Raw genomic sequence first — 72,089 nt, 5'->3', positions numbered from 1 at the left:
AGTTTGAAACAAGCTCCGAACCACTGATTCGAAACAAAAGATTCGTAAATGTTTCGAAGCCTCATGAAGCAGTGCTTCGAAAACGACCATCAATAACTGTAATTAAAATAGGTTTATTTGATGAGTAGTTTTGAGCAGCTGCATTCTGATTGATTGATGTTATGGACTTATTAAACCCTAATGAAAGAGGATGGAGTTTATTAAATGGCTAGTAATGGGAGAAATTAAGCTTTTTGAAGCTTCAAATCAATTGAATCCATTGGTTCCCAAATTGATTCAGTTTTCCGAAGCCTTCAAAACATCATACACGCTGACGACACCTGCTGGTCAAAATATGCAAAATGTAAAAGCAGCAAGATCTGTCCAAACATTTTGCACTTTTTACAAAATAATAGCGAGATTGTTCTAAAAAAATGTTTTTAAGAAAAATAAATCATTTAATTTAATTAAAACATAATTAAAAGTGTATTCTGTGTTTTTCGTTTTATTTATGGCAAACAAATCATTAAAACGTATGAACTCCCTTTTTAATTATGCACATTTTTGTCATTAAATCTGCGTAGTTTATAAACAAAAAAGTAGACAAAATGATAGTGTTATTAGTCAGAAGGATGAATGTTTATGAACTTTTATAAAAATCTGACCCCAGTTCACCTACACTGGTCATTTGTGATCAACTCCCCGTAGTGGTGAATTGTCGGATTTTCGAAACGTTTCGAAACAGTTATGACGTAATGAAGCCTCGTTTGCTAAAATCACGTGACTTTTGCCAGTTTGAAACAAGCTCCGAAGATTTGTAAATGTTTCGAAGCCTTATGAAGCGTGCTTCGAAATCGCCCATCACTAAAAATGGCATTATTAAAAAAAATTGTGATCAATTGCATTTTTCATGTACAAATAAATACATTTTTGTTTGTTGACTCTACTAAGGTTTGTTAAGTTTACTTAAATATCTTTTGTAAAATTAACTAATTTTTTTTTTAGATTACTTAAACAAATTGCGTGGAACCTGTTGACATAATATTTTTAATTAAACCCAACATTTTATTTTTTTGAGTGAATTTTGATTTTGTTTGATGTGGGTTTCCCTGCATTAAGTACATCCATTTGCAAATCTACAAAATAGAAGCAGAATAGAAATGTGTAATGCTGCAAATTGTTTTCTTAGTGTTTAATAAGGGAAACATTACTTCTTATGTGGACTAGTGTTGGGCAGTAACAAGTTACTAGTAACGAGTTTCAGTAATAATATTATTTTTCATGGTAACCAGTATTGTAACTAATTACGGTTGGCTGCAGTAATAAGTAATCATTTTATTTTTGAAAGTAGTAACTAGTAATGGGTAAAATATTATATTTTCTGCCCAACACTGATCTGTACAAAGAATATAATTTGCTGGAAAATAATATATATAGAAAATAATTTATTTACAGGCAATACACTGTACTGCAGCTCAGGCAATTCCAATGCCAATCCCTGCTGTGTGAACTGTACTGTTGATTAACCATAATATAAAAAGTGTCCAAGTATGCATTTATGTGAATGCCTCATTTGAAAAACCAAAGGCGAATCACTTAAAAGCAAGTCAATAACCTTTAACAGCATTTTTCTTCCGCTGTTTGAAGAGATCCTGGAAAGACAGTCATACAAGCCAATGTCAAGTGAAAACAATCTGTACCTTTGTCCAGAAATTCTAAACTTACTTTTGACACCTACATTGCACCCTTTCCCTTTTGAAGTAGTATAATAAAGAAATGTAACTAAATCTGAAGAGGTATGCCTCATATTAGAGTAACAAAGATCAAGTCCGAGAAGTCATGGAAAACAAACTGCCATGGGAAAAGGTGTTTGACATTGTAAATAAATATTGCAAAATACAGTGGTGACCACCATGACAGTCAGCTAATTCCTCATGTTATCTTGGACTGCATTAAGACTGTGTTGAGGTCCTTTGATTTGTATAAGAAATGAAACAACTGAGGCAAATAATTCAATTCAATTCAATTCAATTTTATTTATATAGCGCTTTTCACAATATTTAATTGTTTCAAAGCAGCTTTACATTAATAGAAACAGTAAAAGCACAGAAAAACGACAGATAGCATAACATAATACACAATAGCATAAGCAGTCAAATTTGCTGCGGCTATGACGCGACATTATGAGCGAGCATATTACTAATGTAACGTCTAAAAGAAGAAGCTAAATTAAGCCCAAGCAGGCTACCTCCCTGGGGTAAAAAACCCCCTAGGAGAAAAAAAACAAAAACCCCGGGTTGTTTAGCCGAGGAAATAAAAATAAAAGTCCTAGGAGGGAAAAACCCTTGGGAGATACACATATAAACGGATAAAGAGCTTAAGCGGAGATTAAGCAGAGATTAAGCGGATATTAAGCGGGTCCTGCCAGTGGTCGTTGGTCAGGCATCAGCTGGGCATCACATTGAAGGACGACCAGTAGATCAGAGGTGTGCCGACTTTCACATCTACCGGAACTGGGTCTGTTTGTCCCATTGTCCTCAGGGTCAATGGGACCCAGGGACGAGACAGGGAGAGAAAAACAAAATCATATTAGCGTAGGGGCCGTTCACATGTAATGCAAGTGTCACACAGTGATGTGGTTTAATCAGCTTAGTTTCAGACAGACTAACTATTGAGGCATAATTGTTTTATCCACAGTTGAGGATTTTGCAAAGTGGGGGCCCACTGCGACGGTATATATGGTAAATAAGGGTCACCTTCCGATTTTTAAGAGAAAATGAAACCTGTCGACCCGTTTGACTAAGGCCTGTAACCCCACTGTCGTCGTTAATGCAGGTTCAGTGGCAAACGGGTCTATATTGCATACTATTTACAAGATCACGAAAAAACGCCAACATCACAACCTGACCATACGTGTCAACCCGTTTGACTAAGGCTGGAGGCCCCACTGTTGTCGTTAATGCAGGTTCAGTGGCAAACAGGTCTGTATGGCATACTTTTCGCAATAGAAAGAAAGCGCCAAAATCACAACCCAACCATACGTGCCAACCCGTTTGACTAAGGCCAAAAGCCCCACTGTCGTCGTTAATGCAGGTTCAGTGGCAAACGGGTCTGTATGGCATACTATTTGCAATACAAAGAAAGCGCCAAAATCACAACCCAACCATACGTGCCAACCCGTTTGACTAAGGCTGGAGGCCCCACTGTCGTCGTTAATGCAGGTTCAGTGGCAAACGGGTTTGTATGGCATACTATTCACAAGAACACGAAAGTTCCAAAATCGCAATCCGACTATAGGTTAAGATTAGCTTTTTATTTATTTATTTGGTTGGTCTGTGTTATGACCGCGAGTGCTTTGTTCCGTACAGATAACTATTTCGAGTTAAGTACTTTTACTAGACAAATTATGCGAATGCTTTGTTGAAGAGAAAAGTTTTAAGTCTAGATTTAAAATTATCGACTGTGTCTGATTCTCGGACATCGGTTGGTAAATCATTCCAGAGCTTAGGGGCTAAGTAGGAAAATTACCTTCCACTTTTAGACACTTTTGATAGTCTAGGGATAATCAAGAGACCAGAATTTTGCGACCGTAGTGTGCGTGATGGATTGTATTCTGATAGTAATTCTCTAAAATATGAGGGTGCTAGGCCATTTAAAGCTTTGTAGGTGATTAGTGATATTTTAAATTGTATGCGATATTTAACTGGTAGCCAGTGTAAAGATGCCAGAATTGGGCTTATGTGGTCATACTTTTTAGATCGAGTAAGTACCCTTGCGGAAGCGTTTTGAACTAGCTGAAGCTTGTTTACTTGATTTGCATGGCATCCCCCGAGTAGCGAGTTACAATAGTCTATTCTAGAGGTCATAAAAGCATGGATAAGCTTCTCTGCGTCAGATGTAGACAGTATATGGCGTATTTTCGAGATATTTCTAAGATGGAAGAATGCTGTGCGGCAGACGATGGCGATATGACTATCGAAGGATAAGTTGCTGTCGAACATCACACCTAAGTTCCTAACCGTGGAAGATGGCACCACAGTGCAGCCATCTATGTGCAACTTGTAATCTGACATATTATGTTTGTAGCGATTCGGTTCAACAATAAGTATCTCTGTCTTATTGGAGTTCAGCTTAAGAAAGTTATGTGCCATCCAGTCACTAACATCGCTAAGGCAGTCTGTTAGCTTAGAAAACGTGTGTGTTTCGCTGGGATGTGAGGAGATGTAAAGCTGGGTATCATCCGCATAGCAGTGAAAACTTATGTTATGTTTCCTGATAATGTCTCCTAGAGGTAACATGTATAACGAGAACAGGATAGGACCTAAAACCAAACCCTGCGGTACACCGTATTTAACCAGGGAGTGATATGACTCTTCCTCGTTTACATAAACAAAGTGATAGCGATTGGTTAGATACGACCTAAACCAGGCTAGCGCCTGACCACTGATACCATCATAGTTTTCTAGTCTATTGAGTAAGATTGTATGATCTATTGTGTCAAAGGCTGCACTAAGGTCTAATAATATAAGAATTGAGATTTCACCACGATCGGATGTTAATAGGAGGTCATTTGTAACTCTAAGCAACGCTGTCTCTGTGCTATGGTGGGGCCTGAATCCTGATTGGAACCTCTCATATGTACTATTATTTATCAATTGTACATTTAAAAGTTGTAATATATTCTTCAGGGTCCAAAACACATCTTGCTTTGGAAAAGCATGTTCCTGTTCTTAAGAACTAGTAAAGAAAATGATGTTGCATAGAGAAATGTGCTGTCATAAATAATGAATTCTAAGGAAATAAATGTACATTTTAAACTTGTATTATGTTCTTAAGGGTCCAATAAGCATTTTCCATCTTGTTTTAGAGTAGCAGGTTATTGTTCTTAAGAGCTATTAAGCAAAATGATTTTGCATTGAAGAATGACCTGTGTTATTATAAATTGGATATGTTAAACAAATAATTGTACATTTTAAACTTGTAATATGTTATTGATGGTCTAATCAACATTTCCCAACTAGTTTAAGAAAAGCATATTATTGTTCTTAAGAGCTATTGAGCAAAATGATTTTGCAATGAAGAATCCCATAGAGAACTGTGTTATTAAAAATTTGACATATAATTGTGCATTTTTGAGTTGTAATATTTTCTTTGGAGTACAATGATAATTTTCAGATCATGCTTCTGAACAGTAAGCCCCTTGTTTCCAAAGCTATTGGAAAAAACGAGTTGCATAGGGATTTCCCATAGAGAAATATGTTGTGATAAATATTCAATTGTGAGCAAATAAGTGAACATCTGAGAGTTGCAATATGTTCCCTGGAGCACATTGATTAATTCCCATGTTGTTTTTTAGCGGTGAACCCCTTATCTGTAAAGTTATTGAAAATAATGTATTTGCATAGGGATTTACCATAGAGAAATGTTCTGTGATGAATATTCAGTTGTGAGCAAATAAGTGAACATCTGAGAGTTGTAATATGTTCCCTGGAGTACATTGATGAATTCCCATGTTGTTTTTTAGCGATGAACCCCTTATCTGTAAAGTTATTGAAAATAATGTATTTGCATAGGGATTTCCCCTAGAGAAATGTTCTGTGATGAATATTCATTTGTGAGCAAAAACGTGAACATCTGAGAGTTGTAATATGTTCCCTGGAGCACATTGATGAATTCCCATCCTTGTATTGAGCGGTGAACTCCTTATCTGTAAAGTTATTGAAAATAATGTATTTGCATAGGGATTTCCCATAGAGAAATGTTCTGTGATGAATATTCAGTTGTGAGCAAATAAGTGAACATCTGAGAGTTGTAATATGTTCCCTGGAGTACATTGATTAATTCCCATGTTGTTTTTTAGCGGTGAACCCCTTATCTGTAAAGTTATTGAAAATAATGTATTTGCATAGGGATTTCCCATAGAGAAATGTTCTGTGATGAATATTCATTTGTGAACAAATAAGTGAACATCTGAGAGTTGTAATATGGAGTACATTGATTAATTAGGGGCCAAGCCCGCAGGGCGGCAGGCCACTATTGCGTTTGATGGTTTTCTTATTATTATTAGGGGTCAAGCACCGAAGGTGCTGAGACACCTATTGTTTTCGTTAGTATTATTATTAGGGGTCAAGCACCGAAGGTGCTGAGACACCTATTGTTTTTGTTAGTATTATTATTATTATTAGGGGTCAAGCACCGAAGGTGCTGAGACACCCATTGCAATTGTTAGTATTATTAGGGGTCAAGCACCGAAGGTGCTGAGACACCTATTGTTTCTGTTAGTATTATTAGGGGTCAAGCACCAAAGGTGCTGAGACACCTATTGGAATTGTTAGTATTATTATTATTATTTTTCCCCAATGGGAGTCTATGGCAGCCCTATGAACCGTACGTAGGAAAATGATGAAATTTGGCACAGTTGTAGAGGTGGTCATAAATAGTCATGTGACCAAAAATGGGGTCTTTAGCATTAACTCTATAGCGCCACCAGTAGTCCAAAAATTCAATGTTCAAACTGTTATAATTGGTGAATCATTTGATCTATGAAAATTCTACTTAGTACACGTGATTGCTCTCCTCATGCTTGTTGTTTTTAATACCTTACAGTAAAACTCCACCCATTACAGTAGTGGCCATTTTGAAATGTACAGTATTCCGTTTATTCCCTACTCCTCCTTCAAATTTGGTTCAATTGTTATGAAATTTGGCACAGGTGAACTTTGGAGTGAGCCGCACAGAAATGACCAAACAGAATTTTGATATTTATCTTTGTTCAAAAGTAATAAATGCGCAAACTTAACGAGGTTGACGCAAAAATGGTTCTGAAGCTGTAGCTCGGCCATTCTTTGATCAATTGAAATGAAATTTGTTACACTTCATGTGGACCATGAACTTGGGGTTCATGCCAAATTTGGTGACAGCGCCACCTATGGGTCATGAGATATGAAAATAGGCTAATTTTGCCCATAACTTCTGAACTGTTTGTCAGAAAATTATGATCTTGATGTCTATGGATTGCTTACCTCATGCCGCATCTGTCGATGTGTATTATGCCGGGTTTGAACGAACCGCCTGTCCGCCATTTTGAAATTTCAGATAATTTGTTATATTTTTTTAACTATTGGACATATCTGCGCAAAAATTAGTAAGGAGCTTCGACATGATGTCCTGAAGGTACCTGGGAACTCAGAGTACAGCGCCACCTAGGGGTTATAAACTATAACAGTTCTTATGGAACTGCTTATAACTTCTGAATACTTTGTCTGATATGAATTTCTTTGTGAAATTGTATTAACTGGTTTATGCCGATTGCAACGATACCTCGTTTGTCATTTTCCAACATTCTGTTCATGTGTTATTGTAAAGCATATGGTAGATGATTTTTTCGCTACTCTTTTTACAAATTTTGTTTATTTTATGCCAAGTACTGCTCGTATAATGTTTGGAGCAATCCGCACAGAAATGACTGAACAGATTTTTGATATTCTGTTCTCTTTCTTAGAAATACCACTCCAAAGTTGACCATGCCTGTAACATTGTCTATTTGTCATAGTAAATTAATGTGACTGTATATTACATTGTATAGCATTACTATACAGAATGATCTTCTTGTCTTCAATCTCACTTGAGCTTTTTGATTCTCATATACATTGTATTTCTGTTAGTTCTGCTCTGCACTGTCAGTTCTGCATCTGTGATGATTGGCATATGTCAATCCTTGCAGCTGTTTTTTTGCTTCCACTTGAGCTGTGTTAACTGAGTTGCGCATCTGGTTAACCACTTGCCATGAGATTCTGAGGTCATGGGTAGGAATCCCATGTGCAGTGATTTTTTGTCTTAACTTTTTTCTCACTTAAGTTTTGTGATTTTCATACTATACATTGTATTTCAGTTATTTGTGCTCTCTGTTGTCATTTCTGCACTTTTGGTAATTGCTGGATATCAATGTTTATAGCTGTAAAGCTGTATTCTATAGCTTGGACACACCAACTCAGTGGGATAATCGTTTGCTCAGTGGCGCATGCGTTAACTGCTGTGTTTTGGGAACATGAGTTCATGGGTTCGAATCCCATGTGCAGTGATTTTTTTGTCTTAACTTTTTTCTCACTTAAGTTTTGTGATTTTCATACTATACATTGTATTTCAGTTATTTGTGCTCTCTGTTGATATTTCTTTACGTTTGGTAATTGCTGGATATCAATGTTTACAGCTCTAAATCTCTATTCTATAGCTTGGACACACCAACTCAGTAGTTTAATTGTTTACTCAGTGGCGCATGCGGTAAGTGCTATGCTTTGGGAACCTGAGGTCATGGGTTTGAATCCCAGCTCTTACTTTCACTTATTGAGATTTCCTTTTGCGTTTCCTTTAACACGTTCTTCTCGACCTGTCTGGTTTTCCACACTTGTTATATTTTTGCCATCTTTACTGTTGTTGCTCCGCACTGCAGTGATCCTGCTCTGCATTTGCTTTGCTTCGTGTTCGGGCTCTGTATTGCGCGCTTTCTGCGCTTTCCACATTTGCTGCGTCGTGTGGTTTTTGCTGTGCTTTGGGTGCTCATTGCGCTGAAGGTGCTTGACCCCGCAATTGCTGCTTGCAGCTATATTTAGGGGTCAAGCACCGAAGGTGCTGAGACACCTATTGTTTTTGTTAGTATTATTATTATTATTAGGGGTCAAGCACCGAAGGTGCTGAGACACCTATTGGAATTGTTAGTATTATTATTATTATTATTATTATCGTCCCATGGGAGTCTATGGCAGCCCTATGAACCGTACATAGGAAAATGATAAAATTTGGCACAGTTGTAGAGGTGGTCATAAATAGTCATGTGACCAAAAATGGGGTCTCTAGCAATAACTCTATAGCGCCACCAGCAGTGCAAAAAATCAATGTTCAAACAGTTATAATTGGTGAACCATTTGATCTATGAAAATTCTACTTAGTACACGTGATTGCTCTCATCCCGCTTATTGAATTTGATACTTTACAGTAAGACTCCACCCATTACAGTAGCGGCCATTTTGAAATGTACAGTATTTTGTTTTTTCGCTACTCCTCCTTCAAATGTGGTTCAATTCTTATGAGATTTGGCACATGTGATCTTTGGAGTGAGCCGCATAGAAATGACTGAACAGAATTTTGATATTTATCTTTTTTCAAAAGTAATAAATGCGCAAACTTAACGAGGTTGACGCAAAAATGGTTCTGAAGCTGTAGCTCGGTCATTCTTTGATCAATTGAAATGAAATTTGGTACACTTCATGTGGACCATGAACTTGGGGTCCATGCCAAATTTGGTGACAGCGCCACCTATGGGTAATGAGATAGGAAAATAGGCTATTTTTGCCCATAACTTCTGAACTGTCTGTCAGAAAATTATGATCTTGATGTCTATGGATTGCTTACCTCATGCCGCATCTGTCGATATGTATTATGCCGGGTTTGACCAAACCGCCTGTCCGCCATTTTGAAATTTCACATAAATTGTTATATTTTTTGAACTATTCGAGATATCCGCGCAAAAATTGGTAAGAAACTTTGACATGATGTCCTGAAGTTACCTGGGAAGTCAGAATACAGCGCCACCTAAGGGTTATAAACTATAACAATTCTTATTAATATTATACTGTTATCTCTTTTCTGCTGCCCAATGAACTGTGTCAACTGAGTGGCGCATCTAGTTAATCATATGCATTGAGATTCTGAGTTCCTGGGTTCAAATCCCACCTGAGTCATGACATTTTGTTCTTCCTCATCAATTCTTCTCAACCTGTCTGTAGTTCACATGTGTTCTATTTTTCCATGTTTGCTGTTGTTGCTCTGCATTATGGTGGTTCTTGCTGTGCTTTGTGAGCTTGCTGTGCTTTGTGAGCTTGCTGTGGCATGTGTGCCTGCTGTTGATTTGTGTAATTGCTGTGCTTTGTGTGCTTGCTGTGCTTTGTGTGCTTGCTGTGCTTTGTGAGCTTGCTGTGCTTTGTGTGCCTGCTGTGATTTGTGAAATTGCTGTGCTTTGTGTTCTTGCTGTGCTTTGTGTGCTTGCTGTGCTTTGTGTGCTTGCTGTGCTTTGTGTGCTTGCTGTGCTTTGTGAGCTTGCTGTGCTTTGTGAGCTTGCTGTGCTTTGTGTGCTTACTGTGCTTTGTGAGCTTGCTATGCTTTGTGTGTTTGCTGTGCTTTGTGTGCTTGCTGTGCTTTGTGAACTTGCTGTGCTTTGTGTGCCTGCTGTGATTTGTGTAATTGCTGTTCTTTGTGTGCTTGCTGTGCATTGTGAGCTTGCTGTGCTTTGTGTGCTTGCTGTGCTGTGTGTGCATTGCGCCGAAGGTGCTTGACCCCGTGTTGCTGCTTGCAGCTATATTTAGGGGTCAAGCACCGAAGGTGCTGAGACACCTATTGTTTTTGTTAGTATTATTATTATTATTATTATTATTTTTCCCCAATGGGAGTCTATGGCAGCCCTATGAACCGTACATAGGAAAATGATGAAATTTGGCACAGATGTAGAGGTGGTCATAAATAGTCATGTGACCAAAAATGGGGTCTTTAGCAGTAACTCTATAGCGCCACCAGTAGTCCAAAAAATCAATGTTCAAACTGTTATAATTGGTGAACCATTTGATCTATGAAAATTCTACTTAGTACACGTGATTGCTCTCATCGTGCTTATTGAATTTGATACTTTACAGTAAGACTCCACCCATTACAGTAGCGGCCATTTTGAAATGTACAGTATTTCGTTTTTTCGCTACTCCTCCTTCAAATGCGGTTCAATTCTTATGAGATTTGGCACAGATGATCTTTGGAGTGAGCCGCATAGAAATGACCAAACAGAATTTTGATATTTATCTTTGTTCAAAAGTAATAAATGCGCAAACTTAACGAGGTTGACGCAAAAATGGTTCTGAAGCTGTAGCTCAGTCATTCTTTGATCAATTGAAATGAAATTTGGTGCACTTCATGTGGACCATGAACTTGGGGTCCATGCCAAATTTGGTGACAGCGCCACCTATGGGTCATGAGATAGAAAAATAGGCTATTATTGTTCATAACTTCTGAACTGTTTGTCAAAATATTATGATCTTGATGTCTATGGATTGCTTACCTCATGCCGCATCTGTCGATGTGAATTATGCCGGGTTTGACCAAACCGCCTGTCCGCCATTTTGAAATTTCAAATAAATTGTTATATTTTTGAACTATTGGACATATCCGCGCAAAAAAATGGTAAGGAGCTTCGACATGATGTCCTGAAGGTACATGGGAAGTCAGAGTACAGCGCCACCTAGGGGTTATAAACTATAACAGTTCTTATTGAACTGCTTATAACTTCTGATTACTTTGTCTGATATTAATTTCTTTGTGAAATTGTATTCACTGTTTTATGCCGATCGCAACGATACCTTGTTTGTCATTTTCCAACATTATGTTCAGGTGTTATTATAAGGCATATGGTAAATGATTTTTTCGCTACTCCTTTTACAAATTTTGTGTATTTTATGTCAGGTTCTGCTCGTATAATGTTTGGAGCAATCCGCACAGATGTGACCGAACAGATTTTTGATATTCTGTTCTCCTTCTTAGAAATACCACTCTAAAGTTTACCGTGCCTGTGACGTTGTCTATTTGTCATAGTAATAAATTAATGTGACTGTATATTACATTGTATAGCATCACTATACATAATGATCTGCTTGTCTTCAATTTCACTTGAACTAATGTACATTGTATTTCTGTTATTTCTACTTCTGCTGTGTCAATTCTGCATCTTTGGTGATTGACATGTTAATCCTTTCAGCTCTCTAATCTCTTGTCTGCTGCCTCATGAACTGTGTAAACTGAGTGGCGCATCTAGTTAACCAATTGCCTTTAGATTCTAAGTTCCTGGGTTCGAATCCCACCTGAGTCATGATGTTCTGTTCTTCCTCATCAATTCTTCTCAACCTGTCTGTAGTTCACATGTGTTCTATTTTTCCATGTTTGCTGTTGTTGCTCTGCATTGTGGTGCTTCTGCTGTGTCTTTCCTGCATCTTTGGTGATTGACATATGTTAACCCTTTCAGCTCTCTAATCTCTTGTCTGCTGCTTCATGAACTGTGTCAACTGAGTGGCGCATCTAGTTAATCATATGCATTGAGATTCTGAGTTCCTGGGTTCAAATCCCACCTGAGTCATGACGTTTTGTTCTTCCTCATCAATTCTTCTCAACCTGTCTGTAGTTCACATGTGTTCTATTTTTCCATGTTTGCTGTTGTTGCTCTGCATTATGGTGGTTCTTGCTGTGCTTTGTGAGCTTGCTGTGCTTTGTGTGCTTGCTGTGCTTTGTGAGCTTGCTATGCTTTGTGTGCTTGCTGTGCTTTGTGAGCTTGCTGTGCTTTGTGTGCCTGCTGTGATTTGTGTAATTGCTGTGCTTGCTGTGCTTTGTGTGCTTGCTGTGCTTTGTGAGCTTGCTGTGCTTTGTGTGCCGGCTGTGATTTGTGTAATTGCTGTGCTTTGTGATCTTGCTATGCTTTGTGTGCTTGTTGTGCTTTTGTGTGCTTGCGGTGCTTTGTGTGCTTGCTGTGCTTTGTGAGCTTGCTGTGCTTTGTGTGCCTGCTGTGATTTGTGTAATTGCTGTGCTTTGTGTGCTTGCTGTGCATTGTGAGCTTGCTGTGCTTTGTGTGCTTGCTGTGCTGTGTGTGCATTGCGCCGAAGGTGCTTGACCCCGTGTTGCTGCTTGCAGCTATATTGTTCATTGTTTCTGTTAGTACATTTTTCTTCTTCCCCAATAGGAGTCTATGGCAGCCCTATGAACCGTACATAGGAAAATGATGAAATTTGGCACAGTTGTAGTGGTGGTCATAAATAGTCATGTGCCCAAAAATGGGGTCTCTAGCACTAACTCTATAGCGCCACCAGCAGTGCAAAAATTCAATGTTCAAATGGTTATAACTGCTGATCCGCTTGATCTATAAAAATTCTACTTAGTACACGTGATTGCTCTCCTCATGCTTGTTGTTTTTAATGCCTTACAGTAAAACTCCACCCATTACAGTAGTGGCCATTTTGAAATGTACAGTATTTCGTTTTTTCGCTACTCCTCCTTTAAATTTGGTTCAATTCTTATGAGATTTGGCACATGTGATCTTTGGAGTGAGCCGCATAGAAATGACTGAACAGAATTTTGATATTTTTCTTTATTCAAAAGTAATTAATGCGTGAACTTAACGAGATTGACGCAAAATTGGTTATGAAGCTGTATCTCGGTCATTCTTTGATCAATCGAGATGAAATTTGGTACGCTTCATGTCGACCATGAAATGGGGGTCCATGCCAAATTTGGTGACAGCGCCACCTATGGGTCATGAGATAGGAAAAAAGGCTATTTTTGTGCATAACTTCTGAATCGTTTGTCAGAAAATTATGATCTTGGTGTCTACGGATTCCTTGGCTCATGCCGCATCTGTCGATATGTATTATGCCGGGATTGACCGAACCGCCTGTCCGCCATTTTGAAATTTCTGATAAATTGCTATAACTTTTGAAGTATCGGATATATCGGCGCAAAAATCGGTAGGGAGCTTCGGCATGACGTCCTGAGGAAATCAGAGAACAGCGCCACCTAGGGGTTATAAACTATAACAGTTCTTATAGAACTGCTTATAACTTCTGAATTCTTTGTATGGCATGTAAGCTCTTTTCTGCTGCCCCTTGAGCTGTGTCTACTGAGTGGCGCATCTGTTAAGTTGTATGCATTGAGATCCTGAGTTCATGGGTTCGAATCCCACCGGCGGCAGATGTTAATTTCTTCAATTAAAGTTTTGTTCTTTCCCACCTATTCTTCTTGACCTGTCTGTAGTTCACATATGTTCTATTTTTGCCATGTTTTCTGTTGCTGCTCTGCACTGCGGTGGTTCTGCTCTGTCATTGCTACGCTTTGGGTTCTTTGCGGCGCCTTGTGTTCTTGATGCACCTTGAGGGCTCAATGCGCCCTGGCTGATTGATACGTTGTATGTTTCTTGCTGTGCTTCGGGTGCTCATTGCGCCGATGGTGCTTGGCCCCGTATCGCTGCTTGCAGCTATATTTAGTATTATTATTATTATTATTCTTACTCTTGTCCAATGGGAGTCTATGGCAGCCCTATGAACCATAAGTAGTAGAATGATGAAATTTGGCACAATTGTAGTGGTGGTCCTAAATAGTCATGTGACCAAAAATGCGGTCTCTAGCAGTAACTCTATAGCGCCACCATCAGCTCAAAAATTTAATGTTTGAACTCTTATAACTGGTGATACATTTGAACTATGAAAATTCTACTTAGTACACGTGATTGCCCTTCTCACATTAATTGCTTTTAATACCTTACAGTAAGACTCCTCCCATTACAGTAGCGGCCATTTTGAAATGTACAGTTGTTTGTTTTTTCGCTACTCCTCATTCAAATTTGGTTCAATTGTTATGAAGTTTGTCGCAGATGATCTTCGGAGTGAGCTGCATAGAAATGACTGAACAGAATTTTGATATTTATCTTTGTTCAAAAGTAATAAATGCGTGAACTTAACGAGGTTGATGCAAAAATGGTTCTGAAGCTGTACCTCTGTCATTCTTTGATCAATTGAAATGAAATTTGGTACACTTCATGTTGACCATGAACTGGGGGTCCATATCAAATTTGGTGACAGCGCCACCTATGGGTCATGAGATATGAAAATAGGCTATTTTTGCCCATAACTTCTGAACTGTTTGTCAGAAAATTATGATCTTGATGTCTATGGATTGCTTACCTCATGCCACATCTGTCGTTGTGTATTATGCCGGGTTTGACCAAACCGCCTGTCCGCCATTTTGATATTTCTTATGAATTGTTATATTTTTTTAACTATTGGACATATCCGTGCAAAAAGTGGTAAGGAGCTTTGACATGATGTCCTGAAGGTACCTGGGAAGTCAGAGTACAGCGCCACCTAGGGGTTATAAACTATAACAGTTCTTATGGAACTGCTTATAACTTCGGAATACTTTGTCTGATATGAATTTCTTTCTGAAATTGTATTCACTGGTTTATGCCGGTTGTAACGATACCTCATTTGTCATTTTCCAACATTCTGTTCATGTATTATTGTAAAGCATTTGGTAGAAGATTTTTCCCCACTCCTTTTACAAATTTTGTTTATTTTTTGCCAGGTTCTGCTCGTATAATGTTTGGAGCAATCCGCACAGAAATGACTGAACAGATTTTTGATATTATGTTATCTTTCTTAGAAATACCACTCCAAAGTTGACGTGCCTGTGACGTTGTCTATTTGTCATAGTAAATTAATATGACTGTATATTACGTTGTATAGCATTTCTATACATAATGATCTGCTTGTCTTTAATTTCACTTGAACTCATGTACATTGTATTTCTGTTATTTCTACTTCTGCTGTGTCAATTCTGCATCTTTGGTGATTGACATATGTCAATCCTTGCAGATATCTAATCCTTTTCTGCTGCCCCATGAACTGTGTCAACCGAGTGGCGCATCCAGGAAATCACATGCATTGAGATTCTGAGTTCTTGGGTTCGAATCCCACCTGAGTCATGTATTAGGTTTTTCTATTAATGTTTTGTTCTTCCTCATCAATTCTTTTCAACGTGTCTGTAGTTCACATATGTTATATTTTTCCATGTTTGCTGTTGTTGCTCTGCATTGTGGTGGTTCTGCTCTATGATTCCTGAGCCTTGCGTGTTTGATGAGCTTTATGGTGCTTGCTGTGCTTTGTGAGCTTGTTGTGCTTTGTGTGCTTGCTGTGTTTTGTGAGCTTACTGTGCTTTGTGTGCTTGCTGTGTTTGTGTGCTTGCTGTGCTTTGTGAGCTTGCTGTGCTTTGTGTGCTTGCTGTGCTTTGTGTGCTTGCTGTGCTTTGTGTGCTTGCTGTGCTTTGTGTGCTTGCTGTGCTTTGTGTGCTTGCTGTGCTTTGTGTGCTTGCTGTGCTTTGTGTGCTTGCTGTGCTTTGTGTGCTTGCTGTGCTTTGTGTGCTTGTTGTGCTTTGTGAGCTTGCTGTGCTTTGTGAGCTTGCTGTGCTTTGTGAGCTTGCTGTGCTTTGTGTGCTTGCTGTGCTTTGTGTGCTTGCTGTGCTTTGTGTGCTTGCTGTGCTTTCTGAGCTTGCTGTGCTTTCTGAGCTTGCTGTGCTTTGTGTGCTTGCTGTGCTTTCTGAGCTTGCTGTGCTTTGTGTGCTTGATGTGCTTGGTGAGCTTGTTGTGCATTTTGAGCTTGTTGTGCATTTTGACCTTGCTGTGCTTTGTCAGCTTGCTGTGCTTTGACAGCTTGCTGTGCTTGGTGTGCTTGCTAGGCTTGGTGTGCTTGCTGTGCTTGGTGTGCTTGCTGTGCTTGGTGAGCTTGTTGTGCTTTTTGAGCTTGCTGTGCTTTGTGTGCTTGCTATGCTTTGTGAGCTTGCTGTACTTTGTGAGCTTCCTGTACTTTGTGAGCTTGCTGTGCTCTGTGAGCTTACTGTGCTTTGTGAGCTTGCTGTGCTTGGTGTGCTTGCTATGCTTGGTGTGCTTGCTGTGCATGGTGTGCTTGCTGTGCTTGGTGAGCTTGCTGTGGTTTGTGAGCTTGTTGTGCTTTTTGAGCTTGCTGTGCTATGTGTGCTTGAGCTTGCTGTGCTCTGTGTGCTTGCTGTGCTTTGTGAGATTGCTGTGCTTTGTGAGCTTGCTGTGCTTTGTGAGCTTGCTGTGCTTTGTGAGCTTGCTGTGCTTTGTGTGCTTGGTGAGCTTGCTGTGCTTTGTGTGCTTGCTGTGCTTTGTGTGCTTGCTGTGCTTTGTGTGCTTGCTGTGCTTTGTGTGCTTGCTGTGCTTTGTATGCTTGCTGTGCTTTGTGTGCCTGCTGTGCTTTGTGTGCTGCTGTGCTTTGTGTGCTTGGTGAGCTTGCTGTGCTTTGTGTGCTTGCTGTGCTTTGTGAGCTTGCTGTGATTTGTGAGCTTGCAGTGTTTTGTGAGCTTGCTGTGCTTGCTTTGGGTGCTCATTATTGCGCTGAAGGTGCTTGGCCCCGAGTTGCTGCTTGCAGCTATATTTAGGGGTCAAGCACCGAAGGTGCTGAGACACCTATTGTAATTGTACTTTTTTCTTCTTCTTAGCCATTGGTGTCTATGGCAGCCCTATGAACCGTATGTAGGAAAATGATGAAATTTGGCACAGTTGTAGTGGTGGTCATAAATAGTCAGGTGGCCAAAAATGGGGTCTCTAGCAGTAACTCTATAGCGCCACCAGCAGTGCAAAAATTCAATGTTCAAATGGTTATAACTGCAGATCTGTTTGATCTGTGAAAATTCAACTTAGTACATGTGATTGCTCTCCTCATGCTTGTTGTTTTTACTACCTTACAGTAAGACTCCACCCATTACAGTAGCAGCCATTTTGAAATGTACAGTATTTTGTTTTTTCGCTACTCCTCCTTTAAATTTGGTGCAATTGTTATGAAATTTGGCACAGGTGATCTTTGGAGTGAGCCGCATAGAACTGACCGAACAGAATTTTGATATTTATCTTTGTTTAAAAGTAATAAATGCACAAACTTAACAAGGTTGACGCAAAAATGGTTTTGAAGCTGTATCTCGGTCATTATTTTATCAATCGAAATGAAATTTGGTACACGTCATGTCAAGCATAAACTGGGGGACCATGCCGAATCTGGTGACAGCGCCACCTATGGGTCATGAGATATGAAAAAAGGCTATTTTTGCCCATAACTACTGAATTGTTTGTCAGAAAACTATGATTGTGGTGTCTACGGATTCCTTGGCTCATGCCGCATCTGTGGATGTGTATTATGCCGGGATTGACCGGACCGCTTGTCTGCAATTTTGAAATGAGTCATAAATTGCTATAACTTTTGAAGTATTGGCTATATCGGCGCAAAAATAGGTAGGGAGCTTCGGCATGATGTCCTGAAGGTACCTGGGAAGTCAGAGTATGGCGCCACCTAGGGGTTATAAACAATACCAGTTCTTATAGAACTGCCTATAACTTCTGAATACTTTGTCTGATATTAATTTTCTTTGTGAAATTAAATTCACTGGTTTATGCCGATTGCAACGATACCTCATTTGTCATTTTCCAACATTCTATTAATGTGTTATTGTAAGGCATATGGTAAATTATCTTTTCGCTACTCCTTTTACAAATTTTGTTTATTTTATGCCAGGTTCTGCTCGTAGTTCTTTGGAGCAATACGCACAGAAATGACTGAACAGATTTTTCTGGCACCTAGGCATTTTTTTGAGAAATACCTCTGTAAAGTTGATCGTGCCTGTGATGTTGTCTATTTGTCATAGTTAATTACTGTATATTACATTTTATAGCGTTGCTCTACAGAATTTCTTGTCTTCAATCTCACTTGAGCTTTTTGATTCTCATATACATTGTATTTCTGTTATTTCTGCTCTGCAGTTTCATTTCTACATCTTTGGTAATTGGCATATGACAATCCTTGCATCTCTGTAATTATTTTTCTGCTGTTCCTTGAGCTGTGTCAACTGAGTGGCGTGGTGGGTAAGGCACAAGCAATGAGATTCTGAGTTCTTTGGTTCGAATCCTGCCTGAGGCAAGTGTTCATTGCTTCTATTACATTTTGTTCTTTCTCACCTATTCTTCTTGACCTGTCTGTAGTTCACATATGTTTTGCCATGTTTTCGGATGCTTCTTGGCACTGCGGTGGTTCTGCTCTGAGATTGCTACGCTTTGGGTTCTTTGCAGCGCCTTGTGTTCTTGATGCACCTTGGGTGCTCAATGCGCTCTGGGTGATTGATACGTTGTATGTTTCTTACTGTGCTTTGGGTGCTTGATGTTCTTTGTGTGCTTGCTGTGCTTTGAGTACTTGCTGTGCTTTGTGTGCTTGCTGTGCTTTGTGTGATTTCTGTGCTTTGTGAGCTTGCTGTGCTTTGTGTGCTTGCTGTGCATTGTGAGCTTGCTGTGCTTTGTGTGCTTGCTGTGCTGTGTTTGCATTGCGCCGAAGGTGCTTGACCCCGTGTTGCTGCTTGCAGCTATATTTAGGGGTCAAGCACCGAAGGTGCTGTGACACCTATTGGAATTGTTAGTATTATTATTATTATTATTCTGCTTCCTCTTCTTAGCCATTGGTGTCTATGGCAGCCCTATGAACCGTACATAGGAAAATGATGAAATTTGGCACAGTTGTAGAGGTGGTCCTGAAAAGTCAAGTGACCAAAAATGGGGTCTCTAGAAGTAACTCTATAGCGCCACCATCAGCTCAAAAATTCAATGTTCAAATGGTTATAACTGCTGATCCGCTTGATCTATGAAAATTCTACTTAGTACACGTGATTGCTCTCCTCATGCTTGTTGTTTTTAATACCTTACAGTAAAACTCCACCCATTACAGTAGCTGCCATTTTGAAATGTGCAGTATTCCGTTTTTTCGCTACTCCTCCTTCAAATGTGGTTCAATTCTTATGAGATTTGGCACAGATGATCTTTGGAGTAAGCTGCATAGAAATGACCGAACAGAATTTTGATTTTTATCTTTGTTCAAAAATAATAAATGCGCAAACTTAACGAGGTTGACACAAAAATGGTTCTGAAGCTGTAGCTCAGTCATTCTTTGATCAATTGACATGAAATTTTGTACACTTCATGTGGACCATGAACATGGGGTCCATGCCAAATTTGGTGACAGCGCCACCTATGGGTCATGAGATAATAAAATAGGCTATTTTTGCCCATAACTTCTAAACTGTTTGTCAGAAAATTATGATCTTGATGTCTATGGATTGCTTACCTCATGCCGCATCTGTTGATGTGTATTATGCCGGGTTTGACCGAACCGCATGTCCGCCATTTTGAAATTTCACATAATATGTTATATTTTTTTAACTATTGGACATATCCGCACAAAAAATAGAAAGGAGCTTCGACATGATGTCCTGAAGGTACCTGGGAAGTCAGAGTACAGCGCCACCTAGGGGTTATAAACTATAACAGTTCTTATGGAACTGCTTATAACTTTTGAATACTTTGTCTGATATTATATTTTTGCCATCTTTACTCTTGTTGCTCCGCACTGCAGTGGTTCTGCTCTGCATTTGCTTTGCTTCGGGTTCGGGCTCTGTATTGCGGGCTTTCTGCGCTTTGCGCATTTGCTGCGTCGTGCGGTTTTTGCTGTGCTTTGGGTGCTCATTGCGCTGAAGGTGCTTGACCCCGTATCGCTGCTTGCAGCTATATTTAGGGGCCAAGCACCTATGGTGCTGTGGCACCTATTGTTTCTGTTAGTATTATTATTATTCTTCTTAATCTTAATCTTAATCTTAATCTTAATCTTCCCCAATGGGAGTCTATGGCAGCCCTATGAACCGTATATAGGAAAATGATGAAATTTGGCACAGTTGTAGTGGTGGTCATAAATAGTCATTTGGCCAAAAATGGGGTCTCTAGCAGTAACTCTATAGCGCCACCATCATCTCAAAAATTCAATGTTCAAATGGTTATAACTCGTGATCCATTTGCTCTATGAAAATTCTACTTAGTACACGTGATTGCTCTCCTCATGCTTATTGTTTTTAATACCTTACAGTAAGACTCCACCCATTACAGTATCGGCCATTTTGAAATGTACAGTATTTCGTTTTTTCGCTACTCCTCCTTCAAATTTGGTTCAATTCTTATGAGATTTGGCACATGTGATCTTTGGAGTGAGCCGCATAGAAATGACTGAACAGAATTTTGATATTTTTCTTTATTCAAAAGTAATTAATGCGCGAACTTAACGAGATTGACGCAAAATTGGTTCTGAGGCTGTATCTCAGTCATTCTTTGATCAATCGAGATGAAATTTGGTACGCTTCATGTCGACCATGAAATGGGGGTCCATGCCAAATTTGGTGACAGCGCCACCTATGGGTCATGAGATAGGAAAAAAGGCTATTTTTGCGCATAACTTCTGAATCGTTTGTCAGACAATTATGATCTTGGTGTCTACGGATTCCTTGGCTCATGCCGCATCTGCCGATATGTATTATGCCGGGATTGACCGAACCGCCTGTCCGCCATTTTGAAATCTGTGATAAATTGCTATAACTTTTGAAGTATCGGATATATCGGCGCAAAAATCGGTAGGAAGCTTCGGCATGACGTCCTGAGGAAATCAGAGAACAGCGCCACCTAGGGGTATAAACTAACAGTTCTTATAGAACTGCTTATAACTTCTGAATTCATTGTATGGCATGTAAGCTTTTTTCTGCTGCCCTTTGAGCTGTGTCTACTGAGTGGCGCATCTGTTAAGTCGTTTGCATAGAGATCCTGAGTTCATGGGTTCGAATCCCACCTGAGCCAGGTGTTAATTTCTTCTATTATAGTTTTGTTCTTTCTCACATATTCTTTTTGACCTGTCTGTAGTTCACATATGTTCTATTTTTGCCATGTTTTCTGTTGCTGCTCTGCACTGCGGTGGTTCTGCTCTGTCATTGCTACGCTTTGGGTTCTTTGCTGAGCCTTGTGTTCTTGATGCACCTTGGGTGCTCAATGCGCCCTGGGTGATTGATACGTTGTATCTTTCTTGCTGTGCTTTTGGTGCTCATTGCGCTGATGGTGCTTGGCCCCGTATCGCTGCTTGCAGCTATATTTAGGGGTCAAGCACCGAAGGTGCTGAGACACCTATTGGAATTGTTAGTATTATTATTATTATTATTATTATCGTCCCATGGGAGTCTATGGCAGCCCTATGAACCGTACATAGGAAAATGATGAAATTTGGCACAGTTGTAGAGGTGGTCATAAATAGTCATGTGACCAAAAATGGGGTCTCTAGCAATAACTCTATAGCGCCACCAGCAGTGCAAAAAATCAATGTTCAAACTGTTATAAATAGTGAACCATTTGATCTATGAAAATTCTACTTAGTACACGTGATTGCTCTCATCCCGCTTATTGAATTTGATACTTTACAGTAAGACTCCACCCATTACAGTAACGGCCATTTTGAAATGTACAGTATTTTGTTTTTTCGCTACTCCTCCTTCAAATGTGGTTCAATTCTTATGAGATTTGGCACAGGTGATCTTTGGAGTGAGCCGCATAGAAATGACTGAACAGAATTTTGATATTCATCTTTGTTCAAAAGTAATAAATGCGCAAACTTAACGAGGTTGACGCAAAAATGGTTCTGAAGCTGTAGCTTGGTCATTCTTTGATCAATTGAAATGAAATTTGGTACACTTCATGTGGACCATGAACTTGGGGTTCATGCCAAATTTGGTGACAGCGCCACCTATGGGTAATGAGATAGGAAAATAGGCTATTTTTGCCCATAACTTCTGAACTGTTTGTCAGAAAATTATGATCTTGATGTCTATGGATTGCTTACCTCATGCCGCATCTGTCGATATGTATTATGCCGGGTTTGACCAAACCGCCTGTCCGCCATTTTGAAATTTCACATAAATTGTTATATTTTTTTAACTATTCGAGATATCCGTGCAAAAATTGGTAAGAAACTTTGACATGATGTCCTGAAGTTACCTGGGAAGTCAGAGTACAGCGCCACCTATGGGTTATAAACTATAACAATTCTTATTGATATTATACTGTTATCTCTTTTCTGCTGCCCAATGAACTGTGTCAACTGAGTGGTGCAACTAGTTAATCATATGCATTGAGATTCTGAGTTCCTGGGTTCAAATCCCACCTGAGTCATGACGTTTTGTTCTTCCTCATCAATTCTTCTCAACCTGTCTGTAGTTCACATGTGTTCTATTTTTCCATGTTTGCTGTTGTTGCTCTGCATTATGGTGGTTCTTGCTGTGCTTTGTGAGCTTGCTGTGCTTTGTGAGCTTGCTGTGCTTTGTGTGCTTGCTGTGCTTTGTGAGCTTGCTATGCTTTGTGTGCTTGCTGTGCTTTGTGTGCTTGCTGTGCTTTGTGAGCTTGCTGTGCTTTGTGTGCATGCTGTGATTTGTGTAATTGCTGTGCTTTGTGTGCTTGCTGTGCTTTGTGTGCCTGCTGTGCTTTGTGTGCTTGCTGTGCATTGTGATCTTGCTGTGCTTTGTGTGCTTGCTGTGCTTTGTGTGCATTGCGCCGAAGGTGCTTGACCCCGTGTTGCTGCTTGCAGCTATATTTAGGGGCCAAGCACCTATGGTGCTGTGGCACCTATTGTTTCTGTTAGTATTATTATTATTCTTCTTAATCTTAATCTTAATCTTAATCTTAATCTTCCCCAATGGGAGTCTATGGCAGCCCTATGAACCGTATATAGGAAAATGATGAAATTTGGCACAGTTGTAGTGGTGGTCATAAAAAGTCATGTGGCCAAAAATGGGGTCTCTAGCAGTAACTCTATATGGCCACCATTAGCTCAAAAATTCAATGTTTAAATGGTTATAACTGGTGATCCATTAGATCTATGAAAATTCTACTTAGTACACGTGATTGCTCTCATCCCGCTTATTGAATTTGATACTTTACAGTAAGACTCCTCCCATTACAGTATCGGCCATTTTGAAATGTACAGTATTTCGTTTTTTCGCTACTCCTCCTTCAAATTTGGTTCAATTCTTATGAGATTTGGCACATGTGATCTTTGGAGTGAGTCGCATAGAAATGACTGAACAGAATTTTGATATTTTTCTTTATTCAAAAGTAATTAATGCGTGAACTTAACGAGATTGACGCAAAATTGGTTCTGAAGCTGTATCTCGGTCATTCTTTGATTAATCGAGATGAAATTTGGTACGCTTCATGTCGACCATGAAATGGGGGTCCATGCCAAATTTGGTGACAGCGCCACCTATGGGTCATGAGATATGAAAAAAGGCTATTTTTGTGCATAACTTCTGAATCGTTTGTCAGAAAATTATGATCTTGGTGTCTACGGATTCCTTGGCTCATGCCGCATCTGTCGATATGTATTATGCCAGGATTGACCGAACCGCCTGTCCGCCATTTTGAAATCTGTGATAAATTGCTATAACTTTTGAAGTATCGGATATATCGGCGCAAAAATCGGTAGGGAGCTTCGGCATGATGTCCTGAGGGTACCTGGGAAATCAGAGTACAGCGCCACCTAGGGGTTGTAAAGTATAACAGTTCTTATCGAACTGCTTATAACTTCTGAATACTTTGTCTGATATACATTTTCTTTGTGAAATTGGATTCACTGGTGTATGCCGATCGCAATGATACCTCGTTTGTCATTTTCCAACATTCTGTTCATGTGTTATTGTAAGGCATATGGTAGATGATTTTTTCGCTACTCCTTTTGGAAATTTTGTTTATTTTATGCCAGGTTCTGCTCGTATAATGTTTGGAGCAATCCGCACAGAAATGACCGAACAGATTTTTGATATTTGGTTCTCTTTCTTAGATATACCGCTCCAAAATTGACCGTGCCTGTGACATTGTCTATTCGGCCTAGTGAATTACTGTATATTACATTTTATAGCATTACTGTACAGAATGTTCTTCTTGTTTTCAATCTCATTTGAGCTTTTTGATTCTCATATACATTGTATTTCTGTTATTTCTGATCTGTGGTATCATTTTTGCATCTTTGGTGATTGGCATATGTCAATGCTTGCATCCCTGTCAGCTCTGTCTGCTGTCCCATGAACTGTGTCAACTGAGTGGCGTATCTGGTTAGTCACACGCAATGAGATTCAGAGTTCTTGGGTTCGAAACCCGCCTGAAGCAAGTATTAATTTGTTATATTAAAGTTTTGTTCTTTCTCACCTATTCTTCTCAACCTGTCTGTAGTTCACATATGTTTTATTTTCATCATGTTTTCTATTGCTGCTCTGCACTGCAGTGGTTCTGATCTGTGATTGCTACGTTTTGGGTACTTGCTGGGCCTTGTGTTTTTGATTGGGTGCTCAATGCGCATTGGGTGATTGATACCTTCTATGTTGCTTGCTGTGCTTTGGGTGCTCATTTCGCTAAAGCTGCTTGGCCCCAAATCGCTGCTTGCAGCTATATTTAGGGGCCAAGCACCTATGGTGCTGTGGCACCTATTGTTTCTGTTAGTATTATTATTATTATTATTATTATTTTTCTTAATCTTCTTCCCCAATGGGAGTCTATGACAGCCCTATGAACCGTATATAGGAAAATGATGAAATTTGGCACAGTTGTAGTGGTGGTCATAAATAGTCATTTGGCCAAAAATGGGGTCTCTAGCAGTAACTCTATAGCGCCACCATCATCTCAAAAATTCAATGTTCAAATGGTTATAACTGGTGATTCATTTGCTCTATGAAAATTCTACTTAGTACACGTGATTGCTCTCCTCATGCTTATTGTTTTTAATACCTTACAGTAAGACTCCACCCATTACAGTATCGGCCATTTTGAAATGTACAGTATTTCGTTTTTTCGCTACTCCTCCTTCAAATTTGGTTCAATTCTTATGAGATTTGGCACATGTGATCTTTGGAGTGAGCCGCATAGAAATGACTGAACAGAATTTTGATATTTTTCTTTATTCAAAAGTAATTAATACGTGAACTTAACGAGATTGACGCAAAATTGGTTCTGAGGCTGTATCTCGGTCATTCTTTGATCAATCGAGATGAAATTTGGTACGCTTCATGTCGACCATGAAATGGGGGTCCATGCCAAATTTGGTGACAGCGCCACCTATGGGTCATGAGATAGGAAAAAAGGCTATTTTTGCGCATAACTTCTGAATCGTTTGTCAGAAAATTATGATCTTGGTGTCTACGGATTCCTTGGCTCATGCCGCATCTGCCGATATGTATTATGCCGGGATTGACCGAACCGCCTGTCCGCCATTTTGAAATCTGTGATAAATTGCTATAACTTTTGAAGTATCGGATATATCGGCGCAAAAATCGGTAGGGAGCTTCGGCATGACGTCCTGAGGAAATCAGAGAACAGCGCCACCTAGGGGTATAAACTATAACAGTTCTTATAGAACTGCTTATAACTTCTGAATTCTTTGTATGGCATGTAAGCTCTTTTCTGCTGCCCCTTGAGCTGTGTCTACTGAGTGGCGCATCTGTTAAGTCATTTGCATAGAGATCCTGAGTTCATGGGTTCGAATCCCACCTGAGGCAGGTGTTATTTTCTTCTATTAAAGTTTTGTTCTTTCCCACCTATTCTTCTCGACCTGTCTGTAGTTCACATATGTTCTATTTTTGCCATGTTTTCTGTTGCTGCTCTGCACTGCGGTGGTTCTGCTCTGTCATTGCTACGCTTTGGGTTCTTTGCTGAGCCTTGTGTTCTTGATGCACCTTGGGTGCTCAATGCGCCCTGGGTCATTGATACGTTGTATGTTTCTTGCTGTGCTTCGGGTGCTCATTGCGCTGATTGTGCTTGGCCCCGTATCGCTGCTTGCAGCTATATTTATTATTATTATTATTATTTTTCCGCAATGGGAGTCTATGGCAGCCCTATGAACCGTACATAGGAAAATGATGAAATTTGGCACAGATGTAGAGGTGGTCATAAATAGTCATGTGACCAAAAATGGGGTCTTTAGCAGTAACTCTATAGCGCCACCAGTAGTCCAAAAAATCAATGTTCAAACTGTTATAATTGGTGAACCATTTGATCTATGAAAATTCTACTTAGTACACGTGATTGCTCTCATCGTGCTTATTGAATTTGATACTTTACAGTAAGACTCCACCCATTACAGTAGCGGCCATTTTGAAATGTACAGTATTTCGTTTTTTCGCTACTCCTCCTTCAAATGCGGTTCAATTCTTATGAGATTTGGCACAGATGATCTTTGGAGTGAGCCGCATAGAAATGACCGAACAGAATTTTGATATTTATATTTGTTCAAAAGTAATAAAGGCACAAACTTAACGAGGTTGACACAAAAATGGTTCTGAAGCTGTAGCTCGGTCAATCTTTGATCAATTGAAATGAAATTTGGTACGCTTCATATGGACCATGAACTTGTGGTCCATGCAAAATGTAATGACAGCGCCACCTATGGGTCATGAGATATGAAAGTAGGCTATTTTTGCCCATAACTTCTGAACTGTTTGTCTGATATATATATTCTTTGTGGAATTAGTTTCACTGGTTCATGCCGATCGCAACGATACCTCGTTTGTCATTTTCCAACATTCTTTTCATGTGTTATTGTAAGGCATATGGTAAATGATCTTTTCGCTACTCCTTTTACAAATTTTGTTTATTTTATGCCAGGTTCTGCTCGTATAATGTTTGGAGCAATCCGCACAGAAATGACCAAACTGATTTTTTATATTCTGTTTTCTTTCTTAGAAATATTGCTCCAAAGTTGACCGTGCCTGTGATGTTGTCTATTTGTCATAGTTAATTACGGTATATTACATTTCATAGCGTTTCTGTACAGAATGTTCATCTTGTCTTCAACCTCACTTGAGCTTGTTGATTCTTATATAGCCTACATTATATTTCTGTTATATCTGCTGTGCTGTGTCATTTCTGCATCTGTGGTGATTGGCATTTGTCAATGCTTTCATCTCTGTACACTCTATTCTGCTGCCTCATGAACTGTGTCAACTAAATGGCGTAGTGTGTTAGTCACATGCAAAGAGATTCTGAGTTCTTGGGTTCAAATCCTGCCTGGGGCAAGTTTTAATTTGTTCTATTAAAGTTTTGTTCTTTCTCACCTATTCTTCTCGACCTGTCTGTAGTTCACATATGTTCTATTTTCGTCATGATTTCTTTTGCTGCTCTGCACTGCGGTGGTTCTGATCGGTGATTGCTACACTTTGGGTACTTGTGTTCTTGATTCACCTTGGGTGTTCAATGCACATTGGGTCATTGATACCTTCTATGTTGCTTGCTGTGCTTTGGGTGCTCATTGCGCTGAAGGTGCTTGGCCCCGAATCGCTGCTTGCAGCTATATTTAGGGGCCAAGCACCTATGGTGCTGTGGCACCTATTGTTTCTGTTAGTATTATTATTATTATTATTATTATTTTTCTTAATCTTCTTCCCCAATGGGAGTCTATGACAGCCCTATGAACCGTATATAGGAAAATGATGAAATTTGGCACAGTTGTAGTGGTGGTCATAAATAGTCATTTGGCCAAAAATGGGGTCTCTAGCAGTAACTCTATAGCGCCACCATCATCTCAAAAATTCAATGTTCAAATGGTTATAACTGGTGATTCATTTGCTCTATGAAAATTCTACTTAGTACACGTGATTGCTCTCCTCATGCTTATTGTTTTTAATACCTTACAGTAAGACTCCACCCATTACAGTATCGGCCATTTTGAAATGTACAGTATTTCGTTTTTTCGCTACTCCTCCTTCAAATTTGGTTCAATTCTTATGAGATTTGGCACATGTGATCTTTGGAGTGAGCCGCATAGAAATGACTGAACAGAATTTTGATATTTTTCTTTATTCAAAAGTAATTAATACGTGAACTTAACGAGATTGACGCAAAATTGGTTCTGAGGCTGTATCTCGGTCATTCTTTGATCAATCGAGATGAAATTTGGTACGCTTCATGTCGACCATGAAATGGGGGTCCATGCCAAATTTGGTGACAGCGCCACCTATGGGTCATGAGATAGGAAAAAAGGCTATTTTTGCGCATAACTTCTGAATCGTTTGTCAGAAAATTATGATCTTGGTGTCTACGGATTCCTTGGCTCATGCCGCATCTGCCGATATGTATTATGCCGGGATTGACCGAACCGCCTGTCCGCCATTTTGAAATCTGTGATAAATTGCTATAACTTTTGAAGTATCGGATATATCGGCGCAAAAATCGGTAGGGAGCTTCGGCATGACGTCCTGAGGAAATCAGAGAACAGCGCCACCTAGGGGTATAAACTATAACAGTTCTTATAGAACTGCTTATAACTTCTGAATTCTTTGTATGGCATGTAAGCTCTTTTCTGCTGCCCCTTGAGCTGTGTCTACTGAGTGGCGCATCTGTTAAGTCATTTGCATAGAGATCCTGAGTTCATGGGTTCGAATCCCACCTGAGGCAGGTGTTATTTTCTTCTATTAAAGTTTTGTTCTTTCCCACCTATTCTTCTCGACCTGTCTGTAGTTCACATATGTTCTATTTTTGCCATGTTTTCTGTTGCTGCTCTGCACTGCGGTGGTTCTGCTCTGTCATTGCTACGCTTTGGGTTCTTTGCTGAGCCTTGTGTTCTTGATGCACCTTGGGTGCTCAATGCGCCCTGGGTCATTGATACGTTGTATGTTTCTTGCTGTGCTTCGGGTGCTCATTGCGCTGATTGTGCTTGGCCCCGTATCGCTGCTTGCAGCTATATTTAGGGGTCAAGCACCCAAGGTGCTGAGACACCTATTGTTTTTGTTAGTATTATTATTATTATTATTATTATTATTATTTTTCCCCAATGGGAGTCTATGGCAGCCCTATGAACCGTACATAGGAAAATGATGAAATTTGGCACAGTTGTAGAGATGGTCATAAATAGTCATGTGACCAAAAATGGGGTCTTTAGCAGTAACTCTATAGCGCCACCAGTAGTCCAAAAATTCAATGTTCAAACTGTTATAATTGGTGAACTATTTGATCTATGAAAATTCTACTTAGTACACGTGATTGCTCTCATCCCGCTTATTGAATTTGATACTTTACAGTAAGACTCCACCCATTACAGTAGCGGCCATTTTGAAATGTACAGTATTTCGTTTTTTCGCTACTCCTCCTTCAAATGTGGTTCAATTCTTATGAGATTTGGCACAGATGATCTTTGGAGTGAGCCGCATAGAAATGACCGAACAGAATTTTGATTTTTATCTTTGTTCAAAAGTAATAAATGCGCAAACTTAACGAGGTTGACGCAAAAATGGTTCTGAAGCTGTAGCTCAGTCATTCTTTGATCAATTGCAATGAAATTTGGTACACTTCATGTGGACCATGAACTTGGGGTCCATGCCAAATTTGGTGACAGCGCCACCTATGGGTCATGAGATAATAAAATAGGCTATTTTTGCCCATAACTTCTGAACTGTTTGTCAGAAAATTATGATCTTGATGTCTATGGATTGCTCACTTCATGCCACATCTGTCGATGTGAATTATGCCGTGTTTGACCAAACCGCCTGTCCGCCATTTTGAAATTTCAAATAAATTGTTATATTTTTTGAACTATTGGACATATCCGCGCAAAAAATGGTAAGGACCTTCGACATGATATCCTGAAGGTACCTGGGAAGTCAGAGTACAGCGCCACCTATGGGTTATAAACTATAACAGTTCTTATTGAACTGCTTATAACTTCTGAATACATTGTCTGATATACATTTTCTTTGTGAAATTGTATTCACTGTTTTATGCTGATCGCAACGATACCTTGTTTGTCATTTTCCAACATTATGTTCAGGTGTTATTGTAAGGCATATGGTAAATGATTTTTTCGCTACTCCTTTTACAAATTTTGTGTATTTTATGTCAGGTTCTGCTCGTATAATGTTTGGAGCAATCCGCACAGATGTGACCGAACAGATTTTTGATATTCTGTTCTCTTTCTTAGAAATACCACTCTAAAGTTTACCGTGCCTGTGACGTTGTCTATTTGTCATAGTAATAAATTAATGTGACTGTATATTACATTGTACAGCATCACTATACATAATGGTCTGCTTGTCTTCAATTTCACTTGAACTCATGTACATTGTATTTCTGTTATTTCTACTTCTGCTGTGTCAATTCTGCATCTTTGGTGATTGACATGTTAATCCTTTCAGCTCTCTAATCTCTTGTCTGCTGCCTCATGAACTGTGTCAACTGAGTGGCGCATCTAGTTAAACCACATGCATTGAGATTCTGAGTTCCTGGGTTCGAATCCCACCTGAGTCATGACGTTTTGTTCTTCCTAATCAATTCTTCTCAACCTGTCTGTAGTTCACATGTGTTCTATTTTTCCATGTGTGCTGTTGTTGCTCTGCATTGTGGTGCTTCTGCTGTGTCTTTCCTGCATCTTTGGTGATTGACATATGTTAATCCTTTCAGCTCTCTATACTCTTGTCTGCTGCCTCATGAACTGTGTCAACTGAGTGGCGCATCTAGTTAAACCACATGCATTGAGATTCTGAGTTCCTGGGTTCGAATCCCACCTGAGTCATGACGTTTTGTTCTTCCTCATCAATTCTTCTCAACCTGTCTGTAGTTCACATGTGTTCTATTTTTCCATGTTTGCTGTTGTTGCTCTGCATTGTGGTGCTTCTGCTGTGTCTTTCCTGCATCTTTGGTGATTGACATATGTTAATCCTTTCAGCTCTCTAATCTCTTGTCTGCTGCCTCATGAACTGTGTCAACTGAGTGGCGTATCTAGTTAAACCACATGCATTGAGATTCTGAGTTCCTGGGTTCGAATCCCACCTGAATCATGACGTTTTGTTCTTCCTCATCAATTCTTCTCAACCTGTCTGTAGTTCACATGTGTTCTATTTTTCCATGTTTGCTGTTGTTGCTCTGCATTGTGGTGGTTCTTGCTGTGCTTTGTGTGCTTGCTGTGCTTTGTGTGCTTGCTGTGCTTTGTGTGCTTGCTGTGCTTTGTGTGCTTGCTGTGCTTTGTGTGCTGGTTGTGCTTTGTGAGCTTGCTGTGCTTTGTGTGCTTTGTGAGCTTGCTATGCTTTGTGTGCTTGCTGTGCTTTGTGTGGTTGCTGTGCTTTGTGAGCTTGCTGTGTTTTGTGTGCCTGCTGTGATTTGTGTGCTTGCTGTGCTTTGTGTGCTTGCTGTGCTTTGTGTGCTTGCTGTGCATTGTGAGCTTGCTGTGCTTTGTGTGCTTGCTGTGCTGTGTGTGCATTGCGCCGAAGGTGCTTGACCCCGTGTTGCTGCTTGCAGCTATATTGGTCATTGTTTCTGTTAGTAAATTTTTCTTCCCCAATGGAAGTCTATGGCAGCCCTGTGAACCGAATGTAAGAAAATGATGAAATTTTGCACAGTTGTAATGTTGGTCATAAATATTCATGTGGCCAAAAATGGAGTCTCTAGCAGTAACTCTATAGCGCCACCATCAGCTCAAAAATTCAATGTTCAAATAGTTATAACTTGTGATCCATTAGATCTATGAAAATTCTACTTAGTACACGGGATTGCTCTCATCCCGCTTATTGAATTTGATACTTTACAGTAAGACTCCTCCCATTACAGTAGCGGCAATTTTGAAATGTACAGTATTTAGTTTTTTCGCTACTCCTCCTTCAAATTTGGTTCAAATGTTATGACATTTGGCACAGGTGATCTTTGGAGTGAACCGCATAGAAATGACCGAACAGAATTTTGATATTTATCTTTATTCAAAAGTAATTAATGTGTGAACTTAACGAGGTTGACGCAAAATTGTTTCTGAAGCTGTATCTTGGTCATTCTTTGATCAATCGAAATTAAATTTGGTACACTTCATGTCGACCATGAACTGGGGGTCCATGCCAAATTTGGTGACAGCGCCACCTATGGGTCATGAGATATGAAAAAAGGCTATTTTTGCACATAACTTCTGAATCGTTCGTCTGATATATATATTCTTTGTGAAATTAGTTTCACTGGTTTATGCCGATCGCAACGATACCTCGTTTATCATTTTCCAACATTCTGTTCATGTGTTATTGTAAGGCATATGGTAAATTATCTTTTCGCTACTCCTTTTACAAATTTTGTCTATTTTATGCCAGGTTCTGCTCGTATAATGTTTGGAGCAATCCGCACAGAAATGACCGAACAGATTTTTTATATTCTGTTCTCTTTCTTAGAAATATTGCTCCAAAGTTGACCGTGCTTGTGATGCTGTCTATTTGTCATAGTTAATTACTGTATATTACATTTCATAGCGTTTCTGTACAGAATGTTCTTCTTGTCTACAACCTCACTTGAGCTTGTTGATTCTTATATACATTATTCTTCAGTTATATCTGCTCTGCTGTGTCATTTCTGCATCTGTGGTGATTGGCATATGTCAATGCTTTCATCTCTGTACACTCTATTCTGCTGCCTCATGAACCGTGTTAACTAAATGGCGTATCGTGTTAGTCACATGGAAAGAGATGCTTAGTTCATGGGTTCGAAACCCGCTTGAGGCAAGTGTTAATTTGTTCTATTAAAGTTTTGTTCTTTCTCACCTATTCTTCTCAACCCTTCTGTAGTTCACATATGTTCTATTTTTGTCATATTTTCTGTTGCTGCTCTGCACTGCGGTGGTTCTGCTGTGTGATTGCTACGCTTTGGGTACTTCCTGCGCCTTGTGTTCTTGATGCACCTTGGGTGGTCAATGCGCATTGGGTTATTGATACCTTCTATGTTGCTTTTTGTGCTTTGGATGCTCATTGCGCTAAAGGTGCTTGGCCCCGAATCGCTGCTTGCAGCTATATTTAGGGGTCAAGCACCGAAGGTGCTGAGACACCTATTGTTTTTGTTAGTATTATTATTATTATTATTATTATTATTATTATTATTTTTCCCCAATGGGAGTCTATGGCAGCCCTATGAACCATACATAGGAAAATGATGAAATTTGGCACAGTTGTAGAGATGGTCATAAATAGTCATGTGACCAAAAATGGGGTCTTTAGCAGTAACTCTATAGCGCCACCAGTAGTCCAAAAATTCAATGTTCGAACTGTTATAACTAATGATACATTTGATCTATGAAAATTCTACTTAGTACACGTGATTGCTCTCATCGTGCTTATTGAATTTGATACTTTACAGTAAGACTCCACCCATTACAGTAGCGGCCATTTTGAAATGTACAGTATTTCGTTTTTTCGCTACTCCTCCTTCAAATGCGGTTCAATTCTTATGAGATTTGGCACAGATGATCTTTGGAGTGATCCGCATAGAAATGACCGAACAGAATTTTGATATTGATCTTTGTTCAAAAGTAATAAATGCGCAAACTTAACGAGGTTGACGCAAAAATGGTTCTGAACCTGTAGCTCAGTCATTCTTTGATCAATTGCAATGAAATTTGGTACACTTCATGTGGACCATGAACTTGGGGTCCATGCCAAATTTGGTGACAGCGCCACCTATGGGTCCTGAGATATGAAAATAGGCTATTTTTGCCCATAACTTCTGAACTGTTTGTCAGAAAATTATGATCTTGATGTCTATGGATTGCTCACTTCATGTCGCATCTGTCGATGTGAATTAGGCCGTGTTTGACCAAACCGCCTGTCCGCCATTTTGAAATTTCAAATAAATTGTTATATTTTTTGAACTATTGGACATATCCACGCAAAAAATGGTAAGGACCTTCGACATGATATCCTGAAGGTACCTGGGAAGTCAGAGTACAGCGCCACCTAGGGGTTATAAACTATAACAGTTCTTATTGAACTGCTTATAACTTCTGAAAACATTGTCTGATATACATTTTCTTTGTGAAATTGTATTCACTGTTTTATGCTGATCGCAACGATACCTTGTTTGTCATTTTCCAACATTATGTTCAGGTGTTATTGTAAGGCATATGGTAAATGATTTTTTCGCTACTCCTTTTACAAATTTTGTGTATTTTATGTCAGGTTCTGCTCGTATAATGTTTGGAGCAATCCGCACAGATGTGACCGAACAGATTTTTGATATTCTGTTCTCTTTCTTAGAAATACCACTCTAAAGTTTACCGTGCCTGTGACGTTGTCTATTTGTCATAGTAATAAATTAATGTGACTGTATATTACATTGTATAGCATCACTATACATAATGGTCTGCTTGTCTTCAATTTCACTTGAACTCATGTACATTGTATTTCTGTTATTTCTACTTCTGCTGTGTCAATTCTGCATCTTTGGTGATTGACATGTTAATCCTTTCAGCTCTCTAATCTCTTGTCTGCTGCCTCATGAACTGTGTCAACTGAGTGGCGCATCTAGTTAAACCACATGCATTGAGATTCTGAGTTCCTGGGTTCGAATCCCACCTGAGTCATGACGTTTTGTTCTTCCTCATCAATTCTTCTCAACCTGTCTGTAGTTCACATGTGTTCTATTTGTCCATGTGTGCTGTTGTTGCTCTGCATTGTGGTGCTTCTGCCGTGTCTTTCCTGCATCTTTGGTGATTGACATATGTCAATCCTTTCAGCTCTCTAATCTCTTGTCTGCTGCCTCATAAACTGTGTCAATTGAGTGGCGCATCTAGTTAAACCACATGCATTGAGATTCTGAGTTCCTGGGTTCGAATCCCACCTGAGTCATGACGTTTTGTTCTTCCTCATCAATTCTTCTCAACCTGTCTGTAGTTCACATGTGTTCTATTTTTCCATGTTTGCTGTTGTTGCTCTGCATTATGGTGGTTCTTGCTGTGCTTTGTGAGCTTGCTGTGCTTTGTGTGCTTGCTGTGCTTTGTGAGCTTGCTATGCTTTGTGTGCTTGCTGTGCTTTGTGTGCTTTGTGAGCTTGCTGTGCTTTGTGTGCCTGCTGTGATTTGTGTAATTGCTGTGTTTGCTGTGCTTTGTGTGCTTGCTGTGCTTTGTGTACTTGCTGTGCTTGCTGTGCTTTGTGAGCTTGCTGTGCTTTGTGTGCCGGCTGTGATTTGTGTAATTGCTGTGCTTTGTGTTCTTGCTATGCTTTGTGTGCTTGTTGTGCTTTGTGTGCTTGCTGTGCTTTGTGAGCTTGCTGTGCTTTGTGTGCCTGCTGTGATTTGTGTAATTGCTGTGCTTTGTGTGCTTGCTGTGCATTGAGAGCTTGCTGTGCTTTGTGTGCTTGCTGTGCTTTGTGTGCTTGCTGTGCTTTGTGTGCTTGCTGTGCTTTGTGAGCTTGCTGTGCTTTGTGTGCCTGCTGTGATTTGTGTAATTGCTGTGCTTTGTGTGCTTGCTGTGCATTGTGAGCTTGCTGTGCTTTGTGTGCTTGCTGTGCTGTGTGTGCATTGCGCCGAAGGTGCTTGACCCCGCAATTGCTGCTTGCAGCTATATTGGTCATTGTTTCTGTTAGTACATTTTTCTTCTTCCCCAATGGGAGTCTATGGCAGCCCTATGAACCGTACATAGGAAAATGATGAAATTTGGCACAGTTGTAGTGGTGGTCATAAATAGTCATGTGCCCAAAAATGGGGTCTCTAGCACTAACTCTATAGCGCCACCAGCAGTGCAAAAATTCAATGTGCAAATGGTTATAACTGCTGATCCGCTTGATCTATGAAAATTCTACTTAGTACACGTGATTGCTCTCCTCATGCTTGTTGTTTTTAATGCCTTACAGTAAAACTCCACCCATAACAGTAGTGGCCATTTTGAAATGTACAGTATTTCGTTTTTTCGCTACTCCTCCTTCAAATTTGGTTCAATTGTTATGAAATTTGACACAGGTGATCTTTGGAGTGAGCCGCACAGAAATGACCGAACAGAATTTTGATATTTATCTTTGTTCAAAAGTAATAAAGGCACAAACTTAACGAGGTTGACACAAAAATGGTTCTGAAGCTGTAGCTCGGTCAATCTTTGATCAATTGAAATGAAATTTGGTACGCTTCATATGGACCATGAACTGGTGGTCCATGCAAAATGTGATGACAGCGCCACCTATGGGTCATGAAATATGAAAGTAGGCTATTTTTGCCCATAACTTCTGCACAGTTTGTCATATATATATATTCTTTGTGGAATTAGTTTCACTGGTTTATGCCGATCGCAACGATACCTCGTTTGTCATTTTCCAACATTCTTTTCATGTGTTATTGTAAGGCATATGGTAAATGATCTTTTCGCTACTCCTTTTACAAATTTTGTTTATTTTATGCCAGGTTCTGCTCGTATAATGTTTGGAGCAATCCGCACAGAAATGACCGAACAGATTTTTTATATTCTGTTCTCTTTCTTAGAAATATTGCTCCAAAGTTGACCGTGCCTGTGATGTTGTCTATTTGTCATAGTTAATTACGGTATATTACATTTCATAGCGTTTCTGTACAGAATGTTCTTCTTGTCTTCAACCTCACTTGAGCTTGTTGATTCTTATATAGCCTACATTATATTTCTGTTATATCTGCTCTGCTGTGTCATTTCTGCATCTGTGGTGATTGGCATTTGTCAATGCTTTCATCTCTGTACACTCTATTCTGCTGCCTCATGAACTGTGTCAACTAAATGGCGTAGTGTGTTAGTCACATGCAAAGAGATTCTGAGTTCTTGGGTTCAAATCCTGCCTGGGGCAAGTTTTAATTTGTTCTATTAAAGTTTTGTTCTTTCTCACCTATTCTTCTCGACCTGTCTGTAGTTCACATATGTTCTATTTTCGTCATGTTTTCTGTTGCTGCTCTGCACTGCGGTGGTTCTGATCGGTGATTGCTACGCTTTGGGTACTTGTGTTCTTGATTCACCTTGGGTGTTCAATGCACATTGGGTCATTGATACCTTCTATGTTGCTTGCTGTGCTTTGGGAGCTCATTGCGCTGAAGGTGCTTGGCCCCGAATCGCTGCTTGCAGCTATATTTAGGGGTCAAGCACCGAAGGTGCTGAGACACCTATTGTTTTTGTTAGTATTATTATTATTATTATTATTAAGTGTGCTTGCAAAAGCACACTTATTGTTCTTCTTAAGTTTTATTATTATTATTTTTCCCGGGTAGATTTTTTTGGCCAGCTCTAGCGACCAGACCGTTTGACGCAGAGACACCGTTCAAACTTTAAAATGTTCGGGCAGTACCGGTGCAAGTTGCTTGAGAGGATGAAGTCACAGATCCATGTCGTTCGGCCGCCATATTGGAGAGAACACAAAACCTTAAAAAAGTTTCACAGGTCACAAATTTTGTCCAAACCTCATGAAATTCCACGTACGCGATCCTTGGACCGAGCCTCACAAAAGTTACCAGAAGGATTTTTGATTTTCGGAAGCGTTTGCGCGCCACAGCCCAAACTAAATGTGCGTCAACGCCGCCAAAACAGGAAGTAGTTCAAATCTCAATATGTCTGTAACATTTATTAACCAAAATGTTTATATGAACCCTTTACTCCAATGTGAAGATGCCCAAGATAAAAAAAACATTGCAGTAACATGTCTATATTATGTTATTTTCACTTTAAAATGTCCAATTAAAACCTGTGTAAAATTAAAAAATGTCATTAGCCTTTACCAGTAGAGGGCAGCCTTTACGTTCAAACGTGTTTTTTAGACAGAATGTAAAGATAGCGGCAGCCATCTTTAGAAGCTAAGCTAACAGGCTATTGCTCCGTGGAAAAGTTTGAATAACAATGGCGGGATGTAGTTTTAATGTTAAAATGGCAAAATGGAATATAGAAGAGCTTTTGAGAGAATTGGGTGTTCCTTTACGAGCCACAACACAGCGAAGAGCTGAGGAAGAGAAAGCAGAGAAGCCCGGGGAAGAGGCGCCAGCCTCAGACTCTGCTGCGAGCCCGTGGAGGACTCAGTAACCTCGGCTGCCACTCAAGCTTCGTATCGTATATGGACAGATTCCTGGATACATATTTTTAGAATCGTAAACTTCATCTTATTCACTATACAGTATGCGGTTTCGGACGCAAAACTGCAAATGGATTTTATATTCTGAATGCTTGAATCAACGCGAGCTCTCTGGAGAACGTGCATTTTCACATACAGGTAGGAATTATATGATTCAGACATATTTTAATCCCTTTCTTTTATTTCAGTGATATATGGCACGACAAGTTTAATTCCCTTTTTCATCAATGTAATACATTGTAAACGTATTAGTTTGTAAAGACGTCAGTTTCGCGTCCTCGGGTAGCAGTGATCGTTTGGCATCGGTATTTTAATTAATTACGAAATTTGTATTTTATTTTTAAATTGCTATCTTGTGTTTCTGGCGCATTCGCGGATTAATGACTCATTTGAGTCGTTTTCATTACAAAGTGTTGCAAATAAATGAGTCTTTTGAGTCGACTCTTTACAAAGCGAATGGGCCAAATATTTTAAAGTGGTTCGCGAATCAGTTTGAATGAATTGTTCAGATCGCTTCAAACACGGAATCGTCCGAAGCTGTTTTACTCGTAACCTATGTAGAAACACGCAGAATATAACCAGTGTTGGGTGACGTGGAAATGTATTTACCAATCTTTTAACTAAAAGCAAAACTTCAAACATGTACCCGCCATTACATACGCGCGACCGCCGACCTGTTCGTCGTCAGACACCGTTAAACGCGTGCAACCTCCAGAAACACTGTAGCACAGATTGAAGAAAATCCATCGATGATTGACGTCTGATTCGCTGTTTAATGTACTGTATGATGTAAGTGATTCTCACAAAACACACGTGACATGACAACGTAAGAAAAGCTGAGTTTTGTCTAAGTGTAAACTGTCAATGTCCTCAGACCATCTTAGGAGATTCCAACTTTATACATATACAAAACAAAACTGTTGTCAGTTTACTTGTCTGATATTTCAGCTACAAGCTACATTTTTCTGTATACTGTTGGTGTATGTTGCAGTTTTACACATACTGTAGAAATGCCCTTCATAAGTATTCTTCTGTTTGCTGTGGAGTCAAGAAATGTCTAAACATTAAAAGATGAACATGAGACAAAAGTACAGAATCTGTCGCATTATTTTTTTTAATGGGCACTGAGCTGTGTCCTGATTGTTTACAATGAAAAGCATAAAATATGTAGGATCAGTTTGATTCACTTATGTGCATTTGTGTACAATACACATAAGTCAGCATTTAATGCTGTTGTTCTTTGTTGTTAAAGCATGTATGTGTTGAAACATAAACAAAGGTTAATAAAATGTGACATTCTAAACTTCTGGTATACTGATATTTATCTTACCAATTTCTGGTCTCCACATCAAATAGAAAAATCTTGTCTTTATTGTTCTGATACTTATGGAGGGCACTGTGTGTGTGCGTGTGTGTGTGTGTGTGTGTGTGTGTGTGTGTGTGTGTGTGTGTGTGCATATATCTAGATTTATTTTTTCATGAGTAACTAGTAACTCGCTATTTGAGTATTATTTTCATTGCATACTTTTTACTTCTACTTGAGTAATTATTTATTTAGTTACTTTTACTTTAACTTAAGTAAAGTTTTTGGCTACTCTTTCCACCTCTGTTAAAATCTTCATGAATCTAGGCTGAGTTTGCCACGTTGAAGCCTAAATAATCAGACAGATAGTAAGTTAATCGCCCATCGCTCACAGCCCAGCACCTGCACCACTGCATGCGTATCGCGCTGACAAACATACACCTGATTTTACTGCCCTGACGAAATCTAAAAGTATAATTTCTCTTATTAGAAGCTAGCCTAATGTTTGCCAGTTATTAAAATGGCGGTTGTAGTTTAAATAGAGGTCGTGAAATAATTAGCATTGACAAAAAACTGCATAAAACAATGTTATATTCCATATTATAAACTTTTGGTTATGTGTACTTAAGTGAGTAAATAAGTTAAATTCTCAATAAGTGTGATATGGCTCTTATTTACCCCTTTAAATGTAGAATAAAGCTTACTCGGGTATCTTACAATGCACTTATGTTGTTATGCAGTTTTAAAATACAAAATACGAACATGTCTGGATGTAGATAAAGCCTACTTGGTCATATTACAATGCACAAGTTTTGTTGTATGCAGTTTGAAAATACATGTTTGTAGAAAAAGTATATTGTACAATGCACTGATTTTGTTGTTATGCAGTTTCAAAATACAACATGAGTATGTTTAAATGTATATGTAGTCATCATCACTGATATATCTCTGGCCCTCATGACAAACTAATTGAATAGCCCTGTCGTAGATGCTCAACACACAATCATATTCATAAAAATTTTACATTTCACAAATCACGTTAGTGACCGCACCAGAGCAAGCACACTTTTGCGGTTCCTCTGGAAGTGCATTTTCTAGTTATTATTTTTCCCCAATGGGAGTCTATGGCAGCCCTATGAACCGTACATAGGAAAATGATGAAATTTGGCACAGATGTAGAGGTGGTCATAAATAGTCATGTGACCAAAAATGGGGTCTTTAGCAGTAACTCTATAGCGCCACCAGTAGTCCAAAAAATCAATGTTCAAACTGTTATAATTGGTGAACCATTTGATCTATGAAAATTCTACTTAGTACACGTGATTGCTCTCATCCTGCTTATTGAATTTGATACTTTACAGTAAGACTCCACCCATTACAGTAGCGGCCATTTTGAAATGTACAGTATTTCGTTTTTTCGCTACTCCTCCTTCAAATGCGGTTCAATTCTTATGAGATTTGGCACAGATGATCTTTGGAGTGAGCCGCATAGAAATGACCGAACAGAATTATGATATTGATCTTTGTTCAAAAGTACTAAATGCGCAAACTTAACGAGGTTGACGCAAAAATGGTTCTGAAGCTGTAGCTCAGTCATTCTTTGATCAATTGAAATGAAATTTGGTACACTTCATGTGGACCATAAACATGGGGTCCATGCCAAATTTGGTGACAGCGCCACCTATGGGTCATGAGATAGAAAAATAGGCTATTATTGCTCATAACTTCTGAACTGTTTGTCAGAAAATTATGATCTTGATGTCTATGGATTGCTTACCTCATGCCGCATCTGTCGATGTGAATTATGCCGGGTTTGACCAAACCGCCTGTCCGCCATTTTGAAATTTCAAATAAATTGTTATATTTTTTGAACTATTGGACATATCCGCGCAAAAAAATGGTAAGGAGCTTCGACATGATGTCCTGAAGGTACATGGGAAGTCAGAGTACAGCGCCACCTAGGGGTTATAAACTATAACAGTTCTTATTGAACTGCTTATAACTTCTGATTACTTTGTCTGATATTAATTTCTTTGTGAAATTGTATTCACTGTTTTATGCCGATCGCAACGATACCTTGTTTGTCATTTTCCAACATTATGTTCAGGTGTTATTATAAGGCATATGGTAAATGATTTTTTCGCTACTCCTTTTACAAATTTTGTGTATTTTATGTCAGGTTCTGCTCGTATAATGTTTGGAGCAATCCGCACAGATGTGACCGAACAGATTTTTGATATTCTGTTCTCCTTCTTAGAAATACCACTCTAAAGTTTACCGTGCCTGTGACGTTGTCTATTTGTCATAGTAATAAATTAATGTGACTGTATATTACATTGTATAGCATCACTATACATAATGATCTGCTTGTCTTCAATTTCACTTGAACTAATGTACATTGTATTTCTGTTATTTCTACTTCTGCTGTGTCAATTCTGCATCTTTGGTGATTGACATGTTAATCCTTTCAGCTCTCTAATCTCTTGTCTGCTGCCTCATGGACTGTGTAAACTGAGTGGCGCATCTAGTTAACCAATTGCCTTTAGATTCTAAGTTCCTGGGTTCGAATCCCACCTGAGTCATGATGTTTTGTTCTTCCTCATCAATTCTTCTCAACCTGTCTGTAGTTCACATGTGTTCTATTTTTCCATGTTTGCTGTTGTTGCTCTGCATTGTGGTGCTTCTGCTGTGTCTTTCCTGCATCTTTGGTGATTGACATATGTTAATCCTTTCAGCTCTCTAATCTCTTGTCTGCTGCTTCATGAACTGTGTCAACTGAGTGGCGCATCTAGTTAATCATATGCATTGAGATTCTGAGTTCCTGGGTTCAAATCCCACCTGAGTCATGACGTTTTGTTCTTCCTCATCAATTCTTCTCAACCTGTCTGTAGTTCACATGTGTTCTATTTTTCCATGTTTGCTGTTGTTGCTCTGCATTATGGTGGTTCTTGCTGTGCTTTGTGAGCTTGCTGTGCTTTGTGTGCTTGCTGTGCTTTGTGAGCTTGCTATGCTTTGTGTGCTTGCTGTGCTTTGTGAGCTTGCTGTGCTTTGTGTGCCTGCTGTGATTTGTGTAATTGCTGTGCTTGCTGTGCTTTGTGTGGTTGCTGTGCTTTGTGTGCTTTGTGAGCTTGCTGTGCTTTGTGTGCCGGCTGTGATTTGTGTAATTGCTGTGCTTTGTGATCTTGCTATGCTTTGTGTGCTTGTTGTGCTTTTGTGTGCTTGCGGTGCTTTGTGTGCTTGCTGTGCTTTGTGAGCTTGCTGTGCTTTGTGTGCCTGCTGTGATTTGTGTAATTGCTGTGCTTTGTGCGCTTGCTGTGCATTGTGAGCTTGCTGTGCTTTGTGTGCTTGCTGTGCTGTGTGTGCATTGCGCCGAAGGTGCTTGACCCCGTGTTGCTGCTTGCAGCTATATTTATTATTATATTTCCCCAATGGGAGTCTATGGCAGCCCTATGAACCATACATAGGAAAATGATGAAATTTGGCACAGTTGTAGAGGTGGTCATAAATAGTCATGTGACCAAAAATGGGGTCTTTAGCAGTAACTCTATAGCGCCACCAGTAGTCCAAAAAATCAATGTTCAAACTGTTATAATTGGTGAACCATTTGATCTATGAAAATTCTACTTAGTACACGTGATTGCTCTCATCGTGCTTATTGAATTTGATACTTTACAGTAAGACTCCACCCATTACAGTAGCGGCCATTTTGAAATGTACAGTATTTAGTTTTTTCGCTACTCCTTCTTCAAATGCGGTTCAATTCTTATGAGATTTGGCACAGATGATCTTTGGAGTGAGCCGCATAGAAATGACCGAACAGAATTTTGATATTGATCTTTGTTCAAAAGTAATAAATGCGCAAACTTAACGAGGTTGACGCAAAAATGGTTCTGAAGCTGTAGCTCAGTCATTCTTTGATCAATTGAAATGAAATTTGGTACACTTCATGTGACCATGAACTTGGGGTCCATGCCAAATTTGGTGACAGCGCCACCTATGGGTCATGAGATAGAAAAATAGGCTATTATTGCCCATAACTTCTGAACTGTTTGTCAGAAAATTATGATCTTGATGTCTATGGGTTGCTTATCTCATGCCGCATCTGTCGATGTGAATTATGCCGGGTTTGACCAAAACGCCTGTCCGCCATTTTGAAATTTCAAATAAATTGTTATATTTTTTGAACTATTGGACATATCCGCGCAAAAAATGGTAAGGAGCTTCGACATGATGTCCTGAAGGTACATGGGAAGTCAGAGTACAGCGCCACCTAGGGGTTATAAACTATAACAGTTCTTATTGAACTGCTTATAACTTCTGAATACATTGTCTGATATACATTTTCTTTGTGAAATTGTATTCACTGTTTTATGCCAATCGCAACGATACCTTGTTTGTCATTTTCCAACATTATGTTCAGGTGTTATTGTAAGGCATATGGTAAATGATTTTTTCGCTACTCCTTTTACAAATTTTGTGTATTTTATGTCAGGTTCTGCTCGTATAATGTTTGGAGCAATCCGCACAGATGTGACCGAACAGATTTTTGATATTCTGTTCTCTTTCTTAGAAATACCACTCTAAAGTTTACCGTGCCTGTGACGTTGTCTATTTGTCATAGTAATAAATTAATGTGACTGTATATTACATTGTATAGCATCACTATACATAATGATCTGCTTGTCTTCAATTTCACTTGAACTAATGTACATTGTATTTCTGTTATTTCTACTTCTGCTGTGTCAATTCTGCATCTTTGGTGATTGACATGTTAATCCTTTCAGCTCTCTAATCTCTTGTCTGCTGCCTCAAGAACTGTGTAAACTGAGTGGCGCATCTAGTTAACCAATTGCATTTAGACTATAAGTTCCTGGGTTCGAATCCTACCTGAGCCATGACGTTTTGTTCTTCCTCATCAATTCTTCTCAACCTGTCTGTAGTTCAAATGTGTTCTATTTTTCCATGTTTGCTGTTGTTGCTCTGCATTATGGTGGTTCTTGATGTGCTTTGTGTGCTTGCTGTGCTTTGTGTGCTTGCTGTGCTTTGTGAGCTTGCTATGCTTTGTGTGCTTGCTGTGCTTTGTGTGCTTTGTGAGCTTGCTGTGCTTTGTGTGCCTGCTGTGATTTGTGTAATTGCTGTGCTTGCTGTGCTTGCTGTGCATGCTGTGCTTGGTGTGCTTTGTGTGCTTACTGTGCTTTGTGAGCTTGCTGTGCTTTGTGTGCCGGCTGTGATTTGTGTAATTGCTGTGCTTTGTGTTCTTGCTATGCTTTGTGTGCTTGTTGTGCTTTGTGTGCTTGCTGTGCTTTGCGTGCTTGCTGTGCTTTGTGTGCCTTCTGTGATTGGTGTCCTTGCTGTGCTTTGTGTGCTTGCTGTGCATTGTGAGCTTGCTGTGCTTTGTGTGCTTGCTGTGCTTTGTGTGCTTGCTGTGCTTTGTGTGCTTGCTGTGCTTTGTGAGCTTGCTGTGCTTTGTGTGCCTGCTGTGATTTGTGTAATTGTTGTGCTTTGTGTGCTTGCTGTGCATTGTGAGCTTGCTGTGCTTTGTGTGCCTGCTGTGATTTGTGTAATTGCTGTGCTTTGTGTGCTTGCTGTGCATTGTGTGCTTGCTGTGCTTTGTGTTCTTGCTATGCTTTGTGTGCTTGCTGTGCTTTGTGTGCTTGCTGTGCTTTGTGAGCTTGCTGTGCTTTGTGTGCCTGCTGTGATTTGTGTAATTGCTGTGCTTTGTGTGCTTGCTGTGCATTGTAAGCTTGCTGTGCTTTGTGTGCTTGCTGTGCTTTGTGTGCTTGCTGTGCTTTGTGAGCTTACTTTTCTTTGTGTTCCTGCTGTGATTTGTGTAATTGCTGTGCTTTGTGTACTTGCTGTGCTTTGTGTGCTTGCTGTGCATTGTGAGCTTGCTGTGCTTTGTGTGCATTGCGCCGAAGGTGCTTGACCCCGTGTTGCTGCTTGCAGCTATATTTATTATTATTATTATTATTTTTCCCCAATGGGAGTCTATGGCAGCCCTATGAACCGTACATAGGAAAATGATGAAATTTGGCACAGATGTAGAGGTGGTCATAAATAGTCATGTGACCAAAAATGGGGTCTTTAGCAGTAACTCTATAGCGCCACCAGTAGTCCAAAAAATCAATGTTCAAACTGTTATAATTGGTGAACCATTTGATCTATGAAAATTCTACTTAGTACACGTGATTGCTCTCATCGTGCTTATTGAATTTGATACTTTACAGTAAGACTCCACCCATTACAGTAGCGGCCATTTTGAAATGTACAGTATTTCGTTTTTTCGCTACTCCTCCTTCAAATGCGGTTCAATTCTTATGAGATTTGGCACAGATGATCTTTGGAGTGAGCCGCATAGAAATGACCAAACAGAATTTTGATATTGATCTTTGTTCAAAAGTAATAAATGCGCAAACTTAACGAGGTTGACGCAAAAATGGTTCTGAAGCTGTAGCTCAGTCATTCTTTGATAAATTGAAATGAAATTTGGTACACTTCATGTGGACCATGAACTTGGGGTCCATGCCAAATTTGGTGACAGCGCCACCTATGGGTCATGAGATAGAAAAATAGGCTATTATTGCCCATAACTTCTGAACTGTTTGTCAGAAAATTATGATCTTGATGTCTATGGATTGCTTACCTCATGCCGCATCTGTCGATGTGAATTATGCCGGGTTTGACCAAACCGCCTGTCCGCCATTTTGAAATTTCAAATAAATTGTTATATTTTTTGAACTATTGGACATATCCACGCAAAAAATGGTAAGGAGCTTCGACATGATGTCCTGAAGGTACATGGGAAGTCAGAGTACAGCGCCACCTAGGGGTTATAAACTATAACAGTTCTTATTGAACTGCTTATAACTTCTGAATACATTGTCTGATATACATTTTCTGTGTGAAATTGTATTCACTGTTTGATGCCGATCGCAACGATTTCTTGTTTGTCATTTTCCAACATTAAGTTCAGGTGTTATTGTAAGGCATATGGTAAATTATTTTTTCGCTACTCCTTTTACAAATTTTGTGTATTTTATGTCAGGTTCTGCTCGTATAATGTTTGGAGCAATCCGCACAGATGTGACCGAACAGATTTTTGATTGATTTGATTGACATGTTAATCCTTTCAGCTCTCTAATCTCTTGTCTGCTGCCTCATGAACTGTGTCAACTGAGTGGCGCATCTAGTTAAACCATATGCATTGAGATTCTGAGTTCCTGGGTTCAAATCCCACCTGAGTCATGACGTTTTGTTCTTCCTCATCAATTCTTCTCAACCTGTCTGTAGTTCAAATGTGTTCTATTTTTCCATGTTTGCTGTTGTTGCTCTGCATTATGGTGGTTCTTGCTGTGCTTTGTGAGCTTGCTGTGCTTTGTGTGCTTGCTGTGCTTTGTGAGCTTGCTATGCTTTGTGTGCCGGCTGTGATTTGTGTGCCTGCTGTGATTTGTGTAATTGCTGTGCTTGCTGTGATTTGTGTAATTGCTGTGCTTGTGTGCTTGCTGTGCATTGTGAGCTTGCTGTGCTTTGTGTGCTTGCTGTGCTGTGTGTGCATTGCGCCGAAGGTGCTTGACCCCGTGTTGCTGCTTGCAGCTATATTTATTAGGGGTCAAGCACCGAAGGTGCTGAGACACCTATTGGAATTGTCAGTATTATTATTATTATTTTTCCGCAATGGGAGTCTATGGCAGCCCTATGAACCGTACATAGGAAAATGATGAAATTTGGCACAGTTGTAGAGGTGGTACTAAAAAGTCAAGTGACCAAAAATGGGGTCTCTAGCACTAACTCTATAGCGCCACCAGCAGTGCAAAAATTCAATGTTCAAATGGTTATAACTGGTAATCCGCTTGATCTATGAAAATTCTACTTAGTACACGTGATTGCTCTCATACCGCTTATTGAATTTGATACTTTACAGTAAAACTCCAACCATTACAGTAGCGGCCATTTTGAAATGTACAGTATTTCGTTTTTTCGCTACTCCTCCTTCAAATGTGGTTCAATTCTTATGAGATTTGGCACAGATGATCTTTGGAGTGAGCCGCACAGAAATGACCGAACAGAATTTTGATATTTATCTTTGTTCAAAAGTAGTAAATGCGCAAAGTTAACGAGGTTGACGCAAAAATGGTTCTGAAGCTGTAGCTCAGTCATTCTTTGATCAATTCAAATGAAATTTGGTACACTTCATGTGGACCATGAACTTGGTGTTCATGCCAAATTTGGTGACAGCGCCACCTATGGGTCATGAGATAATAAAATAGGCTATTTTTGCCCATAACTTCTGAACTGTTTGTCAGAAAATTATGATCTTGATGTCTATGGGTTGCTTATCTCATGCCGCATCTGTCGATGTGAATTATGCCGGGTTTGACCAAAACGCCTGTCCGCCATTTTGAAATTTCAAATAAATTGTTATATTTTTTTAACTATTGGACATATCCGCGCAAAAATTAATAAGGAGCTTCGACATGATGTCCTGAAGGTACCTGGGAAGTCAGAGTACAGCGCCACCTAGGGGTTATAAACTATAACAGTTCTTATGGAACTGCTTATAACTTCTGAATACTTTGTCTGATATTAATTTCTTTGTGAAATTGTATTCACTGGTTTATGCCGATTACAACGATACCTCGTTTGTCATTTTCCAACATTCTGTTCATGTGTTATTGTAAAGCATTTGGTACATGATTTTTTCGCTACTCCTTTTACAAATTTTGTTTATTTTATGCCAGGTACTGCTCGTATAATGTTTGGAGCAATCCGCACAGAAATGACCGAACAGATTTTTGATATTCTGTTCTCTTTCTTAGAAATACCACTCAAAAGTTGACTGTGCCTGTGCCGTTGTCTATTTGTCATAGTTAATTAATGTGACTGTATGTTACATTGTATAGCATTACTATACAGAATGATCTTCTTGTCTTCAATCTCACTTGATCTTTTTGATTCTCATATACATTGTATTTCTGTTAGTTCTGCTCTGCACTGTCAGTTCTGCATCTGTGTTGATTGGCATATGTCAATCCTTGCAGCACCTAAGCTGTTTTTTGCTGACCTTTGGGCTGTGTTAACTGAGTTGCCCATCTGGTTAACCAGATGCCATGAGATCCTGAGGTCATGGGTTCGAATCCCATGTACAGTGATATTCTGTCTTAACTTTTTTCTCACTTAAGTTTATTGATTTTCATACAATACATTGTATTTCAGTTATTTGTGCTCTTTGTTGTCATCTCTGCACTTTTGGTAATTGCTGGATATCAATGTTTACAGCTCTATATCTCTATTCTATAGCTTGGACACACCTAGTCAGTGGTTTAATCGTTTACTCAGTGGCGTATGCGGTAACTGCTGTGCCTTGGGACCCTGAGTTCATGGGTTCAAACCCATGTGCAGTGGTTTATGTCTTAAATTTTTTTTCTCACTTAAGTTTTGTGATTTCCATACAATACATTGTATTTTAGTTATTTGTGCTCTTTGTTGTCATTTCTGCACTTTTGGTAATTGCTGGATATCAATGTTTACAGCTCTATATCTCTATTCTATAGCTTGGACACACCAACTCAGTGGTTTAACCGTTTACTCAGTGGCGCATGCGTTAACTGCTATGCTTTGGGAACCTAAGGTCATGGGTTCAATCCCAACTCTCACTTTCACTTATTGAGATTTCCTTTTGCGTTTCCTTTAACACGTTCTTCTCGACCTGTCTGGTTTTCCACACGTGTTATATTTTTGCCATCTTTACTGTTGTTGCTCCGCACTGCAGTGATCCTGCTCTGCATTTGCTTTGCTTCGGGTTCGGGCTCTGTATTGCGCGCTTTCTGTGCTTTGCGCATTTGCTGCGTCGTGTGGTTTTTGCTGTGCTTTGGGTGCTCATTGCGCTGAAGGTGCTTGACCCCGCAATTGCTGCTTGCAGCTATATTTATTATTATTATTATTATTATATTTCTTCTTCCCCAATGGGAGTCTATGGCAGCCCTATGAACCGTACATAGGACAATGAAACAAATTTGGCACACTTGTAGTGGTGGTCCTAAATAGTCATGTGACCAACTATGGGGTCTTTAGCATTAACTCTATAGCGCCACCAACACTTCAAAAATTCAATATTCAAATGGTTATAACTGTAGAATCATTTGATCAACAAAAACTCTACCTACTACATCTGAATCCTCTCCTCACGCTCATTACAATGACCACCTTACATTAAGACTCCACCCATTACAGTAGCGGCCATTTTGAAAAGTACAGTATTTCGTTTTTTCGCTACTACTTTTGCAGCGTTCATTGCATTGTTACGCAATTTGGCACAGTGAATCTTTGGACCGAGCCGCAGAGAAATGACCGAACAGAATTTTTATTTTTATCTTTGTTCAAAAGTAATAATTGCGTACATTTATCGATGTCGACCCAAAATTCGTTCTGAGTCATTATCTCGGTCATTCTTTGATCAATTGAAATGAAACTTGGTACCCTTCATTAGGACCATGAACTGTGGTACCATGCCAAATTTGAGGACAGCGCCACCTATGGGTCATGAGATATGAAAAATGGATATTTTTGCCCATAACTATTGAAATGTTTGATAGAAAATTATGATCTTAGTGTCTATGGATTCCTTGGCTCATGACCAATCTGTCGATATATATTATGCCGGAAATGACCAAACCGCCTGTCCACTATTTTGAATTTTGCTTTAAATTGGGATAACTATTATTCTATATAATGTATCGGCACAAAAATCGTTAGGAAGCATCGGTATGATGTCCTGAAGGTACTTGGGAAATCTGAAGACAGCGCCACCTAGGGTTCATAAACTATATAAAACAGCCCATAACTTCTGAAAACTTTGTATGATATTCATTTTCTTTGTGAATTTTTATTCACTGGTTTAAGTCGATTGCAACGATATCTCATTTGTCAGTTTTCAACATTCTGTTCATATCTTATTTCATAGCATATGTGAAGTAGTTTTTTCGCTACTACTTTTGCAAATTAAGTCTATTTTATGCCAGGCTCTGCTCACATAAACTTTGGAGCAATCCGCACAGAAATGACCAAACACATTTTTTATATTATCTGCCATTCCCGAGAAATACCTGTCCAAAGTTGACTGTCCCTGTGACATTGTCTCTTCGTCATATTAAATTATTATGACTGCATTATAACATGTTGTGCATTCCTATACAACATGTTTTTCTTGACTTAAACTTTAACTCTTCTCACTTAAACTATCTGATTCTCATATAAATTGTAATTTTGTTATTTCTGCTCTGCAATGTCATGTCTGCACCTTCCTTCCTCCATTTGAATGCTTGCAGCTCTGAAAACCTTGGCTAGCTACACTGCCTGTGTAGCTCAGTCTATTAAATCGCATGCATCAAAACTCAGAGGTTAAGGGTTCGAATCCTGTCTGATGCATGTGTTATGTTTTTCTATTAATATTTGTTGTTTTGAGTTTATTCTCACCTATTATTCTCAACCAGTCTGTTTTCCATGTTCTGCATGACTTGCAATTTGGTGGCCAAGCATCATCACCAGTTCAAAAATGCAGTAGCGGCCATTTTGAAAAGTACAGTAATCAGTTTTTTTACTACTACTTTTGCAGTGTTTGTTGAATTGTTACACAATTTGGCTCAGATTATCTTTGGACCGAGCCACATAGAAATGACCAAAAAGAATTTTGATATTTATCTTTGTTCAAAAGTAATAATTGCGTACATTTATCGATGTCAACCCAAAATTCGTTCTGAGTCATTATCTCGGTCATTCTTTGATCAATTGAAATGAAACTTGGTACCCTTCATAAGGACCATGAACTGTGGTACCATGCCAAATTTGAGGACAGCGCCACCTATGGGTCATGAGATATGAAAAATGGCCATTTTTGCCCATAACTATTGAAATGTTTGATAGAAAATTATGATCTTAGTGTCTATGGATTCCTTGGCTCATGACCAATCTGTCGATATATATTATGCCGGAAATGACCAAACCGCCTGTCCACTATTTTGAATTTTGTTTTAAATTGGGATAACTATTATTCTATATAATGTATCGGCACAAAAATCGGTAGGAAGCATCCGGTATGATGTCCTGAAGGTACTTGGGAAATCTGAAGACAGCGCCACCTAGGGTTCATAAACTATATAAAACAGCCCATAACTTCTGAAAACTTTGTCTGATATTCATTTTCTTTGTGAATTTTTATTCACTGGTTTATGTCGATTGCAACGATATCTCATTTGTCAGTTTTCAACATTCTGTTCATATCTTATTTCATAGCATATGTGAAGTAGTCTTTTCGCTACTACTTTTGCAAATTAAGTCTATTTTATGCCAGGCTCTGCTCACATAAACTTTGGAGCAATCCGCACAGAAATGACCAAACACATTTTTTATATTCTCTGCCATTCCCGAGAAATACCTGTCCAAAGTTGACTGTCCCTGTGACATTGTCTCTTCGTCATATTAAATTATTATGACTGCATTATAACATGTTGTGCCTTCCTATACAACATGTTTTTCTTGACTTAAACTTTAACTCTTCTCACTTAAACTATCTGATTCCCATATAAATTGTAATTTTGTTATTTCTGCTCTGCAAAGTCATGTCTGCACCTTCCTTCCTCCATTTGAATGCTTGCAGCTCTGAAAACCTTGGCTAGCTACACTGCCTGTGTAGCTCAGTCTGTTAAATCGCATGCATCAAAACTCAGAGGTTAAGGGTTCGAATCCTGTCTGATGCATGTGTTATGTTTTTCTATTAATATTTGTTGTTTTGAGTTTATTCTCACCTTTTATTCTCAACCAGTCTGTTTTCCATGTTCTGCGCGGCTTGCAATTTGGTGGCCAAGCATCATCACCGGTTCAAAAATGCAGTAGCGGCCATTTTGAAAAGTACAGTATTCAGTTTTTTTGCTACTACTTTTGCAGTGTTTGTTGAATTGTTACACAATTTGGCTCAGATTATCTTTGGACCGAGCCACATAGAAATGACCAAACAGAATTTTGATATTTATCTTTGTTCAAAAGTAATACATTTGTCAATAGGAATAACTTTTAAACCATTTAATCAACTAAACTTCTATGGAGAATATTTGATGGGGTAATCTATGCCTTCCCAGTAGCTCAACCAAATGCGTGATGGGCATGAAATCCAGAGGTTGCGGGTTCAAATCCAGCGTAGGGCAGCAATTAAAGTGGTTCATACAAATGATATATCATGTAGAGTCAAATGTTTGAACAGGTTTGACTACCTACAGGGGATTTAAAAAATATTCTGTTCTTGAGAAAAATCTCTCCAAACTTGAACATACACATTGTCACTACAGCAATCTAGCTTAAGCAGCTGTCTGTATGTACGTCTCCCCTGTAGCTCAACCAGATGAGTGACAGGCATGAAACCTGGAGATCATGGGTTCAAATCCTGGCTAGGGCAGAAATTGAAGTCTCTTACTTTAGAGTCAAAAGCTTCAATTCATTATTTGTATTTTACTTTATTATTTTTACAGGTATTATTTCGTTTGTGCTCTTTTGGTTTAAGTCTCATGTGTAACATGTATGATGCTTTGGTGGTTCAATTGTTTTCTAGGTCAGCATTGGACTAATCGGTCCTTCTTTCAGCATGCAAATAAATATTATACTTCAAAATTTTTATTTTTTTCATTATGTTCATTCTCATCTCCAGTGTGCTGATAGTTCCCATACATATCTGCTACATTGCATTCTTCAATTGCATGTCCTTTCAGCTTCGTTGCGTGTTGCAGGACCATTGTTGCTTGGCCCCGTATCGCTGTCTACAGCTATATTTCCCATGTTGTTTTTTAGCGGTGAACCCCTTATCTGTAAAGTTATTGAAAAGAATGTATTTGCATAGGGATTTCCCATAGAGAAATGTTCTGTGATGAATATTCAGTTGTGAGCAAATAAGTGAACATCTGAGAGTTGTAATATGTTCCCTGGAGTACATTGATTAATTCCCATGTTGTTTTGTAGCGGTGAACCCCTTATCCAAGATGGCGCGCAGCAGTATCAGAAACGTTTTTAGTCTCTCCGTTTGTTTAAGTATTATTAATGTTTTTCTTCCTTTTAAGCTCTTATTTTTAAATCGCTTTAATAATCTTATGAAACTAGTGAACATATATATATACAGCTGGCCGTTTTAAGGAGGGCAGCTTGGAAACAGAGATGCCCGTGGACAAGACGACTATGAATTGACAGATCCACGGGGAACGCATAGCTAATTTGGCGGATAAACGAGTTTCACGTGGAGGGTTGTAGATTGGATGTAACATTGTGGACAAGAAACTAAGGCGCATTTCAGCGTATTGAAGATCCCGTCTTTTTGTGGAATTAACTATCGGAAAGCGAGATGTGGTACGGAAACTGGAGAACAACTTTGCTGATTCCAATCATCTTATGCCATATCCTAACAACCTGTGATATTGGAAATGACTCTTGTATGTTGTTTGGACAGCTGGACTCAGGTATTTACGTGCACTGGTTAAACGAGACTCAATATGGGAGACATACTAGTGTTTTTTTGTCTGTAAATGAACGTGGTAATCATTCGTGTACGTTCTTTGGACAACTGGTCTCCGGTATTAATGTGCACTGGTCAAATGAGACCCATAATGGGAGACATACTTGTGTTTTGCTGCCTGTGAATGACCGCCACAAATTATGTGTGCTAAATTATATACGCAAGTCTTATCATTATGTCTCTCACTATGTTACGCCCAGTTTTTATCAACGAGTAATTTCACAAAATGGGAAGCTTTTACCAAGATCAGTAATGCGCAAAAGTATGATAATGTTGCTGCTACTGATCTCAGGGAATGTTGCGCTAAACCCAGGTCCACAAAATGATACAACTTACCCCACTCCGGTAGATTTTAAAAACAGATCCGGGGTAGGTTTTGTTCACATGAATGTACGAAGCTTATTACCCAAGATGGATATGTTACGTATATGGGTAAAGAACACTGATGCAGATGTTTTGGTAATTTCAGAAACCTGGCTTAATAAATCAATAGCAGATAGTGTCATTAATATCGAAGGGTATAATATTTTTAGAATTGATAGGCCAAAAAGAGGGGGTGGACTAGCCATTTACATTAAAAATAAATACAAAGCAACTTTGCTACTATCCAAGTCAATACTTAAACAACTTGAATTTATGGCAGTTTAAGTTTAATTTATAAAATGTGTAGAAATTACTGTTGTTGGTTGCTACTGACCCCCATCAGCAACAAACGACTCTCTTTTATTGATGACAGATTTTATGTCAAAGTTGAATTTTAAAGAATTAATATTAATTGGAGATTTTAATTGGAATTGGCTGCAACCTTTATCTACTGAAGTACAAAATTTTTGTGACACTTTTAATATTCAACAATTAATAAATACCCCAACAAGGTTAAATTTAAAAAATATGTCTAAATCATCACTTTTAGATTTGATTTTTACGAATACACCGCATAAATATTCAAATGCATCTGTGTTTGCGCAAGATATGAGTGATCACTGTACTGTAGGAATAGTTAGAAATACAAAATTACCTAAAACAGAACCACGAATAATTAATAGGCGATGCATGTCTCAGTTTAGTGAGCAAGGTTTTAGCCATGACCTCGCTCTGTTTGATTGGGAGAGGATTTTATTGATTCCTGACATTGAGTGTGCCTGGAATTATTTTTATGATGGACTCACCACAATAATAAATAAACATGCGCCTTTTAAAAAATATAGGGTTAAGGGTCGAGATAACCCATGGTTCTCACCCATATTATCAAACTTGGTCCAGGAGCGTGATGTTGCCTGGGCTAAAGCAAGGCACTCTGACTTAAAGTCTGATTGGCTTTGTTTTAGACAGCTACGAAATAAATGTACAGTGATGATAAGGAAAGCTAAAGCTGATTACTTCTTAAACGAAACAACTCGTAATCTAAATAAATCAATGAAATTTTGGAAAAACGTAGAATCCATTAAAGCTGTAAAAAAGGTAGTAGGATTTCCTTCATATATAATGGATAACTCCAAGAAAATATCAGAGAAAGGACAGATGTTAGATTGTTTTAATAACCACTTTGTTGCTGTTGGATCATTATTAAAGGCACCCAAAATTAGAGATATGAATATCGGAATGGATGTTATGGGAAGACATCTATCACATCCAAAGTTCACTTTAAAACCACTATTGATAGTACAGACTAAAAAAGCCCTTCAAACATGGGATGTAAATAAGGCAGCTGGTCCTGACCGCTTAGAACCATTCTTTTTAAAATTAGCTGCTGATCATATAGCAGCTCCTTTAACATATATATATATAACCTGTCAATGAGTTTAAATGAATTTCCAAAGATATGGAAGTCTGCATATGTAAGCCCACTGTTTAAAGCAGGGGATCCCACTGATATGAATAACTACAGGCCGATTTCGAAATTATGTGTCCTGTCGAAGATTTTTGAACATTTTATTAGTGAGCAATTGACAATATATCTAAATAAATATAATATTTTATCACATAATCAGTCAGGATTCTGGAAGAAGCATAGTACAACTACAGCTGCTACCAAGGTCTTAAACGATATTATTGAGGCGCTTGATAAAGGTCATCATTGTGTCTCTCTTTTCATTGACTTGTCAAAGGCTTTCGACACTGTTGATCTTAGTATACTGAAAAATAGACTGAGACAGATCGGATTATCTGAAGACACAATTTCGTGGTTCGAAAGCTACTTAATAGATAGGACACAATGTGTGCAGATGGAAGGCCAATCATCCACACTTTTGCAAGTCACGAGAGGAGTCCCTCAAGGATCAGTCTTGGGGCCTTTACTTTTTATTATTTATATAAATGACCTTGATGCTAATATAACTAATGTGAACTTCCATTTTTACGCGGACGATACTGTGATCTATAGTAGTGCTCCTAAATTACATCTGGCAGTGTCGCTGCTACAACATGCTTTTGATGTTGTGCAGCAAAGACTTAATGATTTAAACTTGACTCTGAATGAGACTAAAACTAAAGTAATGTTCTTTTCAAGATCTAAAAAGCAAGTGATAAATCAAACACCTCTTAAAACTCAAAAGGACACTATAATAGAGGTAGTGACAGAATATAAATACCTCGGTTTTATATTGGATGATTCATTATCTTTTAAAACTCATATTGATCAAGTAAGGACTAAACTAAAAATAAAATTAGGGTTTTATTTCAGAAATAAATCTTGTTTCTCTTTTGAAGCAAAAAGAAAATTAGTTTCTGCTACTTTTATGCCCGTCCTTGATTACGGAGATGTATTGTATAAATCAGCAAATGCCAAGTTTTTAAATTCTTTGGATGTTTTATATCATGGTGCACTTAGGTTTATGTTAAACTGCAACTATAGTACTCACCATTGTGAACTGTATCACAGAGTTGGATGGTTATCATTATCTATGCGCAGACGCAAGCATTGGTACTTATTTATTTATAAATCTATTTTGGGACAGCTGCCTCAATATCTATGCTCTCTTACCCAACATAAACCTCCTGGGGCTTACTCTCTGCGATCACAAGAATGGTACACTCTTTTAGTACCGTCAATACGAACAAAATTTGGTAAACAAGCTTTTTGGTATGCAGCACCTAGCGATTGGAACTTTTTACAGAATATCATTAAATTACCTACCCGAGTGTCAACGAATATTTTTAAATCTCTTGTTACTGAGCTGTTAAAGGAAGAAATGAATTGTAAATGTTTTTAATCTGTACTAAGGATGTGTATATATCTTGTCTGATGTGTCTATTTTCTACTATGTTTTATTTTATTTTTTTTCTTACTTTAATACTGTGTATTTCATCTTGGCCAGGTCACTTCTGAAAAAGAGATTTTTAATCTCAGAAAGTTTTACCTGGTTAAATAAAGGAAATAATCTGTACAGTTATTGAAAATAATGTATTTGCATAGGGATTTCCCATAGAGAAATGTTCTGTGATGAATATTCAGTTGTGAGCAAAAAAGTGAACATCTGAGAGTTGTAATATGTTCCCTGGAGTACATTGATTAATTCCCATGTTGTTTTTTAGCGGTGAACTCCTTATCTGTACAGTTATTGAAAATAATGTATTTGCATAGGGATTTCCCATAGAGAAATGTTCTGTGATGAATATTCAGTTGTGAGCAAATAAGTGAACATCTGAGAGTTGTAATATGTTCCCTGGAGTACATTGATTAATTCCAATGTTGTTTTTTAGTGGTGAACCCCTTATCTGTAAAGTTATTGAAAAGAATGTATTTGCATAGGGATTTCCCATAAAGAAATGTTCTGTGATGAATATTCATTTGTGAGCAAATAAGTGAACATCTGAGAGTTGTAATATGTTCCCTGGAGTACATTGATTAATTCCCATGTTGTTTTATAGCGGTGAACCCCTTATCTGTAAAGTTATTGAAAATAATGTATTTGCATAGGGATTTCCCATTGAGAAATGTTCTGTGATGAATATTCATTTGTGAGCAAATAAGTGAACATCTGAGAGTTGTAATATGTTCCCTGGAGTACATTGATTAATTCCCATGTTGTTTTTTAGCGGTGAACCCCTTATCTGTAAAGTTATTGAAAAGAATGTATTTGCATAGGGATTTCCCATAGAGAAATGTTCTGTGATGAATATTCAGTTGTGAGCAAATAAGTGAACATCTGAGAGTTGTAATATGTTCCTTGGAGTACATTGATTAATTCCCATCCTTGTATTGAGTGGTGAACCCCTTATCTGTAAAGTTATTGAAAAGAATGTATTTGCATAGGGATTTCCCATAGAGAAATGTTCTGTGATGAATATTCATTTGTGAGCAAAAACGTGAACATCTGAGAGTTGTAATATGTTCCCTGAAGCACATTGATTAATTCCCATGTTGTTTTTTAGAGGTGAACTCCTTATCTGTAAAGTTATTGAAAATAATGTATTTGAATAGGGATTTCCCATAGAGAAATGTTCTGTGATGAATATTCAGTTGTGAGCAAATAAGTGAACATCTGAGAGTTATAATATGTTCCTTGGAGCACATTGATGAATTCCCATCCTTGTATTGAGTGGTGAACCCCTTATCTGTAAAAGTATTGAAAATAATGTTGTTGCATAGGGATTTCCCATAGAGAAATGTGCTGTTATAAATTGTACTATAAATAATTGTACATAGAAGAGATATAGTATGTTCTTTAGAGTTCAATAAAGATCATGCATCCCACGTTTGAAAAGCTATTGAACCGTATCATGTTGATTTTGCATACTGCATTTCTAGTCAAACTTTACTACAAATAATTCTCAACTACACATCTTAAACATGTTGAAAACTAGTTTGGGTATCATTCACTTCAAATAAACATACAGGTTGATGCCACACGTTTTGCTTGTCTACAATTTTAAGTGTGAACAACATGATGTTCAGTACCATGGACGGGGACTGTTTTGCAAAATGTTAAAAATCAATACATGCACAAAAATTATGAAAATGTGACAATTTCTTTTTTTTCAGAAATACAAGTAATAAAACAAATACACCCAAAAATCATAAACAGTAAATTCATAAGTTCATTTATTGAGAACACTGTTACATGCTTTAATAATATAACTGCTCTTTACCACACTCATAACCGCAAATTTAGAACTTAATAAAACATCAAAATGTGGCCTGAAGTATTTTCTTGAGGGTCCAGTGAAAATTTCAGGGTAATCAGGCTTCTTCTTTCAAACCTATTGAACAGAAATATATGATTAAGAAAACCAACACAGTGCCTCTTTATTTTGAGACAAACAGAAACATATAAAGAGTTGTAAAATGCAGAGATTATCTTTGTTCTTGAGGTTACACTTGACTTTCCGTCTGGACTGCTTACAAATAACTACTCTTCTACATTTTTATATCTTCCATTCTCTAGGCATTCGACATATCATTGTAATGTAAATGTTCTTGCTAAAAATGTCATTAAACATCATTAGCAGACAGCAAATCAAGCTGATTCTGCTTAAAATGCTTACAGGAGCATTCTAACGATGAAACAAGCAGTTTAAAGTGATTTCCAGCTCAGAAAAGCAGTTTAGAGGCAAAAATCAACGTTTCAGGCTGAAATGTGACTTTTCATGCAAAAGTGCACAACTCTGCTTAAAATGCTTACAGGAGCATTCTAAGCCGTTTAAAGTGATTTCCAGCTCAGAAAAGCAGTTTAGAGGCAAAAATCAACGTTTCAGGCTGAAATGTGACTTTTCATGCAAAAGTGCATAACTCTGCTTAAAATGCTTACAGGACCATTCTAACGATGAAACAAGCCGTTTAAAGTGATTTCCAGCTCAGAAAAGCAGTTTAGAGTGAAAAAATCAACGTTTCAGGCTGAAATGTGACTTTTCATGCAAAAGTGCCCAACTCTGCTTAAAATGCTTACAGGAGCATTCTAAGCCGTTTAAAGTGATTTCCAGCTCAGAAAAGCAGTTTAGAGTGAAAAATCAACGTTTCAGGCTGAAATGTGACTTTTCATGCAAAAGTGCACAACTCTGCTTAAAATGCTTACAGGAGCATTCTAAGCCGTTTAAAGTGATTTCCAGCTCAGAAAAGCAGTTTAGAGTGAAAAATCAACGTTTCAGGCTGAAATATGACTTTTCATGCAAAAGTGCACAACTCTGCTTAAAATGCTTACAGGAGCATTCTAACGATGAAACAAGCAGTTTAAAGTGATTTCCAGCCCAGAAAAGCAGTTTAGAGGCAAAAATCAACGTTTCAGGCTGAAATGTGACTTTTCATGCAAAAGTGCCCAACTCTGCTTTAAAATGCTTACAGGAGCATTCTAAGCCGTTTAAAGTGATTTCCAGCTCAGAAAAGCAGTTTAGAGGCAAAAATCAACGTTTCAGGCTGAAATGTGACTTTTCATGCAAAAGTGCATAACTCTGCTTAAAATGCTTACAAGGAGCATTCTAACGATGAAACAAGCCGTTTAAAGTGATTTCCAGCTCAGAAAAGCAGTTTAGAGTGAAAAAATCAACGTTTCAGGCTGAAATATGACTTTTCATGCAAAAGTGCACAACTCTGCTTAAAATGCTTACAGGAGCATTCTAAGCCGTTTAAAGTGATTTCCAGCTCAGAAAAGCAGTTTAGAGTGAAAAATCAACGTTTCAGGCTGAAATATGACTTTTCATGCAAAAGTGCCCAACTCTGCTTAAAATGCTTACAGGAGCATTCTAACGATGAAACAAGCCGTTTAAAGTGATTTCCAGCTCAGAAAAGCAGTTTAGAGTGAAAAAATCAACGTTTCAGGCTAAAATATGACTTTTCATGCAAAAGTGCACAACTCTGCTTAAAATGCTTACAGGAGCATTCTAAGCCGTTTAAAGTGATTTCCAGCTCAGAAAAGCAGTTTAGAGTGAAAAATCAACGTTTCAGGCTGAAATATGACTTTTCATGCAAAAGTGCACAACTCTGCTTAAAATGCTTACAGGAGCATTCTAAGCCGTTTAAAGTGATTTCCAGCTCAGAAAAGCAGCTTAGAGTGAAAAATCAACGTTTCAGGCTGAAATATGACTTTTCATGCAAAAGTGCACAACTCTGCTTAAAATGCTTACAGGAGCATTCTAACGATGAAACAAGCAGTTTAAAGTGATTTCCAGCTCAGAAAAGCAGTTTAGAGGCAAAAATCAACGTTTCAGGCTGAAATGTGACTTTTCATGCAAAAGTGCCCAACTCTGCTTAAAATGCTTACAGGAGCATTCTAAGCCGTTTAAAGTGATTTCCAGCTCAGAAAAGCAGCTTAGAGTGAAAAATCAACGTTTCAGGCTGAAATATGACTTTTCATGCAAAAGTGCACAACTCTGCTTAAAATGCTTACAGGAGCATTCTAAGCCGTTTAAAGTGATTTCCAGCTCAGAAAGGCAGTTTAGAGTGAAAAATCAACGTTTCAGGCTGAAATGTGACTTTTCATGCAAAAGTGCACAACTCTGCTTAAAATGCTTACAGGAGCATTCTAAGCCGTTTAAAGTGATTTCCAGCTCAGAAAAGCAGCTTAGAGTGAAAAATCAACGTTTCAGGCTGAAATGTGACTTTTCATGCAAAAGTGCACAACTCTGCTTAAAATGCTTACAGGAGCATTCTAAGCCGTTTAAAGTGATTTCCAGCTCAGAAAAGCAGTTTAGAGTGAAAAATCAACGTTTCAGGCTGAAATGTGACTTTTCATGCAAAAGTGCACAACTCTGCTTAAAATGCTTACAGGAGCATTCTAAGCCGTTTAAAGTGATTTCCAGCTCAGAAAAGCAGTTTAGAGTGAAAAATCAACGTTTCAGGCTGAAATGTGACTTTTCATGCAAAAGTGCACAACTCTGCTTAAAATGCTTACAGGAGCATTCTAAGCCGTTTAAAGTGATTTCCAGCTCAGAAAAGCAGTTTAGAGTGAAAAATCAACGTTTCAGGCTGAAATATGACTTTTCATGCAAAAGTGCACAACTCTGCTTAAAATGCTTACAGGAGCATTCTAACGATGAAACAAGCCGTTTAAAGTGATTTCCAGCTCAGAAAAGCAGTTTAGAGTGAAAAATCAACGTTTCAGGCTGAAATGTGACTTTTCATGCAAAAGTGCCCAACTCTGCTTAAAATGCTTACAGGAGCATTCTAAGCCGTTTAAAGTGATTTCCAGCTCAGAAAAGCAGTTTAGAGTGAAAAATCAACGTTTCAGGCTGAAATATGACTTTTCATGCAAAAGTGCACAACTCTGCTTAAAATGCTTACAGGAGCATTCTAACGATGAAACAAGCCGTTTAAAGTGATTTCCAGCTCAGAAAAGCAGTTTAGAGTGAAAAATCAACGTTTCAGGCTGAAATATGACTTTTCATGCAAAAGTGCACAACTCTGCTTAAAATGCTTACAGGAGCATTCTAAGCCGTTTAAAGTGATTTCCAGCTCAGAAAAGCAGTTTAGAGTGAAAAATCAACGTTTCAGGCTGAAATGTGACTTTTCATGCAAAAGTGCACAACTCTGCTTAAAATGCTTACAGGAGCATTCTAAGCCGTTTAAAGTGATTTCCAGCTCAGAAAAGCAGTTTAGAGTGAAAAATCAACGTTTCAGGCTGAAATATGACTTTTCATGCAAAAGTGCACAACTCTGCTTAAAATGCTTACAGGAGCATTCTAAGCCGTTTAAAGTGATTTCCAGCTCAGAAAAGCAGTTTAGAGGCAAAAATCAACGTTTCAGGCTGAAATGTGACTTTTCATGCAAAAGTGCATAACTCTGCTTAAAATGCTTACAGGAGCATTCTAACGATGAAACAAGCCGTTTAAAGTGATTTCCAGCTCAGAAAAGCAGTTTAGAGTGAAAAAATCAACGTTTCAGGCTGAAATATGATTTTTCATGCAAAAGTGCACAACTCTGCTTAAAATGCTTACAGGAGCATTCTAAGCCGTTTAAAGTGATTTCCAGCTCAGAAAAGCAGTTTAGAGTGAAAAATCAACGTTTCAGGCTGAAATATGACTTTTCATGCAAAAGTGCACAACTCTGCTTAAAATGCTTACAGGAGCATTCTAACGATGAAACAAGCCGTTTAAAGTGATTTCCAGCTCAGAAAAGCAGTTTAGAGTGAAAAATCAACGTTTCAGGCTGAAATATGACTTTTCATGCAAAAGTGCCCAACTCTGCTTAAAATGCTTACAGGAGCATTCTAAGCCGTTTAAAGTGATTTCCAGCTCAGAAAAGCAGTTTAGAGTGAAAAATCAACGTTTCAGGCTGAAATGTGACTTTTCATGCAAAAGTGCACAACTCTGCTTAAAATGCTTACAGGAGCATTCTAACGATGAAACAAGCCGTTTAAAGTGATTTCCAGCTCAGAAAAGCAGTTTAGAGTGAAAAAACAACGTTTCAGGCTGAAATGTGACTTTTCATGCAAAAGTGCCCAACTCTGCTTAAAATGCTTACAGGAGCATTCTAAGCCGTTTAAAGTGATTTCCAGCTCAGAAAAGCAGTTTAGAGGCAAAAATCAACGTTTCAGGCTGAAATGTGACTTTTCATGCAAAAGTGCACAACTCTGCTTAAAATGCTTACAGGAGCATTCTAAGCCGTTTAAAGTGATTTCCAGCTCAGAAAAGCAGTTTAGAGTGAAAAATCAACGTTTCAGGCTGAAATATGACTTTTCATGCAAAAGTGCACAACTCTGCTTAAAATGCTTACAGGAGCATTCTAACGATGAAACAAGCCGTTTAAAGTGATTTCCAGCTCAGAAAAGCAGTTTAGAGTGAAAAATCAACGTTTCAGGCTGAAATGTGACTTTTCATGCAAAAGTGCACAACTCTGCTTAAAATGCTTACAGGAGCATTCTAAGCCGTTTAAAGTGATTTCCAGCTCAGAAAAGCAGTTTAGAGTGAAAAATCAACGTTTCAGGCTGAAATATGACTTTTCATGCAAAAGTGCACAACTCTGCTTAAAATGCTTACAGGAGCATTCTAAGCCGTTTAAAGTGATTTCCAGCTCAGAAAAGCAGTTTAGAGGCAAAAATCAACGTTTCAGGCTGAAATGTGACTTTTCATGCAAAAGTGCACAACTCTGCTTAAAATGCTTACAGGAGCATTCTAAGCCGTTTAAAGTGATTTCCAGCTCAGAAAAGCAGTTTAGAGGCAAAAATCAACGTTTCAGGCTGAAATGTGACTTTTCATGCAAAAGTGCACAACTCTGCTTAAAATGCTTACAGGAGCATTCTAAGCCGTTTAAAGTGATTTCCAGCTCAGAAAAGCAGTTTAGAGTGAAAAATCAACGTTTCAGGCTGAAATATGACTTTTCATGCAAAAGTGCACAACTCTGCTTAAAATGCTTACAGGAGCATTCTAACGATGAAACAAGCCGTTTAAAGTGATTTCCAGCTCAGAAAAGCAGTTTAGAGTGAAAAATCAACGTTTCAGGCTGAAATGTGACTTTTCATGCAAAAGTGCACAACTCTGCTTAAAATGCTTACAGGAGCATTCTAAGCCGTTTAAAGTGATTTCCAGCTCAGAAAAGCAGTTTAGAGGCAAAAATCAACGTTTCAGGCTGAAATGTGACTTTTCATGCAAAAGTGCACAACTCTGCTTAAAATGCTTACAGGAGCATTCTAAGCCGTTTAAAGTGATTTCCAGCTCAGAAAAGCAGTTTAGAGTGAAAAATCAACGTTTCAGGCTGAAATATGACTTTTCATGCAAAAGTGCACAACTCTGCTTAAAATGCTTACAGGAGCATTCTAAGCCGTTTAAAGTGATTTCCAGCTCAGAAAAGCAGTTTAGAGTGAAAAATCAACGTTTCAGGCTGAAATATGACTTTTCATGCAAAAGTGCACAACTCTGCTTAAAATGCTTACAGGAGCATTCTAAGCCGTTTAAAGTGATTTCCAGCTCAGAAAAGCAGTTTAGAGTGAAAAATCAACGTTTCAGGCTGAAATATGACTTTTCATGCAAAAGTGCACAACTCTGCTTAAAATGCTTACAGGAGCATTCTAAGCCGTTTAAAGTGATTTCCAGCTCAGAAAAGCAGTTTAGAGGCAAAAATCAACGTTTCAGGCTGAAATGTGACTTTTCATGCAAAAGTGCACAACTCTGCTTAAAATGCTTACAGGAGCATTCTAAGCCGTTTAAAGTGATTTCCAGCTCAGAAAAGCAGTTTAGAGTGAAAAATCAACGTTTCAGGCTGAAATGTGACTTTTCATGCAAAAGTGCACAACTCTGCTTAAAATGCTTACAGGAGCATTCTAAGCCGTTTAAAGTGATTTCCAGCTCAGAAAAGCAGTTTAGAGTGAAAAATCAACGTTTCAGGCTGAAATATGACTTTTCATGCAAAAGTGCACAACTCTGCTTAAAATGCTTACAGGAGCATTCTAAGCCGTTTAAAGTGATTTCCAGCTCAGAAAAGCAGTTTAGAGTGAAAAATCAACGTTTCAGGCTGAAATATGACTTTTCATGCAAAAGTGCACAACTCTGCTTAAAATGCTTACAGGAGCATTCTAAGCCGTTTAAAGTGATTTCCAGCTCAGAAAAGCAGTTTAGAGTGAAAAATCAACGTTTCAGGCTGAAATATGACTTTTCATGCAAAAGTGCACAACTCTGCTTAAAATGCTTACAGGAGCATTCTAAGCCGTTTAAAGTGATTTCCAGCTCAGAAAAGCAGTTTAGAGTGAAAAATCAACGTTTCAGGCTGAAATATGACTTTTCATGCAAAAGTGCACAACTCTGCTTAAAATGCTTACAGGAGCATTCTAAGCCGTTTAAAGTGATTTCCAGCTCAGAAAAGCAGTTTAGAGTGAAAAATCAACGTTTCAGGCTGAAATGTGACTTTTCATGCAAAAGTGCACAACTCTGCTTAAAATGCTTACAGGAGCATTCTAAGCCGTTTAAAGTGATTTCCAGCTCAGAAAAGCAGTTTAGAGTGAAAAATCAACGTTTCAGGCTGAAATATGACTTTTCATGCAAAAGTGCACAACTCTGCTTAAAATGCTTACAGGAGCATTCTAAGCCGTTTAAAGTGATTTCCAGCTCAGAAAAGCAGTTTAGAGTGAAAAATCAACGTTTCAGGCTGAAATATGACTTTTCATGCAAAAGTGCACAACTCTGCTTAAAATGCTTACAGGAGCATTCTAAGCCGTTTAAAGTGATTTCCAGCTCAGAAAAGCAGTTTAGAGTGAAAAATCAACGTTTCAGGCTGAAATATGACTTTTCATGCAAAAGTGCACAACTCTGCTTAAAATGCTTACAGGAGCATTCTAAGCCGTTTAAAGTGATTTCCAGCTCAGAAAAGCAGTTTAGAGTGAAAAATCAACGTTTCAGGCTGAAATATGACTTTTCATGCAAAAGTGCACAACTCTGCTTAAAATGCTTACAGGAGCATTCTAAGCCGTTTAAAGTGATTTCCAGCTCAGAAAAGCAGTTTAGAGTGAAAAATCAACGTTTCAGGCTGAAATATGACTTTTCATGCAAAAGTGCACAACTCTGCTTAAAATGCTTACAGGAGCATTCTAAGCCGTTTAAAGTGATTTCCAGCTCAGAAAAGCAGTTTAGAGTGAAAAATCAACGTTTCAGGCTGAAATATGACTTTTCATGCAAAAGTGCACAACTCTGCTTAAAATGCTTACAGGAGCATTCTAAGCCGTTTAAAGTGATTTCCAGCTCAGAAAAGCAGTTTAGAGTGAAAAATCAACGTTTCAGGCTGAAATATGACTTTTCATGCAAAAGTGCACAACTCTGCTTAAAATGCTTACAGGAGCATTCTAAGCCGTTTAAAGTGATTTCCAGCTCAGAAAAGCAGTTTAGAGGCAAAAATCAACGTTTCAGGCTGAAATGTGACTTTTCATGCAAAAGTGCACAACTCTGCTTAAAATGCTTACAGGAGCATTCTAAGCCGTTTAAAGTGATTTCCAGCTCAGAAAAGCAGTTTAGAGTGAAAAATCAACGTTTCAGGCTGAAATATGACTTTTCATGCAAAAGTGCACAACTCTGCTTAAAATGCTTACAGGAGCATTCTAAGCCGTTTAAAGTGATTTCCAGCTCAGAAAAGCAGTTTAGAGTGAAAAATCAACGTTTCAGGCTGAAATATGACTTTTCATGCAAAAGTGCACAACTCTGCTTAAAATGCTTACAGGAGCATTCTAAGCCGTTTAAAGTGATTTCCAGCTCAGAAAAGCAGTTTAGAGTGAAAAATCAACGTTTCAGGCTGAAATATGACTTTTCATGCAAAAGTGCACAACTCTGCTTAAAATGCTTACAGGAGCATTCTAAGCCGTTTAAAGTGATTTCCAGCTCAGAAAAGCAGTTTAGAGTGAAAAATCAACGTTTCAGGCTGAAATGTGACTTTTCATGCAAAAGTGCACAACTCTGCTTAAAATGCTTACAGGAGCATTCTAAGCCGTTTAAAGTGATTTCCAGCTCAGAAAAGCAGTTTAGAGTGAAAAATCAACGTTTCAGGCTGAAATATGACTTTTCATGCAAAAGTGCACAACTCTGCTTAAAATGCTTACAGGAGCATTCTAAGCCGTTTAAAGTGATTTCCAGCTCAGAAAAGCAGTTTAGAGTGAAAAATCAACGTTTCAGGCTGAAATATGACTTTTCATGCAAAAGTGCACAACTCTGCTTAAAATGCTTACAGGAGCATTCTAAGCCGTTTAAAGTGATTTCCAGCTCAGAAAAGCAGTTTAGAGTGAAAAATCAACGTTTCAGGCTGAAATATGACTTTTCATGCAAAAGTGCACAACTCTGCTTAAAATGCTTACAGGAGCATTCTAAGCCGTTTAAAGTGATTTCCAGCTCAGAAAAGCAGTTTAGAGTGAAAAATCAACGTTTCAGGCTGAAATGTGACTTTTCATGCAAAAGTGCCCAACTCTGCTTAAAATGCTTACAGGAGCATTCTAAGCCGTTTAAAGTGATTTCCAGCTCAGAAAAGCAGTTTAGAGTGAAAAATCAACGTTTCAGGCTGAAATATGACTTTTCATGCAAAAGTGCACAACTCTGCTTAAAATGCTTACAGGAGCATTCTAAGCCGTTTAAAGTGATTTCCAGCTCAGAAAAGCAGTTTAGAGTGAAAAATCAACGTTTCAGGCTGAAATATGACTTTTCATGCAAAAGTGCACAACTCTGCTTAAAATGCTTACAGGAGCATTCTAAGCCGTTTAAAGTGATTTCCAGCTCAGAAAAGCAGTTTAGAGTGAAAAATCAACGTTTCAGGCTGAAATATGACTTTTCATGCAAAAGTGCACAACTCTGCTTAAAATGCTTACAGGAGCATTCTAAGCCGTTTAAAGTGATTTCCAGCTCAGAAAAGCAGTTTAGAGTGAAAAATCAACGTTTCAGGCTGAAATATGACTTTTCATGCAAAAGTGCACAACTCTGCTTAAAATGCTTACAGGAGCATTCTAAGCCGTTTAAAGTGATTTCCAGCTCAGAAAAGCAGTTTAGAGTGAAAAATCAACGTTTCAGGCTGAAATATGACTTTTCATGCAAAAGTGCACAACTCTGCTTAAAATGCTTACAGGAGCATTCTAAGCCGTTTAAAGTGATTTCCAGCTCAGAAAAGCAGTTTAGAGGCAAAAATCAACGTTTCAGGCTGAAATGTGACTTTTCATGCAAAAGTGCCCAACTCTGCTTAAAATGCTTACAGGAGCATTCTAAGCCGTTTAAAGTGATTTCCAGCTCAGAAAAGCAGTTTAGAGTGAAAAATCAACGTTTCAGGCTGAAATATGACTTTTCATGCAAAAGTGCACAACTCTGCTTAAAATGCTTACAGGAGCATTCTAAGCCGTTTAAAGTGATTTCCAGCTCAGAAAAGCAGTTTAGAGTGAAAAATCAACGTTTCAGGCTGAAATATGACTTTTCATGCAAAAGTGCACAACTCTGCTTAAAATGCTTACAGGAGCATTCTAAGCCGTTTAAAGTGATTTCCAGCTCAGAAAAGCAGTTTAGAGTGAAAAATCAACGTTTCAGGCTGAAATATGACTTTTCATGCAAAAGTGCACAACTCTGCTTAAAATGCTTACAGGAGCATTCTAAGCCGTTTAAAGTGATTTCCAGCTCAGAAAAGCAGTTTAGAGTGAAAAATCAACGTTTCAGGCTGAAATGTGACTTTTCATGCAAAAGTGCACAACTCTGCTTAAAATGCTTACAGGAGCATTCTAAGCCGTTTAAAGTGATTTCCAGCTCAGAAAAGCAGTTTAGAGGCAAAAATCAACGTTTCAGGCTGAAATGTGACTTTTCATGCAAAAGTGCACAACTCTGCTTAAAATGCTTACAGGAGCATTCTAAGCCGTTTAAAGTGATTTCCAGCTCAGAAAAGCAGTTTAGAGTGAAAAATCAACGTTTCAGGCTGAAATATGACTTTTCATGCAAAAGTGCACAACTCTGCTTAAAATGCTTACAGGAGCATTCTAAGCCGTTTAAAGTGATTTCCAGCTCAGAAAAGCAGTTTAGAGTGAAAAATCAACGTTTCAGGCTGAAATATGACTTTTCATGCAAAAGTGCACAACTCTGCTTAAAATGCTTACAGGAGCATTCTAAGCCGTTTAAAGTGATTTCCAGCTCAGAAAAGCAGTTTAGAGTGAAAAATCAACGTTTCAGGCTGAAATATGACTTTTCATGCAAAAGTGCACAACTCTGCTTAAAATGCTTACAGGAGCATTCTAAGCCGTTTAAAGTGATTTCCAGCTCAGAAAAGCAGTTTAGAGTGAAAAATCAACGTTTCAGGCTGAAATATGACTTTTCATGCAAAAGTGCACAACTCTGCTTAAAATGCTTACAGGAGCATTCTAAGCCGTTTAAAGTGATTTCCAGCTCAGAAAAGCAGTTTAGAGTGAAAAATCAACGTTTCAGGCTGAAATATGACTTTTCATGCAAAAGTGCACAACTCTGCTTAAAATGCTTACAGGAGCATTCTAAGCCGTTTAAAGTGATTTCCAGCTCAGAAAAGCAGTTTAGAGTGAAAAATCAACGTTTCAGGCTGAAATATGACTTTTCATGCAAAAGTGCACAACTCTGCTTAAAATGCTTACAGGAGCATTCTAAGCCGTTTAAAGTGATTTCCAGCTCAGAAAAGCAGTTTAGAGTGAAAAATCAACGTTTCAGGCTGAAATATGACTTTTCATGCAAAAGTGCACAACTCTGCTTAAAATGCTTACAGGAGCATTCTAAGCCGTTTAAAGTGATTTCCAGCTCAGAAAAGCAGTTTAGAGTGAAAAATCAACGTTTCAGGCTGAAATATGACTTTTCATGCAAAAGTGCACAACTCTGCTTAAAATGCTTACAGGAGCATTCTAAGCCGTTTAAAGTGATTTCCAGCTCAGAAAAGCAGTTTAGAGGCAAAAATCAACGTTTCAGGCTGAAATGTGACTTTTCATGCAAAAGTGCACAACTCTGCTTAAAATGCTTACAGGAGCATTCTAAGCCGTTTAAAGTGATTTCCAGCTCAGAAAAGCAGTTTAGAGTGAAAAATCAACGTTTCAGGCTGAAATATGACTTTTCATGCAAAAGTGCACAACTCTGCTTAAAATGCTTACAGGAGCATTCTAAGCCGTTTAAAGTGATTTCCAGCTCAGAAAAGCAGTTTAGAGTGAAAAATCAACGTTTCAGGCTGAAATATGACTTTTCATGCAAAAGTGCACAACTCTGCTTAAAATGCTTACAGGAGCATTCTAAGCCGTTTAAAGTGATTTCCAGCTCAGAAAAGCAGTTTAGAGTGAAAAATCAACGTTTCAGGCTGAAATATGACTTTTCATGCAAAAGTGCACAACTCTGCTTAAAATGCTTACAGGAGCATTCTAAGCCGTTTAAAGTGATTTCCAGCTCAGAAAAGCAGTTTAGAGTGAAAAATCAACGTTTCAGGCTGAAATATGACTTTTCATGCAAAAGTGCACAACTCTGCTTAAAATGCTTACAGGAGCATTCTAAGCCGTTTAAAGTGATTTCCAGCTCAGAAAAGCAGTTTAGAGTGAAAAATCAACGTTTCAGGCTGAAATGTGACTTTTCATGCAAAAGTGCACAACTCTGCTTAAAATGCTTACAGGAGCATTCTAAGCCGTTTAAAGTGATTTCCAGCTCAGAAAAGCAGTTTAGAGTGAAAAATCAACGTTTCAGGCTGAAATATGACTTTTCATGCAAAAGTGCACAACTCTGCTTAAAATGCTTACAGGAGCATTCTAAGCCGTTTAAAGTGATTTCCAGCTCAGAAAAGCAGTTTAGAGTGAAAAATCAACGTTTCAGGCTGAAATATGACTTTTCATGCAAAAGTGCACAACTCTGCTTAAAATGCTTACAGGAGCATTCTAACGATGAAACAAGCCGTTTAAAGTGATTTCCAGCTCAGAAAAGCAGTTTAGAGTGAAAAATCAACGTTTCAGGCTGAAATGTGACTTTTCATGCAAAAGTGCACAACTCTGCTTAAAATGCTTACAGGAGCATTCTAAGCCGTTTAAAGTGATTTCCAGCTCAGAAAAGCAGTTTAGAGTGAAAAATCAACGTTTCAGGCTGAAATGTGACTTTTCATGCAAAAGTGCACAACTCTGCTTAAAATGCTTACAGGAGCATTCTAAGCCGTTTAAAGTGATTTCCAGCTCAGAAAAGCAGTTTAGAGTGAAAAATCAACGTTTCAGGCTGAAATATGACTTTTCATGCAAAAGTGCACAACTCTGCTTAAAATGCTTACAGGAGCATTCTAAGCCGTTTAAAGTGATTTCCAGCTCAGAAAAGCAGTTTAGAGTGAAAAATCAACGTTTCAGGCTGAAATATGACTTTTCATGCAAAAGTGCACAACTCTGCTTAAAATGCTTACAGGAGCATTCTAAGCCGTTTAAAGTGATTTCCAGCTCAGAAAAGCAGTTTAGAGTGAAAAATCAACGTTTCAGGCTGAAATATGACTTTTCATGCAAAAGTGCACAACTCTGCTTAAAATGCTTACAGGAGCATTCTAAGCCGTTTAAAGTGATTTCCAGCTCAGAAAAGCAGTTTAGAGTGAAAAATCAACGT

This window comes from Misgurnus anguillicaudatus, chromosome 14, assembly GCF_027580225.2.
Source record: "Misgurnus anguillicaudatus chromosome 14, ASM2758022v2, whole genome shotgun sequence".
Taxonomy (NCBI): domain Eukaryota; kingdom Metazoa; phylum Chordata; class Actinopteri; order Cypriniformes; family Cobitidae; genus Misgurnus; species Misgurnus anguillicaudatus.
This window is presented reverse-complemented; position numbering follows the sequence as displayed.